This window comes from Megalops cyprinoides, chromosome 6, assembly GCF_013368585.1.
Source record: "Megalops cyprinoides isolate fMegCyp1 chromosome 6, fMegCyp1.pri, whole genome shotgun sequence".
NCBI lineage: Eukaryota > Metazoa > Chordata > Actinopteri > Elopiformes > Megalopidae > Megalops > Megalops cyprinoides.
The window spans coordinates 21,240,331-21,312,419 of NC_050588.1; the positions used below are offsets into that span (position 1 = coordinate 21,240,331).

Here is a 72,089-nt window from a genome sequence, read left to right on the forward strand (position 1 = left end):
TCATGCCTTAGCATTACTGTTAAAATCTAAAGACAGACATCTATTTTACCTGTGAATCCAAACATGAGATCACATGGGCTAATTGAAGATTTGCACATAACTACCAATGTGTAATTTTGAGTCTTCTTCTGTTTCTCCTTTGTAAAGACACAATGAAATTACAGTATCTGAATCAATGTCATACATCTAGTCAGATATGCAGCAACACTGCATAATGTACAATATCAGTTCCACAGTTGACATTACCAGTGACATTACTTTTTGGATGCCACCACTCATTTGTCAAGAGAAAAGTAGTCTATGCCCCAAATTTGTTACCTTCATCAATTCGGTAGGTCCAACTTTTACTTAACACGCCAGCCTCACTTCACAATGTAAGGGAAAGAAATAAATAAAATATTGTGGTCCTATGCTTCATAATGCATGAGCAGAGCACTAATATGATTTATATAAGTCAGCTAAATTATTTGTTGGGGGTTGGAAGTGAATAAATGATAAAGAAAAAAAAATCTAAACAAAGAAGGACATTGTTTTCCTTTTAAGCTGGGGCAAGAGGGACATCATGCACACAACGAAAAGACGGGAGAGAGACGCACCATAAGACGTTCCCACAAGATAATTCCAAGAACCCCCCACCCCCCGGCGTTTCTCCTTCCACGCCCCGCGTTATCCCACTGCGTACTCCCAGCGCATGCCTTTGTTCCCATCACAACAAGCCACGAACAGATGGCGCTCTGCTTGGACACGAGTGACAGGCACCAGCTGGCAACCAATCGTGTGTTAGGAATCAGCTGACTTGTCTGGACAGCGCCAGGTGCTACCATCATATTTTCTTAGCGGAGCACGAGCTGAAGGAGTACGTAGAGAATCGCTGGCAGTCAGTGAGCGGATTGCGGGTGGCGAGATAGAATTGTTTTCCCTCCCATTTAACGGGACCATGCTCTCGAAGCACACATACGAATCGCGACGGTCTAGACAGACGAACCTGATCTCCTTATAAATATTTGCATAGCCCTAGCTAGGTTTTTTGGTTAGTCACACGTTGTAATATAAACACGGTGCATTTATTTATTTATGTATATATGCACCTATTGTGATTTTTTTTTTTTTTTTTTACTGTGCACAGGCGAAACATATTTTACTTCTGCGTAATCAATTTTGAGCTCGAGCTGCGAAGTGTGAATGGTTTCTACTCATTGCTGTTTTAAAGAGGAGATTGCCATGCTAACGAGGTAAGTGAAATCTATCACATAAACGCTTATTATACCAACACGGACTCTGGCATTCAGGTATTTAGTCAATAGGCAAATGAATTCATATAGGGAATAGGATGTTTTTAAGTGTGACAAAAAAAACCTTTATGTAATTGGACAGAACACATAGATAGCAGCCAGCTATTGAAAAGATATACGTATGTTATCATCACAAATCTAAACACCTTGCTTTTATGATCGTTCTTTAGTAGTGCAATAGCACCTATAGCCAGCCTACAGTAATATGCCCACTATAGCAAGGAGAACAGCAACAAATGCGGTTGTTGCTCAGGAAATAGGTGTTGCCACTTATTTGTAAAGCGTATTTGTGTACAGTAGAAACACACTGCCTGACTTTCCCTTTCACGTGAATGAATGTCACACAGCTCCATGTTTAATTAGATTCTTACAATGGTTATACGTAGCAGTTTTCTGTTTCGAAGGACATGCCGGAACAATGCTGCACTCAGTTGGGTGTGCAAGGGCAGCAGTATGTTACTATGTGCGTGCCCATAGTTCTCATTTATATCCGTTTCTAATCATCGACCGTGTACCAGAATGTATATATTAGAGATGGCACAGACACCGGAAAACCCCAAGATCTCTGCATGTTGCTAAGCACGTGCGCAGTAAAAATGTGAACATCTCGTGCGCATTGTGATTAACAGTGATATCATTACACGTTTAATGTCTCGCTCCAGCAATTTCTTTCTTTCTTCAGATTTTGAAAAAGCAAATGTTGGCGGAACAAAATTTGCTAGTTTTATCGAATTGCACGAAATTAATGTCTCTGAAAATACTCACCCTTGATCTACCTTTCTATGTCTTGAGTAGACGTTGCTTGCCGTGTTGTAATTACAGTATGCTGAGCTTAATGATGTCTTCTGCATACTTGCTACAGTGTCTCACAGTAGATGTTGTGAAACAAAGAACCCAGTTCGTTGCCTTTCCATGTATTTCTGTTACATTCAGAAGGCGATACCTAAACATGTGTGGCTTAAAGGCAAGAGCGAAATTGCGTTAGCTCCTCAAAAACCAAACTGCACCGTCAGAAACTTCCACGCGGCGTGGCTTGGTGCAGTGGGCAGCTGATGCACGCTGTTGTTCGGTGGCAGCGGCCTGTATGATCCACCAAACTCTGATTTGCATTCAAATGTGAGCGCGTTCTGGCAGATGTCTCGGCTCTTTCATTCACCCCAGGAATGCGGCTGGGCAAGGAGTCTTAAGAAAAAAATCCAGACAATAGACAATCGCAAGAAGTTTGGAGAGAGAAATGGGGGAGGGTTATGCGGATTGCGAAGCATTGTGTTCGATTACCTCAGGACTGTGGTCCCTGTTGATGCAGCTGTTACGTGTGGAGCGTAGTTACGAGAGAATTGCACCTGTTACTCATTGTTGCGACCAAGCTGTTATCTGCCCATATTAGTGTAAAAGACCAGAATTTCATAACTACATACTTCATGAGTTGAAACATTTCCCATGCATTTCCCTTGTTGAACTCAGGATACTTCTGTAGCAGTTGAATCTACAGCAGATGCAGTTGTAATCCCCAACTGTGAATCTGCAGGGGGGATACTTTTATATTGGAGTCTATTTTTTGTTGTCCCTTTGGTAATCAAAGCAAAGTATTGTTTGTTTTTTAATTAATAACCCTTATAAATGTAACCTTCTTGTTTGGCATTCACCACTCCAATTATTTTGCTATTTTTAAACTTATACTTAGAAAGAAGGATAATCTGACACCAAGTGTGTCACATGTCATATCATTTACATTCTGATAAGTACAAAGAATGTTATTTTGACATTGATGTCCTCTGGCCTTGGTTTTGGTATTTGCTCTGGTACTGGTATTAGGCAGGGTTGTCCTGGGGAAACAGTGGTTAGTGAAAAACAAATACACACACACACAAACACACACACACACGCACACACACACTCCATAGGGAGCAGAGCAGTTGTTTTTTATCACCTTGGGCAATGATGCCTTTTTAAAAAGGGGCATCATGAACATATTTCTCCTTTGTGAAGGTTGTGGAAGATAAGAACAGAAGCGGGAGAGGCAGCTGCTCCCATAAGTCCATGTCCATAATCTGTTTAAGAAATCTGTCTGTGCAGCGGTACAGTAATGAGCTGTGTGGTGTCTGAGGTCTGGTAACAGTGACAGAACAATAAAAGGCATACAACTTCAGTACTTTGTGCTGTAATTTGCCCTCTTCTCTGTCTTCTTAACTTGTAAGACTTTTTAGTCCTAGTCTTAAGTTTAGTAAGATGTCAGAGTGTATTATAAATTACTGTAAAACAAAAAGATTTTGAACATTTTTTGTGTAACCTTTCAGACTAAATAGTTTTCCAAATCTATAGTTACAGTTATTATTCATGTTTGTAGGTATTGTCTATGTTCTGAAAGTTATGTATATGTAAACCTAACAATAATATAAACATAATGATGACTGATGTAACTCAAGAAGAGCATTAGCTCTGTATAGATGTTGTTTCACAGCAGCAGAGTGGTTGTAGGACTTGCTAAAGTCAGCATGTTTGTAGCATATAGTGATGACGGTACTTTGGCTTTGCTGTATTACCGCAGTCAGGAGAAGTAGTGGTATTGGGGGGGTAGTAAAGTCAATACTTTCACTGCTGGAGATCATTGTTGAGTCCAGTTGTTTAAAAGACAGAAATGGTTAGATGAAAAAAACTGAAATGATGAATGGAATGAATTTAGCTGAATGCAGTGAATGGCCCCTTTCCATGTATCCCAGTATGTGTTACAGCATTAGTTTGGAAAAAAAATAATTTACCAGGTTATTATTTTGCACGTTGCCCAGTTTGAGTGTTTGTTTTTTCTGCCAGTCCAGTGTTACTGAGTATTCTGCTGAATGAAGTGTGGTTGTGATTAACTGCATTACATTTCACACAGGCTGTTGTGTTCCTTGTTTTTCAAGGTGAGTTTTCCCTCTGTTTGAGCTTGGTCACCATTGTCTGCTCCTCCATCTTGACCCTTCACTCTCTCAAACTCAAACTGTTACAGCTGTGTAAAAGATTCCATTAATGCACAGTGGGTGGCTTGCATAATTTCACATGGCATATGAGGTAATACCTGGGCAGAAATCTGTATCTAATTTTTTTGGAATGCTCACAAAAACACCAGATTTTTTGCACTTCTGTTTTGATTTTTATCTTCAGATCCAGATATATATATGTTTATATTATATCATATCTTTCTGTTCCTATGCAGAGTTGGCAGGCCTCTCTGCTTTTTCTATGGTCTTTATTGTCTTCTGTAGTATTTCGTGGAAGACATTTACAGCTAAGTCCTTAAATTTCATTGTATAATTCATACATACAGAAATGTAATAAAATTAAATAAATTGAATAGGTTTGAGAGCAAAATAATTTTGAGTCACTAGTATCAAGTGGCTACTTGATATATCATGAGTGTTTTTTTTTTTTTTTTTTTTACTTCAAGCAAGATTTCTCGAAGCTGTCTTGTGGCACACTATGACCAAGAGCACTGTAGCTCTGTGTACAACCTGTCTGTGTAGGTTTGGATGGGGAAAGGGATTCTTGTTTTGGGTAGTCTCTATTTCCTCACTTATCCCACTGTCAGACCAGGCTCCATGCAGCTGTCAGGCTCATTTGTGTATGAAACAGACACGTCAGCGGTGTAGCATGTCTCCATGGCAACCAGAAGAACACAGGGCTGTTGCGCGATTTGCGATTCAGAGACCACTGTTCAGGTTTTATGTCTTTCCCCAAATTTGGACACCCCCCCCCCCCCCCCCCCCCCAAAGAAACTGGGGAGAAAAGGTAGTTGGAAGAAATGTGGGTTTGGCAAAAGCAGCATTTTCGGCTGTCACATACAAGATGAACACATGTCACAGGGCTGCAGATGAAAACCTTTGTCTTCCAGGCTTTACAGAAAGGGCAAGGTCACAGCATGCAGTGTAAAAGTAACAATGCTGCCCTCGTTAAGGAACGCCTCGGCTTGTTTCACCGTATTGTGTCCAGAGTGGCATTTTATAGGGAGGGATGCTGTCACAGTGTAAGGCTTATGGCTCATAAAAGCCATTGTTAAGAATTAACCAGATGAGCAGATTAAACGACCTTAAGCCGCAGAAAAGAGAAGCGGCTGTAATAGGATTGAAGTGCCCTGACACAGAAGTCTTTTGGTGGTGGTGGGGGTAATATGGAATGTAAATGTTATCTTTGTACATCCACAAAAAATGACAGGACTAGATCAGAAAAACAGACAATCAGCTTGTGCGTTTGTGGTATTGAAACCAGACATAATCTCCCTCATTCACGAAAGTTTTGTCTCAGCAGTTGGTCTCGTAACCAAAAGGTTGCATGCTCAGTTCCTGAGAGGGGTTCTGCAGTTGAGCAAGGATCTCCAGCTGTATAAAAAGATGACATGTAAAATGTAGGCAATATATGATATACATTGCTATGATAACTAAACAATGCTCATAAACAGATTCGGCTGCTAAAAGATGGTATGTCTCACAGATGTCAGTCACAGAGTATTCTGTTTCAAATTAGTATTGCAATTATGGGATCAGTGCTACCAAATAATATTCAAAGCTTAAGAATATGTTTCCCTGGATGGAGATTTTCCTGTTTTCCTGTCACGGTAGCACTAACATCTTAGGAGAAATTCAGTGATGCAATAAAGCCATACATACTCATGTACGGTACCCATTTGGAGACATGGAGGGAGGCAGCACATAGAGAGTTTAGACACTAAAGCTAAATGTGACGTTATGAGGAATAGAAAGGACAAAGTTCTGAAAACATGAGGAAAAATCAGCACTCTGTAGGTATAACCCACCTCTGTGACTCTCATCGTTGACCTACTGTGATTGTGACAAAGAGCCAGGTGTGTTGTGCATGACAGGTGAGGGAAAGCTGGGGAAGTGTCAAGGTCTCAGAGATTCAGCAAAACAGCTATCTAAAAAGCATATTTAAAAAAAAAAGTTATATTCTGAAGCAATATCTTGACATGTCCTAGCTGACAAATGTGTCACCTTAGTGTGGGTGTAGTGTGGGTTCATTATCACTTATGGCCGGATAAGGCTGGTATAATAGATTTGGCCTTTTAGATGGATGAGGATGAAAACCCTGAATGGAACGAGTAATCTGCTGCTGTGTCTTTGAACATGAGCTCTGTTGACATATGACGTGCAAAAGCCCAAGGTTATTTAAGCTCCGTAAAAGAGAGTAGTGTCTGTAAAAATAAGCATGACTGTAAGCTGACTTTAAGAGGCAAGTTAATCCATGCTGGTTTAACATGCTGTTTGGGCCTTCATCAGTAGAAAGAGTGGACCCAGAAATGCTGTAGTGGCTGGGTAATGCACACACTCAAACTCATACACACTTTTTTCTTTTTTCTTCTTCGCCTAGCAGACGCTTGTATTCAGAGTGACTTAACTCGGTTCCATTTATTCAGCTGGATGCTGAGGGTACAACAACAGTGAACTACCTGGGAATTGAATCAGCAAGCTTTTCCGATATGGGTCTGCTCTGTAATCGTTGCCGCACGTCCACAGACACACACAAGCACACCTGCATGCCCACACACACACACACATGCACACACGCACGTACGCATGCAGACACACACATACAAATACAATCACTTTCATTTGGCTTGATGTTTCCCTGGGTAGAGGCCTCACTGTGGTGTTGATTGATTGGTCATCATTCATCACTGCAGCTTAAACACGGCTCTTCTAATTTGTAATGATTTTTCAATGTCCTGAATTTGGTGTGATGCTAATTCAAATGAGTGAACATTTATTATCTCAAACGTCTGAAAAATGCGTCGTCTCAAAAGCTTTGACTGCAAGCGTTTGGCAGCGCTTCCTCCCCAACTCTCTACACCCACCTCCATACCCCCACTGAACCTGACAGGAAGTCACTCTGCACTGGCACAGGCTGGGTTTCCTTGCTGAGCAGGATACTGCACGGAGGTGTTATTTGGGATGGAGACATGCGGCCTTCCTGGTGCCCTAGACAGCAGGGCAATTTATCTGAAGAGCCCATGTGATTCTGTGGTGCAAAAACACTCAGTGCCCGTTATCAGGGAGAAGCTGACAGTGTTTCTGTGATTGGCTGCATTTCCCTCAGCTGCTGATACTGTACGCTCAGCAGTGAGGCACATGAATGCGAGAGCATCAGCCGACTTCTGAGGGTATCCCAATCGCAAACCTTGGGCATTGTGGAGTTCCCGCAAGATGCCTTATCTTGTTTATTTATATGGAAGAATCGTGTGATGGGATTTTATTATGCTCTTCTCTCTTGACTCTCATCACAGCAGATTACTCCCTGTGTAAACCAGATTCGGTAAAAAAATAAACACTAGCCCTAGCCCCCACCCACCCACCACTCTTTCTCCTGAGAAAAAGGTAGATTTTAATATTCGGCATGCTCCAGAGACCTGACTGTAAATGAGTAAATAGAGGATCTAGAGCCCTTTGTTTTCAGAAAATAACACCCAAATAAGTTTTGTAACATCAGTGGTTTTTTATTATTTCTTCGACTGCATCCAAATGAGCTCTTATTTTGTCCCTGGCTTACTTAGTCCTGGACCCTGTGGTATAATATACCCATAGTACAAACACATTGTAATATACCTCCCTTTGCAGTGTTATACTGTTGGGGTGTGATCTCTTGCCATTTTTTTGTGAAAGTAGTGTTAGTAGAAGTGAACTAGCAATGATTTTAACACTGGTTAAGAGGGTTGTGGTTTGAATCCTTATTTAGACACACTGATTTTGACCCTTCAGCTTTACCTCAATTTAATAAGTTTTCACAAACAAGGTTGCCTTCACAGGGTGGTGGTCCAGGTGGCCAAGTAAATATGAACTACAGGCTGGATAGTTAATAACATAAATTCACTGTGGAATATATATATTTCAAGTACAAATCAATGTTCTTTGATGTTGATAAGGCAGATATGTTGGTAATATATATTGATAAGGTAAAATATCATGCAGATTCTACAATATAATGCTTTTTTCGGGTGAAGTTTAGATGCATGACGATTTTGACCTACCCAGTTATTGTGAAGTACATGTAGTGCTTTAGTCTGTAGTAGGAGTTTGACATCATAATGGCCACTGTAGTACCATAGCAGGGATAGTCCTAGTCTGGTGGGTTTTTAGCAAAGGGTTTTGGGGGGTTTTTAGTCTGTTCACAGAAATGTAGTCAGAGAGGTGTGCAGTAATGATCGAGGACCAGGGCTCATAACCAGGAAGTTGAGTTCAATTTTGAGGTTGCTTCAGTACATATTCCTCTCTACATATCAAATCATAACTGTAAACTGTGTAAGTCTGCCTTAATAATGGATAATAATGCATAATATACAGAGTAAAAAGGAAATATTATAATCATGCTGATAATGATAATCACCCACAAACCATGGTGGTCCTTACAGTTTTGGAAAAATGAGTGATGTGATGTCCATCTATTTATTTGAATCAGCCTAGATTTTACTTTTTTTTTTTTTTTTTTTGAAGGTTTGGTTTTGATAAATGGCAGTCATGGTGGTCCTTAAGAGTTCCAGTACATACTGCCTTGCACATGATGACATTCATTGCACATTCCATATCCACATGCGTAGAAGCAGATAAAGATTTTCCTTATTAGAGCCTTTTATGGACTATATGACTAATTCTACATTTCATTACAGTGAAAACACTGATCTTGTGTCTGTGCAAGATGCATGCAGCATTCTTCTCAAATAAGCATGAATGAAAGTAATCGGTGGGAGGAATCATTTGCATGTGGAGTTAGAGTAGCGGAAGGGAATGTAATTATTGTTATCAGCACTTATCGGAGGAAAACAGGCGCTGTCCGTTAGCGTGTCTTCATTATGGATTTAGGTTTCAGAGCGGCGAGGATTGTGTAGGAGCTCTCACACTTGTGGCACCATCTCCAGACACCTCAGGTTCACTGGGCCACGAGTTCACTCATGGGGAAAACCTATTTTGTTCCATTACATTATTTGCTGAGCAGAGCCCTTATCCGGAGCAGTAAGTACCTTGCTCAAGGGTACAACAGCAGTGCCCCACCAGGGAGTCAAGCTAGCAACCTTTGTATTATAAGCCATTCTTCTAACCACCGTGCCACACTGCTGCTTTCTCGGCTCTGGCTTTGCCCCAGGGCGCAGATGGGCGCTCTGTTGTGGCGGGATCAAGGCATCCCGTGGGGATGGTGGCCTGAATGTGGGCTTTTAATCGGAGTTCCCGCTCCGACGGGTCTCCAGGATGTGAATGGCAGATGCCTTATTTCTTCATAGCCTAGCGTGAAGGCAGAGATTTGCACAGCCGTCACCTCTGATTAGAGGGAGTTACGGAGAGGGAGGCTAAGGGCTGAACTGGGGGCCCGTCCTCATGGTGTGGTAGGAGGGATGTGGAGGGAGGGCCACTGCCACCATTGTGATGTCATCACACACCATGTATGGGGAAGACCCTGACAAATCCTGGCAGGGCACAAGAGAGGAGGTTTAGTTCCCATTGATTTATTGCACTTACTGCACTTAAACTGCACTAAAGGCACTGCCATGTACGGCTTGTTTATTGGACTTGATTATCATAATGCATTTATACACATCACTGATGTTAGACTCACAGTTTTTCACATTTCCAATGGTACTCCATGCATGCTTCTGGCATTTTATGTCTGATGAGGTTTTAATATGCGGTTGATGATGCCAGAGTTACAGTCAATTTGTCAGCATGCCGGTAGATACTAGACACTGAGGTAGTGGGTATTATTCATGAATCCACATTAACATTGATTAATGAGCAGTGAAGATAAAAGTCATCAGATTTTCCCTGAGAATACAGCGGCATTTCAGTTTCCTTGGAACAGAAAGTTATTATTGGTAATGCTGACAGCTGTCTAGGATGCTCAAGACAGTTTTTTTTCTCCTTTTTTTGGACGTATGAGATTTGTGGTCTGAAGGACTTATGACTTTGCAATTGACTGCAGTGGATTTCAGGTGGTCATGGAGGCTGTCTTCTTATTTAGACCACAGAAACAGTACTTCATGAGCAATGCTATTGTGGTCCCATGGTTATGCTGGGCACTTGATGTACCCAACTCTTAACTTTTGTTATAATCACTATGGCAAAACAAATCCCTTTGTCATAGAGGACTTAATAACAGATTTGTTTTGAGAAGAGCATGTTCTTGAGACTGTTTTTATGTTCATAGATTTTGAGTTGCAGCTTAAGCCCTGCATACATCAACACATCCCATGTGCAGTACCCTGATCAACCAGAACTGGTGTTTCCTGGAGGATCTTTACCACCATGTACAGTACAAGATGCTTCAGGTTAAAAATTACCAGTGGTGTTTTCTTTTACACATGGTGTATGGTTTAATTTAAATGATGGTATAGTACTAGCCTAACCATCTGCTGCTGTTTGTATTTGAGTGTCATTGTATGAGCTCTGCATATTTGTGTTATAGACTAGTACACATTTGCTTACCTACATTTTTGTTTAGTGAACACTGCCTTCACCTTCTCTGGGATTGCACTTTCTTAAATCACTTACTCCACTTGCTTTCTGATCGGCTTGGTGCTTAAGGTTTTTCAGTGGCGGCTAACTGGTGGTCAGGTGAGGCAGCTTAAATGTAAATAAAATCTATTATTATTACTACTACTTTTATTATTACTACAGTAAACTCAGTCTTAAGTGAAACCGTGATCTCTGTGATTTTTATCCCTCTTACTGCAAAGGTTTTAGTCCTAAATTTGTCTGATCATAATTTGAGAATCTGAAATTATCCTCAATATGGGGCAACATGAGCACATTGAGAAAACAATGGATCAATTTGAGATTTCCATCAATTACCACATCCATGCCACAGCCATATTCTCATTATTGTTCACAATTTTTTTTCCAGTCAGTTTTTTCACGCCTATTCATTCACTTGCCCATCCATATTGAAAAAGATTGCATTCAGAAGGTTCCAATACTCCAATAAGTTATGTATTGATTTAAAATATACTGTAGTGACATATCTGGATAGCTTCAAACACATGTACTTCTGTATTCAGACATCTGTATTGGTGTATCAGATTACAATTTGGCTGTTGTCACAACGTCCCTGACCTTCTCACTGCACCCTCCTGCTGTGGTTGTAGTATGAAAGGGAAGCCGTGTGGCGTAATGGGAAGGAGTAGGGATCATAACCCAAAACGCTGCCAGATGGATTCCCAGGTGGGCCCCTGCTGTCGTACCCTTAGGAAAAGATAATTAATTGAAATCTCCTCAGTAAATATCCAGCTTCATAAATGGATGACATGTAGAAATTGTTTAGGTAAGAGCATCTGCTAATGTAAATGTTGTGTAAATGGCCGTGGTAATAAATTTCCAACCCCTCCCAGGCATTTCATTTTGGAAAAGTGCAAAGAGCAGATTGATGAATGTGGGTTGCCACAGCCAATATATATCCCCTTCATCAGATATTGAAGAGCCTGCAGGGAGTGTCACATTCTCCATGATGATTTATAGAATTGTCCTTTGGCTTTGGAGTCTCAAAGGTTATGTCCACTTAGAACAGTGAAAGGGAACGGTAACATAATCAAATTATTAACTGTTTCATTATTCAGGGTCTCTTTTTATATATTATATTTACTGACACAGATCAGGTATCGCATTTTATTAGCTACACTTACTGCTGCAATGAACAATTCTTCAGTCATGGTTCACCCCTAACCTTCTATTATTTAAACTATGGTTGTACATTTAAATGTTATACTCATGGTGGGACCCATAGCAATAATTCATGGAGCAAAAGCAGGAACTATTAGGCACTGAAGCAAGTTTTTGGAAATCATAGCATGTATTATGTAAGGTACTTGTGCGCGGATGTTCATTTATTCATTTTTATCATAATTTATTTGTTTTTAGTCTCTTTGTGGTAGCGGCCATGTATGAATATATGAATCATTATTCCCCGCATTCATGTATATATTTCTTGGAAAATAAACTTTTTTCACAGTTAGCAGGTACTGTACTGTTGGTCTGATTACATTGTTTCAGGGAGGTTGTATTGGGATAATATTGCCTTTAAGTCAAAATAACTATAATATATAATACACAGGGTCCAGGACTACGCTTCCTTAACAAGGTGTGCTTATAACCAAGACTGCAGTGCTGTTATGTTTTGTGTGTCCCACTTGCCATTCCTTTGTGCTGCTGTAAACACTGGCTAATGCACCTGCTGGGGTTATGGGATGCGTTAAGTGCGGTTGGCATGTAGCGCTGTATGGAGCCGGGTCCCAGGGGAGCCATATCTCTGCAAAGCCTGCAAAAGCACAAGTGGCGTCATTGGCAGCGGTGTCCCTTATGTAAAGGGCACGGCTGTAACCACACTTCCTTGGCAACACCATTACCATTTTTTTTTTTTTTTTTGGGACCGGAGGGCATTGATGCATCCAGTCAGGTTTATGATCACCACTTGCCCCAAATAGCCCTGATGTTCCTGCAGTCACAACAGTTGCCCACCGGCCTCTAATTGATTTCCAATGGCTCATTAACGGGTTCTATCTCACCGACTGCGTTGTAGCTCTTTGGTTTTTCTTTTTAGTTCCTCATGTTGCTCTGCGTGGCCCTCAGTGAAGTTAAGTGCTTTCCTCTGTTGCTGGGTAGATTATTCAATAATGTGACTGCCGCATTTAAGTGCTGTGCTGTATGTGGGCCCCCTCAGTGCAGTTCTTGTTATTCTGTGATGAGAGTGTTCTAAGAAACGTCAGAGCCTCAGAGGGTGAGGGGAAAGGGAGGAAGAGGCCAGAGAGAAAGCCATGTAGCAGCTAACACACTTGTGAAAAAAAAAAAAAAAATTGTAACGCTTTTATAATGCTGTCCTCCGTTGAATGGGAGCTGTGCTGGTGGGGTTAATGCCTCTTGATTGGCAGGCTAATACCCATGTTGTCTGTGTAGGTGAGTCAGCACCAGGGGCCATCTGTCATGGCAGATGCCCTTCCCACTCCTGGGTTCAGGTGCCATTCCTCTCCAACCAGAGAGCAGAGCCAAAGAGTCGCACACAGAGAGGGGAAGACTCTCCGGTCCTCCTGCTGCCCTCAGTGCTCCTGTACGGTGCTGGTGGATGCTCGGATGATGCCAGTCGAATAGAGATCCATCCCAGCAAAGTGGACAGCTGGATCGTGAGCCGTGGCAGCTGGTGAGACTCCAGCATTTAGTCACCACACCTTGTGGCTGCAGTGACTCTCAACAGTATGACGCTACATTTATTAATCGAATTAATCATCTTAGCAGAGCCCTCCTTAATCCAGGGTGGCTTACACATATTACAGTTTTACATGCGGGAGTTTCTCTGAATTTGCGGGTTTGCAATTTGTGGTTTTAAATATTTGCTCCAGGCAGCGCTCATTGTTCCCAGCTACATTCTCTATCCCTGGGCCACAGAGCACCGTGTCAACCCAATTTCTTACATTTTTTTTTACACATCTCACACATTTAATGCATTATATTAATAAGCATATTTACCGCTTGTTTATTGCATTGTTAATTTTTGACTAAAAACATGGACCCCTGTTAGGCGTAAGTCTTTATTTAGGGTGCAGCACAGTACAGCACAGGGGGTCTCTAGAACGTACCCTCGGTGAATGCCAAGGACTGCCTGTACTTAATGCAGCTTGATGTCAACTGAAAGTGTATGCATTCAGTGCCTAGCTCAAGGGTGCTTACAGCAGCGCAGCAGCCCCCCCTCGACCCCCGCCCAACTCAAACTTCCAGCACCAGTCTCTACGCCCGCCGCTCATGCCATCGCCACATTCCGGGTAACCCACAGGCGCAGTAAGCAGCACCACTGCGGCCCTGTTGCACTGCTGCAGACACAGAGAGGGAGAGGCAAGCCCCGGGGTGGTGCAGCTGCATCTCAGCGTGAGCTCCTCCTCACTGCACTGCAAGTCAGAGTTGCAGCTGTTGTATTTTGAAATATTCCCGAAATAAGGAGCAGCCTCTGCAATTGTGCTCATAGAGGGTTGTGATTTTTTATTGTTAAATTGACTCTGCCTTTGCATATTTAGAATACTGAGTGAACTGAGTAAGAATGTGCATTCTTGGAGGTTTGGGTGAGGGTGTTGGCAAAGAGGGTAGCCTAAGCTTTGATTTTGACTTAGAAGTTGAATAAGCCCATTTTTGCATAGTAAGGAGACTGCAGCAGATTCTCTCTCTTTGCATATCCTCTGGTTAGGTCTACAAAGCCAGCAGTGCATGTACCATTGACTTTGGGCACAAATGTGGGTTTGTACAATCAAATGAAGATATCACCATTCAGTTAATTTCAACTTTGTCATGGTGATCTGTAAATGTTTTAGGAGAAATGTATTGAGGCAGAGTGTAATATACAGTTTATATACCATTTTAAATATGTGTGTCAATATTGAACTGTTGGCTATTGAGATTTTATCAGTCAATGCTAACCTGATGATGTCAAAGAAATGTTGTCGTTATGATGGAATCATATGGCATAGTGATGTTATGCATTCAGAAGTAGATTGTTGCACAATGTCTCCCTCCCCCAATCTACAGTGGGGGTACAACTCTCTGACCTTTTCCTTGTAGACTTGTTCTTCTTATACTCCAATTAGTATATAAAATGTAATGTGTTAATTTGGCCATATGAAAATGATGTGTACAGCAACCTACGGACCACAATATACGTGCATCCTGAAAAAACTGAACCTATGTAATGTGTAATGTATGTGAAAGAAAAGAAATAGATATAGAGTGCAAACTAAAAAATGTATCTGCTATATTTGTCTTGTATCATGATTGACCCTGAATCTTTCACATTTTCGCACTTGTTACATTTGTATGCATTTTATTTATAGTTGTATGTCATTGTGCTGTCATACTCTTCTATCAGAGATGGCCATCTGCTAAGAAAACTAGCTCCCCTTGAACTTCATTGTAAATTTCAAGCAGATGAAACATGAGAGAATTTGTTTTAACTCAAAAAGCCACAGTGGATTGCACTTACTCTTTTACCTGTTTCCAAGGTATTTTGAGCAGCTGGCTTATTTAAGGTCATTAAATACTTTCCTAGTGATGAAAATAAATACCAATGTTATAGCTCTGAAGGACTGTATTTTAAAGATTTTTTTCTGTCCTATTGGGAATGTCAGATTAGTCCCTCCAAAAAACAAAAACACTGTATGTATTGGAACTCTTGTCAAGTGGCTTTCAGTTAGTGCTTAAAGCTGTAGCTTGAAGTACTAATATAAGATGAAGCTTTATTACACATTTTTCCAACTCTTCTCCCTCTTTCTTTATCCTCCTGTCCTGTTGTCCAGTAAATACAGTCATGATTGAGTTAATCGGGTACAGGTGAAACACACATCATTTATGGCTGTAAATGTCACATTGTGTAGCTTTACCTCTAAAAGGTCTGCAGATATAACTTACAGATGATAGACACATTTATAAGAGTGGCTATGTATTCTCTTTCATCCTGAAAAAGAAAATAAAAATAAAAAATGTTTGTTAAGTAAATGACAGCTTGAAGTGAAATATAGAATTATTTACACAATATCCTGTTTGTTGGCTGATATTTTTGTTTGTAAGATCAAAATACAGTATGTAAGAAAGTTATGCGGTAAAAAAATCACTGCTCAATGTAAGCGATTTTTTAACTTGCTTGTGAAAAATGCACTGAGCTGAAATTGGTCCTTCATGAATATATGAAAACTAAATGTTCCCAGGACTGTTGGAATATTTTTGCACTACATTGCTGTACAAAAATCAGACCTCAGAAGACCTTACATGAAAAGGAACATCAAGAAGGAGCATCAGATTGTGTGTGTATGTAACTTGCATGCATAACGCATACTAAAACATCTCAAAGAATTTAACGATTCTGGGAACGCTAATGATGCACATTTCATGGGCTTCTTGGAGAGATGAAAGCACTCAATGAAATGTGATCTCACTTCAAGTGTACCCCATTTTGAGGAGGGCTTAGTATTGTGCATGCATAATAGTAGGCTGATTTAGTGCTATGTTAATTCTGTGCGTAATTCAACCTGGCAGAAATACCTTTTTAAAGTTAATGAAGAGGTACCGGATTTGCTTGTTAACGTCTATCCACCTATTTACTTTTGGAAGTGTTGAATACATGTATTTTAAATATATATCACTGGGCTCATTATTGCTGTCGCTCTCGTTCCTTCAGTTTTTTCCTACTCCACTCTGCTGTGCTGTCTTCAGCAGCATGATATCATTTACTTGCTTGTTGTCTGCTTTTTTTCTGCGGCAACATACAGCTTCACACCTTACTCATTTTGTTAACATTTATGCAATTTCATTTTTTCTTGAACAACTGTAGCCCCTTGAAGCAATCAAAGAATCGTGCTAAGCAGTACAGCAGCAATCTGGGATTCGGTCCTCCAGGATCCGGTCTGGAATGTAGATCTCTAATCACTGCACCGCACATGACCCTGTGTTACTGTGTTACTGTCTGCCATCTTGCTGTGCACATTTTATGATACATTTTTTGTGTGTGTGTTTCAGGTGCATGCAGCGATCCTGATAGACCTGATAGGAAGAACACACGCCATCCCTGAGTGCATCAAAAGCAGACAGAGGCACAGAGGAAAAGACATCTAATCTTCACCTCCTGCTCAGCACACATTCAAAGCCACTCCCCACAGTGTATGAAGTCTAGCGCTGCACAAATTACAAATGAACAATTCAGTTTAATCACAGCCATACACCTGCTCTCAAGGTCATCCCTCACCTCTGGATTCTAACCCACCTCAGGTGTGTGCAGGTAGACAGGGACAGGTAGCATGGCAGGTAGGACAGCGTCCTCCTGCGTGCTCAGCCAGCTGTGCTTGGGCCTGCTCCTTTCATCGGTGGGCTGGTTGCCGGTACAGGCCAATGAGTGTCCTCAGCTGTGTGTGTGTGAAGTCAGACCGTGGTTCACCCCCCAGTCCACCTACAGAGAGGCTACCACTGTGGACTGCAATGACCTGCGATTGACGCGAATCCCCACTAACCTGTCCAGTGACACCCAGGTGCTCCTGCTGCAGAGCAACTACATTGCCAGGACCAGCGAGGAGCTGGAGCAGCTCTTCAACCTGACTGAGTTGGACCTGTCCCAGAACAACTTCAGCAGCATCCGGGACGTGGGTTTAACTAACATGTCCCAGCTGACCACGCTGCACCTGGAGGAGAACCAGATCACCGAGATGTCTGACCACTGCCTACAGGATCTTACCAACCTGCAGGAGCTCTACATTAACCACAACCAGATCAACTCCATATCTCCCAATGCCTTCTCTGGCCTGGGCAATCTGCTCCGGCTCCACCTCAACTCCAACAGGCTGAGGATCATTGACAGCCGTTGGTTCGAATCTACGCCGAACCTTGAGATCCTCATGATTGGGGAGAACCCTGTTATCGGGATTCTTGACCTTAACTTCAAGCCTCTGGTTAACCTCAGGAGCTTGGTGCTGGCTGGGATGGACTTGACCGATGTTCCCGGAAATGCATTTGTGGGATTGGACAACCTGGAAAGCCTCTCCTTTTATGACAACAAGTTAATTAGAGTGCCGCAGCTCGCCCTGCAAAAAGTTCCAAACTTGAAATTCTTAGATTTAAACAAGAACCCGGTACACAAAATTCAGGAAGGGGACTTTAGGAACATGCTGAGGCTGAAGGAGCTTGGTGTGAACAATATGGCGGAGCTGGTCTCCATCGATCGCTATGCGCTTGACAACCTCCCGGAGCTGACTAAACTGGAGGCCACAAACAACCCCAAGCTGTCCTTCATTAACCGGCTGGCTTTCCGGGACGTCCCATCTCTGGAGAGCCTCATGCTGAACAACAACGCTCTGACCGCCCTCTACCAGAGGACAGTTGAGTCATTGCCCAACCTGCGGGAGATCAGCATCCACAGCAACCCGCTGCGCTGCGACTGTGTCATCCAGTGGATGAACTCCAACAAGACCAGCATCCGCTTCATGGAGCCCCTCTCCATGTTCTGCGCCACGCCGCCTGAGTTCCGGGGCCGGCATGTGAGAGAGGTGCTGTTGCAGGTGACCGCCCGGCAGTGCCTGCCCATGATCTCCCAGGACACCTTCCCCAGCCACCTCAGCCTGGATATTGGCATGACCTTTGACCTCGACTGCCGTGCTGCAGCTGAACCTGAGCCAGAGATCTACTGGGTTACGCCACTGGGGAACAAGGTCACGGAGGACACCTTATCTGACAAGTACCAACTGAACAGCGAGGGAACCCTGCGTGTCTCTCATGTACAGGTGGAGGATTCAGGACGGTACACCTGTGTGGCCCAGAACACAGAGGGTGCCGACACACGGGTGACCACCATCCGGGTCAATGGGACGCTACTGGATGGGGCCCAACTCATGAAGATCTCTGTCAAGCAGACAGAGACCCACTCTATCCTTGTTTCTTGGAAGGTCAACTCCAATGTCATGACTTCCAACCTGAAGTGGTCATCTGCCACCATGAAGATTGATAACCCTCACATCACATACACTGCCCGGGTCCCCGTAGATGTCCATGAGTACAACCTCACACACCTACAGCCAGCCACTGAGTACGAGGTGTGCCTCACCGTGTCCAACGTTCACCAGCAGACACAGAGGTCCTGCGTCAATGTCACCACCAAGAATGCAGCGTTTGCCTTGGAGATCTCCGACCAGGGTACCAGCACTGCCCTAGCTGCTGTCATGGGCACAATGTTTGCTATCATCAGCCTGGCTTCCGTTGCGGTCTACATTGGAAAACGGTTAAAGAGGAAGAACTACCATCATTCTTTAAAGAAGTACATGCAGAAAACTTCCTCCATCCCCCTGAACGAGCTCTACCCTCCCCTCATTAACCTGTGGGAGGCAGATAGTGAGAAGGACAAGGAGGGTGCTTCAGAGACCAAGCCCACCCAGGTCGACACAACAAGAAGCTACTATATGTGGTGAAGTGTGGAGACTTTGCTTCTAGGAGCACAAAGACATATTCTGGCTTTTTGAGCTTAAGTTAAAAAAATCAGATTTTTGTTTTGAATTATCAGCTTTGCTCATGTGGGGCGGGGTGGTAGTGGACAGACGAAAAGCTATGACTTTTTTAGTGAAGCTGAATGCCTGTCCATCTTGCCACCTGCCTGGACACTGAAAATGGCAGCTTTCTTTAGCTTCAGAGACTTCTGAGTTGCTGTGCTTTATTTTTGTGCTGCATTCGTTTATTCGCACAGCTGGGATATTGCTGAGGACTGTCCCTGGGGCCTAGCGCATACAGAGGAAAGAACTTGACCTGTCATTTGGCCCTCTGCCAGTATTCGTAGAGATCTGCAATGTTTCTTTCTCTTTTTTGTAAAACAGTTTAACTGTTGTGCACTGAAACATATTAACACACCTTTTGTATGGACTTAAATATAAGCTGACAAAGTGAGATTAGACTTGATATAGTGTCTATTGAATACCGTTAGCAATTGTACTGTAATGTTGTATCAACTATCATTTGAACTTTTTTGGTTATTAACAAAGAGATTTTTTTAATTTAGAACGTAGTTTGCAGATATAAGCACTGTAAACGAGCAATAGAAATGTGAATGTTTGATAACATAACTAGATAAGTAGTCAACAAAGCTTTTTTTATTACCCTTGATTACTCATATTCTTTTTTATTTGCTAGAAATTGTCAATGACCACTTAATTTTGTTGTGATTTAAACACGCAAAACATGTTGTATATGGACGAATAGATTAAAAATAAATTACAGTTTTGTTCTCATATTTTTTTATATGAGGCTGTCCATGCTATGAGTCGTTATTTAATCTGTAACCACATTTGTTGACTAAAGTTAGAGAAAGAGAGATGGGGATAACAGAAAACACACAAACCTGGATGCGCTGACAGAAGCACATGCAGATGATTAATGAATCAAGTCACTGTGAATTCATGAGCTGTTGGCTGTATATATATATATGTGTATATATATAGTCTACAATGGTGATTTTCTCTGTAGTCATAGTTTTTCTCTCTCTCTGAAAGTCAGCAGGATTTATGACAGGGAAACACATACACAGAGAGAGAGAGAGAAATTGCTGCTGAAGCAATTAAAACAACACAGAATATAAATGTGCCCTCCTTCAGGCTCCAATTATGGACACAAAGGCCTCCCAGAACCTAATAACTATTGCAAAGCCACATCCTCAGAAGCATGTAGGTCAGATTCAGATTCAGGGCCTTATTAGAGTGCAATGCCTGCCGTGTTCTCAAATGGAGACACTATTATAGGTGTTGATGGACATAGGTGCATACCTGAGTTTGGAATATGCTGTGCATCCACATGAGCCAGTGTGATTCAAAGGTACTTAATGGCCATGGAGGTGGTCCCTGACTGAGTGTGTAGGATTGGCGCTCAGGGTCCTTAATGCTGCCTGTGGCCTCTAATGACGTTTGGTTTAATTGCCTCACCTCTCTTGGGATGGAGGGGTCTTGTTACAGTGTGCCAAGGATCAATACAGATCAAAGCAGGGAGTGATTACAGATAATGGGGTCTATTAAGTAGCCCCAACAGCTGCATTATCTTGGGGTCAGCTGCTCAGCTTTAATCAACATCCTGATGTTTGCAGCCCCTAATTCCTGTGACTTTCAAATTAGACCTCACAAAAGCTAAGGAGGACATGTCAGTGTGTGGGACTGTGTGTGTTTAATGGGGTTCATTGTGTCAGCAGTTTTTTTTTTCTGTATGTGCAAAGTTGTGCAAAGTGGTAGTACTTCATTTTATACTTCTGGGACTACTTTGGTCCAGTGCGTAAACTGTGTCTTTATGCTTTGTGCCTGTGTAACCAGCCATGCCACGGACCAACCAGGGAAGTTCAGGCACCTCCGAATGAACGTTGCAATTGCACCACATTTTTACTTTAATATTAAGTCTGTTATCCTGAGATGAAATCGACATCTCATCTCAGGTTTCTGATGTTTTTTTTTTGTTTTTGCTCATGCTTCATCCAAAATATGAAATATGTCTATGTATATTGACATTCAGCAAACTGGTTAACATTTACTCTGGATTGATTCTCAGCAACAGATCAATTTAGAAGAATTCAGCACAACATAATTTCTGATACATATATACATATAGGGGAAAAATACTCCCCGTGATGTCTTAATTAACATGTTTTGCTTACATTGGGCAGTCAAAATTTTACAATGCCTTGCTTTCAAGCAGAGAGAGCTTGACAGATGGCTATGTGTCTGCGTCAGGGTGCAGTTGGTCAATCCGTGCCAATGCTCTCAAAGTTCTTCTCAGGTCCTGGGTTTGGGCACTGCATTAGCAGGTCTCTGAAATGCAGCAAGGCCTGGCACTGCTGCTGACCTGTGCTTCTGACCCGTGCTGCTGACTTCATCTCCCTGGGTTGATCGTTTCTGCACTGATTCAGTGAATTGCAGCCCCCAGCAGGTCACGCCAGTCTCCGTGTAAGCACGTTTGCCGTTGAACAGCCTGTCCCTGTGTGCAGGAGAGACTGGGTGGAAGATACAATCTGGCAATTAAATCTGACAGCCACATCGATCAGCTCAGCGCAGTGAGGGTAGCTGAGGGATGGACCGTGCCGCAATGCAACTTTGCATCGGAAACAATGCCTGTGGCCACTCTCTTGAGGTAAGGGCAGTGTGTACTCAGTAGGACCCATGATCCAAAACCATTTATTCTACCTGTGAACATTAACTGAAGGAGCAGACAAGACCCTGAATATGCCAGGAGATAGCACAGCACACTAGACTCAGCAGCTATCTTTTCCTCTGTAGAGGATACTGGAGACCACAGGGGGAAAGGGGTAGTTTTGTCTCTAATACATATCTGTCAAGGTCAAATGAAAAACTTCCCTCTACACAAAGACAATTAATATCTTTCCTATATGGGACACATGTATTTCCTGATACATCAAGGGTCACATTCTGTTGTACTTCTTTAGGGTATAATGGAGTCTCGTGTGTACAGTAACTTACGCATAGACTCAAAAAAAAAAAAAGTTGTCTAAAGCAAAAATGCAAATCAGTCCAAAACAAACTAAAAAAATAGTGTAATAATGTAAAATGTAATGTAAAATATTGTAAATCAATACCATTAATTTCATCAACATGTAATTGCAACATTGGAAAACTGGACACTGTGGTACTGGACAATATATTCCACAATGCTACAATTGTATGAAACAAAATGGCAAAATGCATTCTCATGTGTAAAAACAATGTGAAATTCATATATACCCTTATACAGTGATCAAAGTTGCCATAGACTGCTTTTTCATGAGTCCTCTCTACCAGCTGGACCTGTACCCCGCACCCACAACAGTACAAAGTGAGACGGTTGAGGACAGCTGAAGGAGGCAGCATAGTGTGTCCGAGAATTCATGTTAACCCTACGCCGTACAGCACTCTTCCCATGATGCATCAGGACTCCACCTGGCTTCACACACCGAGCCCATTGGCTGGTGCTAGTCAGAGAGGCTCATTTCACTGGGGACTTTGCGTTACATGCAGGCAGTGAGCGCACGCTGGTGACTGACAGCTCAGAGCTCTGAGGCGAGATCAGACTCTGTCTGTGCTCCCCAGGGTACGTATTTATTCCACTGTCTCCCCTCCCCTCCCTGGGGTCGTTGTGAATGTCATTAGCAAATTTAGCAGAATCTCCACTTCAAAGGTGTAAAACAGCACACACCATGTCCTTCAGGCATGACAGGTGGTGATACTCATTCCTTTTTTTCCATGTGATGTTTCCTTCTTTATCTTTTTTGGGATGTACACATTGGGTCATTTTTCTTCTGCTTACAAAATTAATAAGAAAATTAATTTTACTCCAGAGAGCACAAGGGTCACATTAATTCATAGCTTTATGTAATATTTTAAATAATATACAAAAGAAACCAAATCTAGACCAACATACTACATTTTGTTTGATGGAAACACCTGCTACTATTTAGACACATCCAAATGCATCCCTTTTCTTTTGGAAATAAAAAGAAAGTAAAATACATAAGAAATTTGCTATCTGAATGCATCATCATGGTTTAGGTCAGTGATCTCCCTGAAGGCTGACCTCCACATTTTGGAGGCTAAAAAAGAATTAACAAAAAGCTGAATCTTCCACTTTCCACTGTCCTGCCCATTATTAATTCAAGGTGGTAGTGGTACAAAGTGGCAGACCTGCCAGAAAGAAGATGTAAGTGCATCTTGCCAGCATGGGCTGTGAGATAAGTGTTTTAGGAGGCAACTTTAAATCGCAAAGCAACGGTCAGAGTTTTCCAAACCACACTGGTATCTTCACAGAACAAAGGATCAAATAGTACAGTACTGTTCAGAGATACCTGCATAAATATGACATGTACTGCCAGGTGTCATTGACAGAGCTTGACATTATATTACATTACCTTACATTATACAGATATCAAGGAATAACCACCCCCTCCCCTGCAAGCAAACCACTAAAAGATGCAACCAAAATGAGAAGTGAAAGCACGTCTCAGGGTCAGAAGAAACTGAATTTTTTTGGACATGTGTATCAGTATTATTTTTGGAAAAACATGGAGCTTATGGGGGTTGGGGCACTTTGCCCACTTGAAATATGGTCATGTAATGTTTGGGGTTGTTATACATTGTTGTTTGCATAAGCCCTTGTTAAGACAGAGGGGTCATGAACTCGAACACATACTAGGCATACTAAGCTTCTAATATGAAGTGCTGGCTTGGCTGAAACTGGACATTCCAGTATGACAATGGACTGGATACAGACTGAAAGCAAGGTAGCCTATTTCAGATCTAAATGACAAGTATTTACACGAGGTATGGTGAGAAGGTAAATGACAGCGTTAGGTCGGTGAGGAGGAAAATATTTGGATGTATTAAAAGCATTGTGCAGTACAAAAGCCCATTCTCACACTCAAAATGAAAAGAATGAATAGACTTGGCACATACTCTCACACTTTGTCTCATTTTTTGCCACATTAAAAAAACCTGACCTTTTCACAAGAGATTTCCAATTAGCACCAATCTATGAGCAGAGGTGTCTGTAGAAATGAAAGATTATAAGACAACTCTAGTAGCACCAGACAGACATTGTCTAATAAGGTGTTGAGAAACCTCTACAACACAGACTGTCATCAAAGCCACAGAAGACACTCCTATACATATGTGTATGAGGTCCCTTACCTATCTCTGCAAAACATTTCAAGGTCTGATTAAATGAGCTTCCCAAATGCACAGACCCCAGTTATTGTCATAACCAGAGGAACTATGAATTGTCCATTCAGCACCTGAACTGATTCTGATTCTTAAAATGGTTTCACAAAAAATTCAGCAATAAATACAGATTAGTAAGATCTTCAACAGTGCTGGGGGCAATAGCAGTATGTAAAACTAGAAATCATTTAACCTATACACAGCTGTGATACTTTCAATTGGCTTGATAGAAGTTGAAAAATGTGTTGAAGCTAAATGGTCTGGTCACTGTCAAGCACCATTGGGCCCACATATATTGAGTAGGTTGTCAGCAAGTTCTGACCCTACATATAAAAGTAAGGCATTACATAGTGTAATTGTATACAAATGTATCCACAGTGGACACAAATCTTTGCTTACACGTAGCAAATAAAACAGGTCTCAGTTGTATCACAGAAAGAAGTTTGTCCCCCACATGCTGAACAGAGAACATATCTATTCAGCGTGTATCAAACACTTGCTAAAGCATGTTGTTTATTTGAGTGTCTATCTGTGGAGCTGAGTACAGGGGACATTCAGGCCTGTAGGGGGCAGATACTGTAGCAGCATGAATTGGTTTGGACCCTGGACTACAACGACCACTGGGATTATTCAGTAATCAGTATAATTCAGTATAAGACAGTACTCCACACGATAGAAACAAATGTGGCGTCCAGTCCACCAGTTTTATCATTTCAGAACAAGAGAGACAGGCTTCAGAAACCACTAAATCAGTGGAGCTAAAATTTAGCACCAAGGTCTCATTGATTTGAACCAATAATAGTGTATTACTGTGGAAAGCAAATGTCTTTGATTTGTTGAAATGCATTAATGATTGACTGGACATGGGTGCTCCTCCCATTATGAGCTGGTTAGGCCTCACCCTCAAGATGTTAAGTACTGAATCAACAGAGTATTACATCTATACATTGAATAGCAGCTGTAGTTGTGACTGTAATAAAAATCATGTGATGATAATTATTCTTTTATATATTTACATTATTATATATATTTATATCATATTTACTTGTTTGCTGACACTAAAACTACTAAACACTACAGAGCTTTAAAAAAATCAATGTCTCTGCCTATTGCGGTTATGCTTGTGTGTTTTCTGTTTTATTTCTGTTTTCTTTTTAATTGTTGTTTGTTTATGAAATATTTTTCTTGGATCTCCCATAAGCCCTGATACAATTCTCTTGCTGATCTGTATCTGTGGTAATCATATTAAATTTAGCTTCGGATTGCTGGTATGAACAGGCAAACAGGCATAACATGAGCACTTCAGCAATACAGAGCATTTGCATGTTTGGGATAATTGTGTTGGAATGAGAGAGAGTAAAAACACAGACTCTTCACAGAGCACTGGGAACAACCCTGCTGTCACTGCAAGTGAGCCCCTAATCAGACCAACCCCATTCCGAAGGAACAATTGAGCAAATTGCAATGTCTATTCCCACTCACATCTCACTGTCCCAATCCTGCCCCTATCAACCAATCACAAACCATTTTTTACTCTTGGCTTTAAAGCACCATGAAGGTTTAAAACATGATTTTCTCTAACATTAAGATTTATATTTTGCTGGAACTTTTTATTACGCTTAGATTATGTGTTTTTATTATTATTTTTCAAGATTGAAATATGCTCATTTACCACAGTGTAGTAGAAGAGGTCTGATGTGGTGATGATTTCAGATTCAGATATCTGATTTATTTATCTTTGTGAATACAACATTAAAAGCCAAGATTAAAATTTTGACAATTTAACTCATACAAATGCGTTACACATTTATATGATATATTTATATGATCCATTCTCTATGAATACAATATTATAAAGTGCCATAGAAATGTGCCTGCATACCATGTGTTTACAACATAGAATAGCAATACGGAAACAACATCGGTGGGCTGGTATGTCTTCATGAGGCCGATGAAGAAACAAAGCACAACGATGAATGTTTTGCCCTCCAAGATTCGCCAGAATGGGTAATAAATCATTATCTTGCTATGTCCTATTGATTAATGTGGGCCTAGTTTGGAAATGTACCACTTTTACAGACTAAAGAAGCTCCATGGTGACACATTGAACATATTTCATAAAAGAATATCAAAGCAAAATCTTAAGATCGTGGAAAACACTTTTAAACATCCAATGTTACCCTGTGAACAATGCCAAGAAGATGTAAGAGAACTCTATAGATTCACAGATAAATTCCTTGGGCAGCTTCAATCCTGAAAACATCAAAGATTGAACCGCGTCGGCAGGCGAAACAGGCGAGCTGCCGGTTAATTAGAAAAAAACACATTGGAGCCCTGGGGGCGTTGCGGCAGAGATTAGACCGGGGTTTTGGAAAGGACACCTGTTTGTGTTATTCAGATCTTTAATTAACTCAGTCAGGCAGGGCCGCCCCTCGCTCAATCGCAAAGTGACACAGCTCTGTGGAGCGAAAGGACACCTGCGGGCTAGGCCTGGCATGTGGCCTGGGAGAGGGATAAAAATATGATTATGACCTCAGGCACATCGGCCAGCCCCCTGTTAGCCCTTCGCCATGGTCCCTGAATCCTCCACCACAACCCTTCCCAGACCCCAGTGGGCAGTGGTGACTCAGGGAAGGACTGGTTGTTTAGTTGGCACCTGGCAGAGGCCATGGCGCCAGCCTTCCTGTGCAGTGGGTTCTTCCTGATTGTAGTCAATACTGGCCCCAGTGTTTCATCTATTACACAAGGAGACAACATATGGAAGCCCCTCCACCCGATTCCAGCAGAATGTCAAGGCCAAGTTTCTCTGCTAAGAGCAGAAAAAAAGGAACAGCAGTTAAAGGCAAGCCAATTTTTCTTCCTCTTCCTCTTTTTTGTGTCTTAATTGGAGAAAATTTGATGTATGTCATCCTCTGCAGCTATACTCATTTACCACAATCTTCTGGCTCCTATCGATTATGCCCCAGTGTGCACACACGCACAGTGCTGTGTCTGAATTCCCCCAGTGCGTTGGAGGTGTCATCACACTACAAGGGCTGGACCATTTAGAATGACCCTGAAGCCTTGTTAACTTCAGGAAGGAAGGAAGTGACAAGGTATATGGGGGTGTGGGGGTGGGATGAGGGTGTGGGGGGTGCCCAGTTTTTTTTTTTTTTTTTTTTTAATTGGTTGCAGATCGAATTGCCGTGGAAGTAAAGAGCAGGAATGATCATTCACACACTGTATTAAACTGCCAAATGAGCAGCTCCACGAACAGGATCTAACAAGACTGCAATGAAACCTGACGCTCTTGTATTGATCTGAGATAATTGGGTCTCATGGGAGGGTGGGAGGGAATGTAGGGAGGCAAAGCATGCGGACTCTGAATGTGGGGATGGGGGGCTGTTCAGTGTCCTGTACCTTTCTTATTGTGAAATTTTCCTCAACATCTCATCAGCGAAGTCATGTTTCAGTGAGTTTGTCACACAGAAAGGAATCGGGACGTTCTGGCACAACATATGATAATATAACCAACGGGGCTATAAGAGCCTAAAGAAGCCTAAAGAAAAGAAAAGAATAGCCTTTTACATGGTGGTGCTGGCTGTCGCATCATTAGGGCGTGTGTCGGGTGAAAGAATGTACAAAGGCTACAAGATTCATACATATGAATCTCCCACATCTCAAAATTTCTCCTCATATATGTAAAAATACATGCCCACTGAAGCCTACTCATTCAAATGGTATGCAAGCTTTTTTATAGGCTCTGTATCATATCATTCATTAATATTTATACTTCATTATCATTTGTCACATCTCATAAATTATTTTAGCATAACCATACTTAAACTTCACACGGGCGTCCACCTGATTGCTCTAAGCACTGTCTTCATTGAACAAATTCAGCATCAATTGTAAGACCCAGTTATAAGAGTGTTAGTAGTTTAAGGAAAGCAGGAAAGCTGGATAGACGGTAACGCTGCTGGGTACCCATAACTGCACCCTAGACGTTGAAGCCACCGAGCTACGTAAGACCTCGAGGTAATCAACATGTCATCAAACAAAGGGTATTTTCCAGTGATACATTACATTACATTGCATTCATTTATCAGAAGCTCTTATCCAGAGTGACTTTGAGCACAAGAGAACACAAGTGTGTCCATTCAAGTTAGATAAGCAACAGTGTCAGACCAGCCTAACAACACTCCCAGACCAGTGAGTGTGAACACAACACCATTCAAGCAAGACCACAACTTAACTTGTGCTAAAATTAAACTAGACAGTCTAGAAAACTAATGGAAGTCAAGTACATACACTAACATGCATCACACGGTCACTAAATCACTGTATGCATAACACATTGCAATACTACAAGTAAAATAAATAGCAAGTAGCGCAAGTAGCACATGTTAGGGAGTGGGGATGAGGTGGAACTGAAATGCAATCTTAAGAGATGGTTCTCGGTCTGTGTCAGAAGATGGCCAGTGATTCCGCTGTCCTGACTCGTGTGAGAAGTTCATTCTGCCACTGAAGACCCACCAGTACAGACAGTGACCCCATCAGGATGGGACAGTCAGTTGTCCACAGGATACAGAGCACAGTGATCTAGGCAGTACACAGAGCCTGAAGACTGATTGGAGGTATGAGGAGGCTGCCCCATTCATTTTCCTGCATGCCAGCACCAAGGTTTTGAACTTGATGCGAGTGATAACAGGAAGCCAGTGAAGTGAGGTGAAGAGGAGTGTGACTTGACTACGTTAAGGAAGGTTGTTGACAAATCGTGTCACTGCATTCTCTAATAGCTGCAGGGGTGTGATGGCAGAGGTGGGAAGACAAGCAAAGAAGGAGTTACAGTAGAGGACCAGGGCCTGAACTGGGTGCCACGTAGAATACATAGTGAGGTAGGGGTGGATCCTGCAGATATTGTACAAAAAGAATCTGCACGCCTGGCTCACCGCAAACTGACAAAAGAATAAATGCAGATACAAATAAAGAATAAATTAAGTGTGAAATGCTGCCCTAAAATTGTGTGTGTGTGTGTGTGTGTGTGTGTGCATGTGTGTATGCACGTGTATGTGTGTGTGCGTATGTGTACATGTGTGCATGTGCTAACGCAGGTGCCCACATTCATCTGTGTGTTTGCACATCTGCGTATGCATGTGTGCACCTGTGCGTGTGAATGAGTGCCCATATGTATGTGTGTTCGTGGGTGTGGGTGTGTGTCGATGTGTGTGTGTGTCTATGTGGATTTGATAGTTGTGCCAGTCCATCAGGTTAGGAGCCATTTGTAATTTTCTGCGTCATTAATCTGACAAAACAGCGCTGAGTACCGTACAGCCTCATTACAGTCAACACGGCTCCACAGCCGCTTTGAGTGGCACTTCCCTTCCAAGCAGTGGACAAAGAAGATAAACACTGCAAAAGGGGAAAAACAAGGAGAAGTAACAGTTTCGCAGTCAGTATTACCTGCGTTTCGAAGTCTTTAATCTTTCATCTTCCTCCGGATTAAATAGGGAGAAGGACTGAAACAGACCACAAAAATGTGCTAGAATTGGCATGCTCATCCAAATACTGGGTCCCATCCAGCGTTGCTGTAGTCACAGCTGTTTTAAAATGCCCTCTGTGAAGATTATAATTTCAGCAAAAAGCTTTGATAGATACATAAATCTTTCTTTTCTCACTCTTTATTTGTTTAAAGCATAAAACCTGCTCAGGAATACAACTTACAACCCCCTGGTGTCAGTTTCCTGCTCAGCACACTGCGCTGACTTTTGTGCATTCATCTTTAGCATCAAGACGAAAAGCTGCACGAACATCAGCGTGCACATCCATGAAGTTTTGAAAGCTTTGGAAAAAAACAACCTGACATTTTGAACGCATTCTAATCTCATTTAGAAAGAAAATACTAATCTACTTTTCAATAAATGTTCTTGGGCTAGAATTAATAATAGGAGAGAATGTCACTGAATGTCACAGATCCTTTAGGGAGATTGAGAGAGGGCAGCTGCTCTTGACTTGCCTAGCTGAAACTAGCACAGACAGCACAGTACTTGCAGGAAATGTTTGGCTAGTACACAGCATTTTCATTTGATGTGTATTTCCAGTATCTTCTGTAGGAGGACACTATTGGTTTCCTAGACTGGGAGAGATGAGTATCTTTACATCCTGTCCGATGTAATGTCCCTAAAAATATATGATTAATTTTTTAAATAATAAAAGTAACAATAAAGTGATATTTGAATATCTCTATAAAGTGGCTAGCAAAAATTCTCCTACAAAGTCATTTAGTTAAAAAATGTCTATAAGTTGGCTGTCACCATCAGGAATAATAAACTAGTAATGCAGAATGCTGTTTTAAGGTGATTTTGTGGTATGTGATAAGAATGAAGAGATTGACAGTTTCTCATTCTCCTTCACTAAAATTTTTCTGTATGAACGATTCCATGCAAGTATGGTCTTCAGTAGGGTCTAGCACCAAAGCAACCTTGTGCAAGAAATAAGTGAAAAAGTTAAGTGCCAGTTATGTCATTTTTAATAAAGCTAAATTGGAGTGAAATTGAAAGTAAAGCTGTCTTTTTCTTTATCTTAAATGCTTCTTATCGCAAGTTAGCTAGTGGGCTAGTCTGCACCTTGCTAGATTTGGTTATGTGTCCTCCTGTTCTTTTTTATTTCTGCTTTCCCTTTTATTTCTTTTTTCACATGATTGGTACATCCAACTAAGGACTAATCCTGCATCTCTTCTTTTCATTCATATTGACTTTTTAAAAAGCTCCCAAAATGAATTCTGTGCATAGGCTGGATATGTGTTTTCAAAGATAACAGTGAAATGAAAAATCAATATTTGCTTTTCATGGCATCCTTTAAGGTCAGTGGCTGTTTGCCAGCAGTCCTTTAACAAGGACATTTAAAAAAGGATGTTGTGAAGTCCTGGGATCAATGTTGGTTTGACCTCCTTTTTTCAGAAGGACTTTCATGACATCATTAAGGCCCAGACCACTTCTAGTGTTCATAATGCTGAGTCTCTTGTCCCTGCTTCAGTCTTTGTACCTCCGTTGGTTGCATTGTCCTCTTTGTTCACGGTGGTGGTGTGATGTGCAGGGTCTACAGGTTTGCACCCTACCCCACCCTCATGTTTTTTTTTTTTTTACCCTCGGTCATTATTGGAACAGGAAGACCCTTTACTTTTTGTACTGGATTAAATCTATGTGTCTAGATCCACAAGGATTTCCTCCAGGAATCGCCCATTCCAGGTCTATGCTCTGTTATATTTGGATGACAATTGCAATATAGTCAGGTTGAGGGGCTGCTAAGTTTGAAAGGTGTTCCAGTTGGTGAATTTAATAGTATTCTGATTAAGTGAATTGCTCAATTTTCAACCAATAGTAAATTATGCTATGTTCAGGCAAGTGGATTGCTCAGATTGCAGTGTGTTGAGGCTGAGACTTACACTACAAGGCGATCAGTCTAGTAGATTGTTCAGATTACTGCATGTTGAAGCTGGGAAATTGCTCAGAGTTTTGGGTGTTCAGTCTGGTGGATTGCTCAAACTTCAGTGTTCAGGCTAGTGGATTACTCATATTGGATTGTGTGCAGGTTTGTGAATTGCTGAAATTGCAGCCTCGGTTGGTGAGTTTCTCAGATAGCAGTGTGTTCAAGCTGGGGAGCTGCTCACACTGCAGCATGTTCAGGCGGACGTGTTGCTGGCATTGCAGAGGATGTGGCTCGGCCCTTTGATTCAGTGAGCGCGTGCGGGAGTCGGTCTGCTCAGTAAACTCGTGTCTTGTCCCTGCAGGCCAGTTTCCTTGGCAACCCAGCGCGTGTCCACCTGGCGAAGCTGGCAGCGATATGCGCAAAAGCGAGAGTGAAATGCTGCTGACGAGGTCATTCCCCTGCAGGCTGGGGTGCACCAAATACACCCTGTGCCCTTTTTGAGGTGCAGAAAAAAAAACAAACACTCTGCGCTAGCTCTTAATTGGCCTGCTGCGTAATGATACCCTCTATGATGGACACCCTGAGCTTTCCTCTCCTGCTGTGGCAAAAAGGCCAGCGTTGCGGTGACTGATGCACACTGACCATAACTATAACCGCATTCTGGGCCAGATTACGGCGCAGTTGTCGGAAGGTCCGTGACCCATAAAACCCAAATGAAAAGTGAGGACAGTTGCTCTTGTGCACATGTGAACCATGCCTCTAATTACCGTTTGTCATGTCTGACAGAATGGGGGCACTCTCATTGCTGTAGCCACAATTAGAAATTATCTCTGAAACACTGCGTGTGGTGCAAAGGATGTTTGACTGGGCCGAGATGGAATAAACCTCAATGTCTTCAATGTGAGGCTCCTTGACTGCTGCAGCCACAATTATAAACTACATTTGAAGTGTGGCATTTGGTGTTTCAGTAGGCCAAGATTAAACAAATGTGAATCTTAACATAACACTAACCTCTCGATTCACTACATAAGGGATTCGACATAAGGGAAAGTGCAATTCAGTGAGAATGAAAGCTTCACAGGTTAAACCAGCTGTGTATTCCAACAACGTGACTGAGTTTATGGTTTAGATTGATTCCACGGTTATATCTTTTGGTGCAGGATTGAATGCACCATAGTGTCATCCAAGTGTGTTGTCCAACTGCATGTTTTGACAGATTGACTGGCTTGTCTCTCAGGTATCCAAAGTCTGTTTCCATCCCTATGTGTAGTTTCTGGACTCTGGAGCAAGACGGCATAGTGAAGCAGGGTGACCTCTGTCCCTGCTCCAAATCGCAGTAGAAATGTCATCAGTCTCCAAACAGCCCCGTGGCCGCCAGCTCTGGCGGAGAGAAATTAATCAAAATTTCATCTTTCCGCACAGTGGGAGGAGGAGGCAAGCTATGCACGAGGGCTTGACATTTTCCATTAGCTGCACCACATAAACGCAAAACAGACAAGCATGACAAGGTTCTCCAGCATTTATTGAGGGAAGGAAAAAAGGGAAATTATTTACCAAACAAACTTGTCCAGTGATATTAGCACCCCAACACTGAGAATGAGTGATGTCATAATTTCTCATGATAGGAGAGTGAGGCTTCATGAACTCCAAAATGTTTGGAGTGAAAATGTGTGGTCATTGGCTCATTTGAATCAATCATAAGTGCTTTCTTATGAGGAACAAAGTCTCTTGATTGATTCATACCAGTCAAAAACCTCACAGCATATGATACTTCCAGAAAACAGTTCACCAAGTCTCATTTTACCATCAGCAAATCTAGCTGTTACAATAGTGAGACAGTCTTCAGGTTCCAGTTTAGAAAACTTCAGTGTTTTGGCTTCATGGAAAGTTTTTCTCTTTATGAAGAACTCCCTAGTCCATATATCCACAAAGGCAGAATGACTCCATGCCCAGTGGCTCCACTCCTGACTAACTGTGGCACCTTCAGCCCTTTCACAGCTATTTTTTTTTACTAGGGAAACGCATTCTTGTTGGGAAACACCTTGGCCCTAAATAAACAGATCGATCAAATGGATGTGGCTCCAATGCCTGTGTTACCCAGTGGAGTCTGGAACCTGACAAAACTCTCTCTCTAAAACTTTAAATGGCCAGGCATCCAGCTTGGCTCTAACAAGCTGTGTCATAGGCTGACCAAAGGAAATCAGGCAGAGAAGGAAGGAAGGGAGGAAATCTTGGGGTGGTTAAAAAATCAAAGAGAGATGCTGGAGGACCCAAAAGAGTGGTCCTGAAGGAGCTAAAAGAGAGCTAAAAGGTCCATTTGGTGGACCTGACATTCGCCCCAACAAAGAAGTGGTAAGAAAAGCTGAACTGTGATTGAACATAAGTGCCATTTGTCATGAAATGATAGGAGTCTGGAACACTGTTTTTGGATATAAAAAATTGCACTGATATTTACACTTTAAAAAGAGAGAACCCAGATGCTATTTCAAGACAAATTCTTTAAGTAGAACAAGAGGAATTTTGGAAAAAGTTAAATTCATGATAACACTAAGAATTATTTTTTTACTCAAAGAGATATAAATGCATGAAATATTTCACCAATCTTCACAGTGGAAGTAGAGACTAAGCTTGACATAGTGCTAGGTACAGGTCTTGCTGAGCTGAATGGTCTGTTCTTGTAATTAAACGTACTTTATTATATAACTCCTAACAGATCTCTATGTCAGTGGCAGGTGTGGCCATTCTATCAGCAAGTGATCAAGCAAAGGCAAGAGGTTTGCAAATTGTACTTCTGGAGGCTTTCATTTTGATAGCATACCCAAGTTGTTTAACAACAAAAAATGTACAAATATATCAATGCTCATAAAAGTCACATTGACTAAAACAACTAAACAACAGACAACAGACAAGGGCCCTTCCCAAATGGAAAAACCACCACATACCACCAACCACAATGATAGCGATGCATTGCTGTTGCTGCCACACCTGCAGTAGAGCTGGTGCTGTTGATGTGGTCTTTTGACAATTCAGGAGTGCTTAACAGATAGCAGCTTGGTGGAAGCAGACACGAGAGGATTCCCTGCTCCCATACCACCCCTTCCAGTCTCACATTATCTTTTGACAGAATGACTGAGAAACAGTGGCTACCCAACCAGAGGTATTTAAATATTGCCATTTTCTTTGGGAAAAACCTGGTTATTTGAAACTAATTCATTTACATTTATTCATTTGGCAGGCACTTTTATCCAAAGTGACTCACAAGTGAAGTAGAGTACATCACAAGCAAAATTCATATATTGGAAGTGGTCTGAGTTCATCCAAAATTGTGATCTGTGGGCAAAGCATAGCTCATTTTGTGTAGCTTGTTTGTTGGATAAGACAGCACTGACTTGGCTGATTCTGTGGAATGTCTCATTGACACAACACTTCATCAATAACTGCACAATTTTTTTCACTTATCAACCACTCCATCACATACAGGGCTTTACCTGGCACCCCCGTGGTTTCTCTTCGGCATCCTGCTGTTTCCCCCTCGATGAGACACCTGCTTTGAGGGCTTCAGAGGAAATGAACCTGACAGTGGTACCAAGCTTCTAAGACAACATAATCAAAATGTATGCCTCATTTACAAATCAGAACCTACTGTCTTTAAATAAGCAACCCTCAAAAACTAAGTGGGAATATCATCTGAATTTGTAACTCAAGGATACAAATTATTAAACTGAGAGTCTGAATTATTAAACCGTGAGTACAAATTATAAAACTAAGGGTTTGAATTTGAAAATTTAGGGCTGGATATATTAAAGGGGATGAAGGGGATGGATTAGGAAGAAGGAATTTTTATTTGATTTTGACAAAAAATCTTTAGGAGCTCTTTACAAAAGGGTATATTTATAAAAGTGACCTGTATTATTAGTTGCTTTAAGGAATGATTTATAACAACAAATCACTGGGTTGCAGATGGAAGGTAGGGCATCCTGTCAACAGCAACACTGATATGAGTGATCCATCCAATTATGTTTAATTGAATGACATGAAGAAAATTCTTCTGCTACGAGGTATGCCCATGCAATGCTAGCTGTTGTGTTTAAGAGTTTAAGAACACAAGATAGGAGTTGCATTGCACTCTCCACCTGCACAAGACTAGATATAGCCACATACTACAATTTAACACTGATCAGTGAAAGCCCCCAGTACACACATTTAAGCATTTACTCCACCAGTACTTTTCTAATCAACCCAAGCATAAATCCCCTCAGTGCTTCATTAATGTCTCCTAGCCTGTTGGCAAGCAGGCAGCTGACCATGGGGACAGAGAAAGATTCATGCCAGGAATACAACAGGGTCTTCCCAGAAATATTGGTTCTTCAGATAATCCCTTCTTGTGTCATGGCTTGATCAAGTGACACTCATCCCTCAAGTGGGCGAACACTGTGTTAAGCACATTTACTCATAGCCTATTAAACAAACCATGATTTTTTACAATGTGTAACTCCTGTGGGCGGCATGGTCATACACACGGCAAGCATGTTTTTAAAATGAAGAGCACCATTAGCTGGAGAGGAGAGACACAGGGGGAATGTGAAATCGCTCCTCTGCTGAGCACAGCTGCCGTGACATTGCTCGAAATTGCTTTTCAGGGAGGACAAAAAGCTATGCAAATACCGTGACACATGATAGACATCAAAATCAGCGCATTTTATTAAAGCCTAACACATTCCATTTGATTCACAGTGCAGTCATAAAGTTATCAATAAAACTGTCAGCTCTAATAAAGGAAGCCATATCCTGCAAGCAAAAATAATTCTGACTCGAATAAAAACAAAATTATCTTCCAGAAATGACGAACGATGGGATGATTATTAATTTATTTCAAGATGAAAATATTACACCCGGCAGAGATGTACCATCATTTTTTTAATAATAATAATTTGAACGGTGCAACATTGTAAACAGAAATGTATCATCGCAGGAAGCCTAGGGGGAGCTGTGTTTTATTTGAGATTCATACACAGATAGAATTTGTTCTTTTGTAACACTTTACTCAATGTCCTGGCATGTCCTCCTTTGGTTTCTCTAATTTGGACAAGCAGTGGAGTCCCCTGCCAGCATATCACATTTTCTTAGCTCTTATCAAAGGTGCTCCTTTCTAGAATAGTCAGTCACCATTGTCTTTCATGGTTCCAGTGCTGATTTCCTGTATTTCCTGAGTTTACAGGAAAGTTTGTCTTGGTTAGGCTTTCTCTGAAGCATGTTAAAAATGGATGCATCAACAGTGAGCTGGAAGGACACCCTTGTGCTTCATATTCACAATGCTTTTTTGCTTTTGTTGCAATTAAAACTTTATCACATTTCCACACTGAAACAGTAAAAAAGGCACATGGCAGAAATAGAAACAAGGGTAGAAAAATATTTAACAAACAAAAAGTTGTACAGTACCAGAATTAATACAATCAGACAAAATACTTCAAAAAGACAGTTTTAATAATGCAACCCAGTCACCTTACCTTCCCCACCCCAAGACAGCAAACATTTCATCTTACAATGGTATTTTCCATTCTGATCTTATCCTGGCTATTTGAGTACACTTGCCCAAATTCTAACATCTCAGAGAACTAATATGATTGAAAGGTGCTACAAACCTGGCTGAATACACTCTCAATCTCTCTTATCACAGCTTCTTCTAAAGGTGAGGATTTTGCCAATTTCAGTATACCACAAATCAGCTGTAGGAGGCATTCCTCTTATAATACATTTGCATGCCATATACAAAAGCATTTTAGCTAACAGAATCTGGGATGATGTAAGTCTGATTATCATGGTTCAACCCCAAAATAAAGAACCATATGTCTTTGGAAAAGGCACAATCATTGAATACGGTATGACCTTTTGAATTGCACCTCCCTTGCTTTATTATATATAAAGGTGAGGCCTACGTCTTGCTTAGCCTTAGCCCAAGATTTACTTATTGGGGAAGCACCGCAACCTTTTTCTCTACTGCTCATTAGGTTATATTATATATGTGTTGTTAAGGAGTAGGGTTTCAAAATAAACTTCTCATGGTGTGAAATTTGAGTTTTAAAAAAACATTCTCTCGGGTGGGAATGTAATCTTTGAAAGAATAAAGTATCTTATCTGTAAATATAAAGAAGAAATGTTGTCTTAGGATGTCAAATTTTAATTGGATCTGTTGAAAGGACAACATGGTGTTTTTCTCAGAAAGGTCAATGAGAAATTCCCTTTCTGTGCTAATGGTGGAACATACTGTCTCATACTGAATGTTTGGTTTCTAATAAGAGGAGTTATGGATGAGGAAAACCCTCCCCTGCAAGATACTAATTATGTTATATAGACATGGGCTGTTTCACCCTAGCTTTTATTTCTGGTTTAAAATAAAAAAAACTAAGCAGCATGTATGGTTAATAAACCTTGTATTAATTATAGATGGAAAGTGGTTTGTGCTGACTCCACTATGAGATACATCTAGCATGGCATGTCAATTGGTAAATTAAGCTTAGTGATTTTCAGTCTTTATTTAAGCTAAACAAATCTCAGAAAAATCTCTTAAAATTTCTTAGTCTTTTAGTTAGGGGTACAGGATTCATTTGTAATGGATAAGGGAGTCTGAAAAAATGTTGTGTAAGGGCTCAGGCAAGGACTCAGTCGCAGACCAAGAGAGCTTCAGGTTCCAGGCGGGTTTATTAATGACGGCAGGCAAGTTGCGAAACAAAAGCAGGCAGGGTCGAAAACCGGAAGGCAGTCCGTGGACAAAAGCAGGGTCGGTAACAGAAGCAGGCAGGGTCAGGAACCGGGCAGGCAAACGATCAGGCAACGGGACAAAACGGCAGGCAGAAAACGAAGACAAAGGGCAGGGCAGAGTCAAACACGGAGAAATCAGACATCCAAAAAACTGCAGGAACAAAACAGGTACGAAACACACTGCAACGAACTGGCAAACAAGACAGGAACAAGCAGGGTAGAAATAGGGCTGGGCTGATGAGGAGATGAGATGCAGGTGGGCAGGCAGGCAGGTGAAGGTAATGGGGCAATCAGGGGGGCGGGGACCAGGCGGGGAGTGGGGCGGGGCTGGAACACAAGGGAAAACAAAAAGCACATGGACAGGGAAAAACAAAAACACCACAGCTAGGGGGGCGGAGCCCTGACATGTTGATTTTTCTAATACTTATTTTCTCCATCCACAATAAGGCTAAGTCCATCCACCTCTCCATACAATCCTTAACAGCTTTTACAAATAAACTGAAGTTCAAATCAAATAGTCTGTTTATATTAGGTGAAATATCAACAAAAGCATCTGTTGAACACACTAAGGGAAAATGTATTGATGGCTCTCCAAGCGGCATTTCCTCAGGCATATTAATATGCATTTTATAACCAAAGAGGGACCTGAAAATATCTATCAGGTCAATTAAAGCCGGGACAGATCTTTCTGTCAAGGCTGGTGAAAATGAGCTCGTAACCCATGATTATGTCATTAGATGAAGGTGAATATATATGCCATCTACACCTAATAACCTGACAATTGCAGACTTCACATAGGTAGACTCACTAACTGTGTGGATATGCAACAATGATGGTATTGCATTTAATTCAGATCTGTTCTGCTTTAGGTTTTAGATATGCTACACTGCCTGCTTCTAAGTTGAAAGCTCATTTCCTGGGCCAGGCCCTATGGCCACAGGTAACCAATCACTTTGTTGCTGTTGCTGAATGCTTTACATCCTCTCCAGGTCCTCCCATGTTTCAAGACCTCTTCCTCAGTCTAGACTCTATAAGCTTTTTCACCAATAGCACTGCTACTGTCAAAAGACTTGAGATAATGCTTGAAAACCAACTGTTCTTCTCTCAGGTTTCAGTGGTGGGTCAGATATGCAGATTCTTTTTGTATAGCATGCAAAGGGCACCCCTACCTCACTATGTATTCTACACGGCTCCTAGTTCAGGCACTTGTCCTCCCATGCCTAGACTACTGTAACTCTCTCTTTGCTTGTCTTCCTGCCTGTGCCATCAACCCCCTATGGCTAATCCAGAATGCAGCTACACAGCTTGTCTACAATCTCCCTAAATGTAGTCAAGTCACACCCTTCCTCACCTCACTTCAAAGGCTTCCTGTTATCACTTGCATCAAGTTCAAAAACCTTGGTGTTGGCATACAGGACAGTGAATAGGACAGCCCCCTTGTGCCAGCAATCAGCCTGCAGACTGCATGTACCATGCTGCGACAATAGGGCAACTGACTGTCCCTGCCCAAGGGGGTTGCTAATCTCAGCCATAATGCCTGTCTGCACTGGTCCCCCAATGGTGGAACGAACTTCCCATGGGGATCAGGACAGCAGAATCACTGGCCATCTACGGACACAGACTGAAGACCCACCTCTTCAGACTGCATCTTGGTTCCACCTCAATCCCACCCCCTAACACCTGCTACTTGTATTACTTGCTACTTATTTTACATGTAGTAAGTTAAAGTCTTTTATTTTAGTAATCAATTCCTATATCTATATAACCTCATAATAAGTGACTGGTGTACTAGAATCTCATTTAACGCATGACAATGTTACATTTTACTTTTCTTTTATTAGTGACAGAGAGGCAGCTTGTGGAAAGAGTAGCTCAACTCATTGATGAGAAGTGTGATGTTCTTGTCAAGATAACTCTACAACTGTAAGTGCCAGGAAAGATACTGTCCAGCAAATAAGGGCCCAAGTGTAGGATCTTGTTGTTATCATATTGTTAGATATAGTTATACTTTACAGGTAGAATTAATAAATAATATATAAAATGTAACCATAGCTTCAGATAAGACACACAATATTCCATGGATGATATCTTCATGCTGTATTTTTTATTATTGAAATTATTTAGAGATTTTAAATGCAATATATCCCGTATGTATAATCAATATGCTCACATAAATATGTTTCACCATAGGATGTAACTGGGACACTGAAAAATGACTGGAATTAGGATCTGAAAAGTTGTGGAAGTTGTGCATTTGAAGGCTATAAAGCTTTCTGTCTTGCAGGTAGCTGTCTCACGGGGAGCTTGAGTTGAGTGTCTAAGTGCCAAAAGTAGTGGAGGAAATCAATACCTATGAACAAGGAATCCGGGCAATTAAAGCTGAACAGGAGAAGTGTGTGTTTTGTGAGTGTTTTTAAAAAACAAACAAACAATCCCAAAAGTGGCGAAAGGCAGACCTCTCAATCCAAGGTAGCAAAGCGGAATTTTCTGACTCATGGGGACCGTGAACACTGGATGGTTTTAAGAAGTTGTTTGTTTTTAGTGAAGTGAACAGTACGTCACATGCTCCATGTGTTACAGTTACACAAAGTACACCCTATAATGTACAGTACATTGCACTCTATTGCTCCGTTTACTTGAGTGTTTGGATTTGTTCCTGTTGTTTCTGTAATGATAGCTTTTGAGATCACTTGTGCTGATAATGATCTTCTTCTCTACAGACTGCATCTCAGAAGATATAAACACAGGAGAACTGAGTAAAAAGGAAGTGATCAATTGTTTTGTGAATTAATGCCTTTGGCTAAGACAAAACATTCATTCACTCTTCTCTCCCTGTAGTTAAAAAGTGGGTGTGTTAGGTTGAGAGAAGACAGAGAAGCAGCTCCCAGCACAATACTCACTGAAGGCCTTATAAATGATTGATTGATTGATTGATTGATTGATTGGTAGATTGATTGATTGAAGAGCAATGACTTAAAAAAAGGACTTTCACTATCAGTTGAGATGTTGCTTGTTGATTCATTTCACATTGATTCAAAGGAATGCAAGTCTCATGTGTGTAAATCATTAAATATTCAGTACTTTCAATCTGAATTACTTTTAGGGTTCCATACACCAAAGCTATAGGAACCCTTTTATAATTATATAGATTTTATTTTTTCTACCACCCAGAACCTTCATCAAAAACTTGCCAAGCCTGGCAGGTTTGTACACAGCCATAGGCCACATCTGAAGATGCTGACACACACACTTAGTTCATGAACTGCAAAGCTGTTTTGCATGAAACTTGGCACACATGATATTTACACCTATAAAGATGTAAATTGCAAAGGAATTGTCGATACGTAAAAAACATGACCACTACAAGACAATCAGTTTGTGCCATATGTGTAATTGAGCCCATCTTATTCAATGTTTGATCAATCTTTATAAGAACTGGTATGCCAACAGCCATGCTCAAATAATGTACACTTCAATAAAAAAGTGACACAGAATTTACAAGATTCCAGCATTAGATGATAAAGTTATTTATTTATTTATTGAACCAAAATCAGGTTTACCAGCATTTGCCAGCCCAATTCTCATTGAACCTTATTGGCATGACAGTAAATATGTTGTGCTTGTAATAACTTCTCAAACAACAATATGAATGAAAATTTTTGTTTGTAATCATCAAATTTTTGTGTGTAACAGTCAGTTTGTAGTGTAGTGGTAGGCCTGGATCCACAGGTTATCTTAGCACTAAACCAGCGATGGGGCATGGTGGTTTACCAGGAGCCATACTCACATTATGGGATGCCATTTGTCTGTTTTGATTTATTGACTATCCATGGGCGCTTTTCTCTCTAAAGGTCAGTTTTGCATGTTTGGTTCATTTGTAGCTCCTCCAACGCAACTGAGTCAATGTGCAGTGTACTTGAATGTCATGGGGAGAACTGTCCACTCTGTGGGCAAGTCATAGCAGTGCAGTTGGAAAGGGGGAGGGGGATATGAAAGAAAGAGAGAAGGAAAGCAAGAGAAAACAGAGGTAGGGATTATTAGGATTCACCTCATGGGAGCAGAGACTGGATCCCAGGGACCCTGAAAGAGTCAGAGAGAGAAAGAGAGAGAGACAAGAGACACTGAGACAAGAAAGATGTGTATGGAAAGAAGCTCTGTGATCTCTGAGAGCCACTGTGAGAAATGGGTAAATAGCTAAGATGAGGGACAGAGCAGCGCAGAGAACTGTGCTCCCAGTTTATGGTGACACTTCTGTTGAGTGGAGTCAAAGCTACTCCACCTCTGCTCACCTCGCTGTTGTTCCTGATGGCCTGGCTGCAGTGCAAGAACTACTTTATCAGCTGCTGCTATCTATTCCTGGATGTGCTTTTATTCTATGTAAGCCACAGGGGGTCACCTGTTTCATCTGATAGCATGTGACCCTTTCCTCTTGCTCGGTGGCTACATTCTCATTGGTTCCAGTTCAACACAGCTTTGAGGAATACACACCAATTTATCTGAGAGGACACTTTCACACCCCACCATAACAGAAGGGACTGAAGCAACTCTTCCATTTCTCTTAACTGAAGGATTGTGTGCATGTGTAACAAATCAGTGACCTTTGACAAAACAACACTCACAAGAACAAAATGGATGCATCAGCTCAGTTCAACATTAGCTCCAGCTTGGATGTCCACTCTAGCTGATGGAATGACTGATCCTGCCTATAAATGTTGTCAAAGAAAAGAATATTTCTTGCCAATAAAGAAGTAAACAAACACTGACACAATATTCCTTTGCAGGTGATGCAAGCCCATCTTTCCGATTAAGAGGCCCCTAGCATGCCACAAGAGGTGAAAGGAGCCACAAGAGACATGGATGATCTACATTCTAAATCCTTTTGCCCTCAGACCTACACACATTCTCTGACTCAAAGAGGGCATACAACTTCATAATTGTCAGCAGGGTAAAAACCAAAACAACACAATGGAATTCATCTCTAATTAACCCCTTAAATGCATGAGCAATGTCTGCAGTTGTATTTACCGCTCAATCTCCTTACATAATGTCACATTGACGTCATTTCCAGAGCATCAGATTCTACCTTTACAATGTGTTTCCAGCACCTTGCCTAAAATGGACTTGCTTGTAGTACTGTTTTATTGTGATGTGAATCCCTATTATTTTTCCTCTCGGTGCCTGTGCCTTGTTTTCTCTAGGTCATGTATTTAAAGACATGCCATTACATCTGGTGTCTCTGAAGGCTGCTAGTAAAACAGTTCAATTTAAGATGACTCCGAGTCTCTCTCACTCTCCGCCCTAAAGCTTCACTGTGAGTTATCCAGCAGTGTCCATATAAACAGTGTTTAAAACAACCCTCCGATGCCACACGACCCTGCAACAATATTATTTGCCTTGCCACCTCTATCCTTGTGAGTAAAATCAATACCATGGATGTAATGTGTACTTTCTTAATGATAAATGGATGCATGTAACATACTCTACATGGAGTCTGAAAGGTCTTTTTAATTGAAAATGTTCTAAAACCTGTTCAACTATTACATTTAGAAATGGCTAAATAAATGCTCCACTTAATTGTTAGGATATAAAGTGGAGTCACTGTAAAGACTGAAAAAAAATGATAATGAGAGATTATAAATTACTTTGATATTTCATATTCCCCACATCATTAAGTATTTCACAATGCATGTCCAGGAGGGCATTGATCCAGTAGATTTTGTACAAGAGCAGTTCCCAGCTTTCCAAAAGCTCAATAAAATACCCGACATTGCTAATTCAACTACTAATAAATTTAATCTGCCAATTAGGGACTCCCCATCAGAACAGTGAGGGGAACACACACACACACACACACACACACACACACACAGGCCAATCGAGTGCAGTGTTTAAGCACATCCATGTGGTCTACTTAAACATTCTTTTGCCTTTTTTCCTGTGGACAAAACTGGCACGAAAAGTGTTGTTTGCCCAGTTTCAAGGACAGCCCAGGTGTGATCCAGCACCTGCAGAGATAGCACCTGTTCACCCGTCAGTGACATCTCTTCTTTCCTGATGACATCACTGCCTCCTGTTGAGCAGGTGCCACGTGGTGACACCTGAGTGATAGAAAAATATGTAGTTTCACAGTGGTAACCTCCCACTCCATAAACCTTATGTAATGATGCATAGAGGACAATGCCATTGTTCTTTTAAAAGTGGATCAGATGCAGTTTTATTCTTTGTTTCTTTTTTCCAGGTTGTTCAGGTCATAGCACCGTTGTCACAGAGTAATTATGAAAATGAAGGCAATTAAATTGCTTATGTAAAAGGATCAACAATCTGTACTTGCATGTATTACTAACACGTAGTCTGCCTTTTGGGTTACACTACTTCAGTGCATTTCACAAGAAATCAATATTTTCCGGCATTATACCCCTTCTGTTTTTGTTGCTGACCTTTTTCTTCCATTATAGGTTGAACTGTAAAGAATTCAAGAGGGTTGTTTTGGACACAACACAATTAATGTCCTGTGAAGCTACCATTCCTCTGGTGAATCGTGAAAGATCTGGTGAAATATTGAAAGAAGTAAATCTTGGGATTTTCTAAATAGGCTTGAATTAAACTCTGCTGTAGCTGGTACCATCACAGCAATACAGCAGCTTTGGTTATATCTAGTAAGATGTTTGTAATTAACATGTGACTATTACACAAACTGTCAACAATACAATAAATTGTACGCTCAGCAGTGAGCCTGCTCATTTGGCGAATGTATGTGTGCATGTTTGTCTGAATGTAAAAGCAATGGCAGACACATGAACAATAACTCCTGACGAACTGTAGATATAAAAGTGCAAAATCCACTGACTCCGCTGAAGACCTTGAAACACAATTTCTTGTTCATTTGTTGTTAAATGTATAATGAATTGAGAACACCAGTTGTGCTAGTGTAATGATTTCTCTCAGGACTCAATTAAGGGCTTCGTCCGACTAGCAACATCGGTTCAGATGCACCACCAGCAGCATTAAACACATCATCCGTAAATAGTCCTTTTGAAATTTTGTATAGGAACAGTTCTCAAAATAAGAGGAAAGAGAAACAGTTGATTAATGTTAGAAATTGCTTTTCAGTTTATATAACAGTATGGATGTAACATGGTTTGCTATAGACTATTCACCATTGTCAAGCACAAATAATACATGTACAGATTAACATTAGGGTAGGACAGTGATCTCATACAGCTTTTTTTCTCAAAAATCTTACTAGTGTAGAAAAAATATATACTTACATATATTCATTGTTAAAGCACATTATTTATTATTATTCAAGCACACACTGATGGTTCATTAGAGCAACCATTTTCACAACTTTTCTTTCCAAAACGAAGAGATGGACTCTGACTGAATTGCCCAGAAACCTACTGCAGAGTGTCCAGTCCTTTCAAAACTAGAGAACCGGATGCAATATCAAGCAAAAGGCAAACTGACGCAGAAAGACATAGGGAAAGGGGGAGCTAGGAAAGATAGAGGGAGAGGGAGAAACAAACAATATCCCTCCCCCTGTTCTCCTCAGAGGCCTTCTGCTATATTTATCCCAGCCCCCCTTGCGCACTGCTCTCTCAGCGTAATGTGATTTCTCTGCAGCACAGGCACTGTCAGCTCTCAGCCCCGGTCCCTTTCAGAGCTCATCCTCTGCTGTCCCATGGGCCACCTTCCCATGACAGGGTAGGCAGAGACACTAACCCCCCCCCCCCCCCCGCCCCGCCCCCAGTCCCCCACCGCCTGTCCCCCACCCCCCAACTGTCAGGAAAAAAACAGGTTTTGGAGGACCAAGATTTTTTCCCACAACAGAACCAGCAGGCACACCACCCTCCCCCACCCCACCCTTGACTTGTATTTCTGTGGTACCTGAGCTGAAATTGATCTCAATGAGCCTCTATTGCACAGCATGAGCATTTTTATTCTGCTACTGCAGGCTCTGCCCTTGCCATAGCGGCATTAGGACAATCACAGTATTTTTGTTTCAGGCTGAGAGCTGAACCTGGAGCCTGATTGTAGAGGCCAGATTTAGCATGATACCAGTTCACATATCCTTCGTGCCGTCATGGTAACAGTTTGTGCAGAGTGAATATCTGCATTCTTCACTAATGGCCGTGGAGGTGTGATGCCCCCCCTAGACAGCTATTCTGTAATGGTTCAGCAATCTTTGATCACCCTTTGTGAGGAGCTCCATTTCCCACGTAGCTATGATACACATCGGTTTCCTTGAATGTATCCTGCATTCGTTGGACAGCGCGACAGAGGTGCAGAGTCATATGCTAGTTCTGCAGTGACAGAGCAGGTGACCCATTCCCTCCAGGCGGATATTCATGTGGATTCTATAAAACTCTTTCTGCAAAGCACTCTGTGACATTTCTTTTGTCGAGGCCACCATATTAAATATAATTTGATTCAAATGCTGAGTCGGCCCTGGAAAATTTGGCTTTATGCGTAATAAGTCTTTGCATATATTTGCCTCTGAGCTGTGTTTTTGAAAATTCTCAGGTGAGAGAGTTCTATTGATTGAAATCAATCCTTCATGCTCATGTACGGTGGCAGTGAAGCGGAGCAGGGCTTGTACCTAAAAGGTTGCTGGTTCGATTCCCCCACTGGGGCACTACTGCCATACCCCCGGGCAAAGTGCTTAACCCACAATTGCCTCAGTAAATGTCTAGCTGTTTAAATGGATAACATGTAAAAATTGTAACCTATGTAAGTTGCTCTGGATGAGAAAATCTGGTAAATGACAATAATGTAATGTTATGTGTTATATCATTGTTTAGAAGCGAGGGAACAAAAAATTTAGTGTGGTGGTTGGGTTGACATCTCTTAGAAACTAGGGCATGTGGAGCAGAGGACTCATATTTCACCAAAAAGATAATAATTCACATACATCATTCCCTTTAATGATGATCCATTTGTCTGAATTTTTAATGTATTAAAATTTCATGCTGTTGTTTTTTATGACCATCCTCTTCTTCCATTCTCGTCACAGGCCCCGTTTCTGTATTTTGTTTACCATAATATGGAGTGATGCTGCAGCGTAGTGGTAAGGTGAAATCAGGGGGATATCGGCAGGGTCAGCTGACAGCAATAACAGGAACTGGAACTGTGTGAACGTGGGACAAGATGGCTGTCAGACTGATTCATATTCATGAGATTAATATTATTATCCATGAAAGTCCAAGGAAGAACAAGGGGATCATTGTTCACGATTTCTCAGCTAAGAGCTAATTATGGCACAATTGTTGATTCTTGAACCAAGAAGTCTGAAGTACTACTGCAAACTCAGCCCTATGCTAACAGCCTTGACTACAGAAAGTAGTTTTCACATAGTGTGAAAAATGTGTGCTGTCTTAAAGTGAGGGGTTGTTTTATGCTGCCTCTGACACACTGTGATAATTAGACAATAGAACACAGGAAAAGATTTAGAAGTAAGTCTGATTGAATACATTTAAGCCTTTGTGGGTCCATCTAGATTCCTATAGTTATATCAAACAATTATAGACAATATATGGACATATAGTTGATTTAACACAAAGTTTGTCGTGAAGTTGACAGATTTGAAGGAGTAGGTGATTGCATGTATAGCTCGAATTGCATTATCAGTATAGCTCATGGGGTACGACACAATAATACATAAGAGTAAGGCAATAAAAAAATGAAAGCATCTCCAGTTTTTTATAGATCAGATGTACTGGATTTGCACAACATACTGTACTTCAAGGTATATGAGTTAGCGGTAAATGCAGTATTATGGGCCACCCACAAATCCTGAGGTAACGGGTATGGATAGACCCACACCAGTTTCCTCAGGAGGATAAAGCTGTCCCAGTTGTGACACAGTGCACAAAAAAACGTATCAATCACCCTGGCTATTACGGCAACATCACATGAAACCCCACTGGCTTTCCACTTCAGTCTCTTCCTGGAAGCAATTGGCAGGGGTCCCTCTTTATCACCCTCCCAGATACCCCTCTAAAGGCAGGGCAAAGGGAGGGTCTGCATTCATGATGAAGAGAATAAAGAGAGAGAAGAAGGAGGTTGAGTGAAGAACTTTATGTGACAGGGGAGAGATGGTAGAAGAGAGGTGAACTGTGAGAGATAATAGAAGGAAAAGGAAAAAGGGAGAGAAAAGAGGATGAGATACGAGAGAAGAAAGGAAAGGGTAGACAGACAATTTGAGAGGGAGAAATGTGAGGAAGGGAGAAGGGGAGACAGAAAGGGGTAAAGGAAAAAGAGATGAGGGTGATTGATTAAACATAGCTGATTAGCATTTGAAACATGACCCTATAAGACAGACTTCACACCTAATATTTTTATTAAAACCATATTTTCTTATTATTCATATTTTAGAGCAAAACAATAAGACTGGGAGGTATTTTTCTATTTTTGTTAAAAAGACTCCCTTGGTGATGAGTCACATTGATCAGATTTTTTTCATATGTTGCTCTGTAGGCTGATCTGTTCTAAGATACCCGGGTCCTTGTCAATGTTTTATGCTGAACTCAGTGAAAGCAGTGGGAGGTGTTGAGAGAGCAGAAGGTCAGGGACAATGATATTGACAGGTGAGAATGTGAGCTAAAGCTGTGTAACCCTGGCAAAGAAAAGTACATACACACATGCACACACGCACACAAACACACGCTTTTATAAATATTAATTTGTCCTTACCTCAAGCCTGAATACTTTCCATTTGAGGCATGCAGAGCCAGGTTAATGGTGGCTGAACGGCTCTTGACCTGCAATTTGTTTTGGTGTCATTAAGAGCTGGTCGACCGAGAAAGCAACGAAGCAGATTCATCTAGGCTAATTATATACACTTTAGTGCGCCAGATTGCTTTTCACAAAAAACACTGAAATGAAAAACGCTTATGAACTCACTGTCAGAGATTTCAGTCCTGGTCATCAACCATAGAGCAGAATCTTTCAGTGATGTACCCTTTTAAAATAAATGGAAATGTAGCAAATACTTCTGTGAAGAGCAGAAGCTAACTATCAGAACATATCACCACAGAGTTCCAGTATATTCTATTTCAGGACTCTGAGAGGAATTTAATTGAGAAGCAAGATGTTACAATATGAAGCATTCTTTTGGAAGAACTGTCAGAGGGAAAATGTTAAAGCTGAAAGTTAGTTCTGAAAGTAGGTATGGTCATTCTGAAAAGTAAATTAGGAATTAAAGTCTGCACATAGTGTAGTCATGGTTCCATTATAGAGTGATCTTGCAAAGAACTGAAAAGTGAAGACAAATACTTAAATGTTTCAGAGGAAATGGATTCAGAGATACTGAAGAGGTCAGCTGGGATCATACTCCATGACACAGATGAATAAGGATCAAAGGTCAGGAACAAATAGGTAGTATCACCACAATAATAAAATACTTCAGACTCAGTAGCTGAACCTTGACAAAGTGACTCTTGTTCTGTGTAAAACAGAACTGTGAAGTCTTTTTTTCCAATTTGCCACTTGATAGTGCTTGTTACCACTGGCTTCCATTTAAAATTGAGGCTTTAACTGCTTTCCTGTGTCTCAATCCACTTAATAGGAGTGATTCACGTAATTCCAGCTCTTAAATCAGGTGATTTTAATCAGCCACCCTCATGTGTTAATCAGAGAGGTTTGGGACACATTAACAAAGGTGCACTGTAGCCCTAATTTGGGAGCTGATCTGTTCATCTTTTTTTTCCCTGACTCCAGTAGAGAGGAGTTAGGGGGATGATGTCACTGAAGAGATTAAATTGGCTGGAGCTACACTTAATCAGAGTTTTTGTGGGTCGTGCGCTCTGCCCAAAGGCTAATATATCAATATAGCTGAAAGGGCCTGTGCTCTCAGGGCCTGTAGTGTACAGATGACACTATAGTATATGATATCTGTGATTCAGCCCCTAATGGAAGAAGGATTTGCTGTTGCCGTACCACTTTGGGCTGCTAGTTTCTTTGTATGAAAGGTGCTCTGCAAAAAAAGTTTTATATTATAAAAAAGTATTATATTTTTGTTTAACTGGGTGATTCCTGTTCTATGCAATGATATGTGAATATGCAAACCAAAAATGCAAAATATGCTAATAATAACTATAAAAAAATATCCTTTATACAATACTTACTAATGCCATTGTAGTGCTGCATCTGACTAATTCTAAAATGAACACTAATACTGTGTGCTTTTTTCGACAAAACAGTGAGTTACCCTCCATATGGTCTATATAACTGCCTGCATGCTCTGTGTCATCCTATCTTTGTACCTGTGTCTGCTCCTCCAAGGACTATATGAGGGCAAGGGAGGAGGAGAAGGGAGGAGATACAGTAGTTTATAACCATCACTCTGTCAGTAGGAATGCACTTTCTCAGGCTTTCCTAATGGTGCCTGGCAATGCAGCAGCCTGAGCCTCATCCACACACTGCAGGGTGTGTATAAACTATTGCATTCGGTGTCACAGCTTTAACACAGACATGCAAAAATGTTGACACATCACCTGACACGTGGCCTTTAACAGCTTTTTTAGTTATAAAGATGGATAAATTTACTGCAACAAGTGAAATTATGTGCTTTGCTCAAATATAGAACAGCAATGCCCCACCTGGGATCTGAACCTGCAACTTCTTGGTTATAAGCTTGGACCAATATAAATGTACACAGCAAGAGACATGATGTTTGCCTCCTGACAATATATCACAATTTTTTTTTCTTATGCTGAAACTCACATGTAATTACGGTGACAGGTAGGCAAGCTCATTTGGATTTAAATATGAGTGGGGAACAAATCCTTACTACACTGCCTCTATTTATTGCATCATCAGTTCAGGGAATATGAGGGTTGGGGGTATATTGTCTGCTTTTTCTTAAAATCAGGTAGTGATGCCTATGAAAGGATCTGCAGACCGTGAGGGGCAGTCCTCCTAATCCTTCACTTCTGCTTCTCAATTACCTTTCTCCAGCAGCCCTATTTTACACTGAGTAACTATCCTCCTGCCGTCTCGGATGGGAGAAACACAGGGCTATCATTGCTAGATCTATCCTGAAATGAGGCATCATGGGAGATGAACGAGCTAGATATTTTTTTTTTATGAGTTATCATTTTATCCCTTAATTGAGAGATTTCACAATTGGATTGACAAGGTAAGGTCCAAAGATATATCATGCAAAAATTAAGTTATATAGATAGAAACAGAGGTAGACAGATGATGATGAGTCAGGCCTGAGATGAGAATATTCAGGCTCTTTTTTGCCTCATCCGTTTGGCTGCCGCTCAGAACTGTAGAATATAATTGTTGCAATAACGCTGCCCATCATGGTAGAAAATGTCAGTTATTTCTGGCATCCTAAAATGCATTCAACCTTTCCCCCAGTAGACAAATGCAAAAGAGATTACAGTATCATAAAAGAAGACATTTCCATAATTTCAATATAAAGCACAGAGCATCATTTATGACAAAGTCGTTTTGTGTGCATATGTTCATATATATGCTAATTTACTTTTATAATCACAATTCAGAAATGTGTGTCGTAAATCCTGACTGTATAATTTTCTACTTCTCACCACTTGGCATGAGATGCTATGTAACCTTTCCATATGTGCAAGCTGTTGACTTTGCTTCACCTGGAATCTCTGTGTGGAGTCCAGATGATGCTGATGCATCATTATTGATGATTATGTCTGTTGTCTTAACAATCAGTCTGGTGACAGTAGCTCTCACATCTGAGGATAAGCAATTTAAGATCAGATCTAATGGTTGAAACAAGATTATAAATATAAATTTATTTTACATGAAGTCTTTTATCACTTATCTGCTTAGTAGATGTGCTTATTCAGGGCTTATTCAGCTGACATTTGACACATCTTTCAAATCAGGTGAAAATGAGATGAACATGAAATAAGGTGAAAGAGCTGGGATTTCAACCTGCAACATTATGGTTATAAGTCTAAATCCCTAAGCACTATACCATGTCACACCCCTACACGCAATCTGAACAGTGTTGGACATGGCTTTCTCTTTTTTGTGTGCATGTGTACATGCAGGCGTGGATGCATGTGTTTTGGGGGTGTGTCCCCATCAAAGCCCAAAAATCATAACCAGCTTGCCAGGCCTAGCTCATCCCATTCGTTGTTTCACATGGGGTCTGTGGGAAGGGTGCTGTGGCATCAAAGACTGCTGCAGTGTCAGTTATATCCATGGGGGGCTTACTGCAGCCAGAGTGTAGGAATTAATGACAGTACCACACTGGAATGCAGAGACCAGAGATTTTGTTTTACTTTTGCCTTCCCTCCAAAATGGTTCAGTACAATAATCAGTTCCAGTAATACAGCTGTTCCATGTACATTGTAATGTAAGAAAGAGTAGCAGTCAGTGAATTGTGTGCGATGTTGCTTCATGTGTTATTGGAAAACAGGGAAGGTTATTGACCATCTCCCCCACGCTCCACACAGACAAGTGTCCTAGCCAATCAGAGTCCCCCAATGTCGCTTTCGTAAAAAACATCAAGGTATTCTGTTCCCCTGCAAAAAAAATCTAGATAGATGTCATTCTACAACAGCAAGGTTTAATGCATTGAATTTAGAGGACGGACTGTACAGACTCTCACACCCACCTCTGTTATACCTTCTCTATACAAATGCTGAGGAAACAAGTAATTTAATACACCTTATATATCTGCAATGTCAATGACGCCCTCATCAAACAGTGATAATACCTGCAAACTATTCAGGTTGAATCTCAGCAAGGTTTAATTTAGTTTAGTTTTTTTTTTGATATGTACAGTTTCACCTATCACCTGACTTTTGGGCAACATTTAGGGGGTGGAGGGGGTGGTTGGAGCTCCGTTATTTCTTTGGAGTTATTAGAGCCTGTCATACCACAATATGAAGATGATGAAGAATGTAGCTTGGCTTTTTTCTTGATTTTTTTTTTCACTGATTCAGAAACCTCTATAAAAGCTAGAGGGACTGAGGAAAAAGCTGGCAGGCACTTAGATGTCTGTGTCCTCATAAAGAAACTAGCAGCTGCTGCTCATATGGTGTGAGGTAGCCAAGCTGGACCTTAATGATACTATTACAACCATGTTACATGAATGCATGAAGACAGAACTTGTTTAAACAATCCGGGTAAGTTTCTCAGTGGACTAGCGTTACTGTTCCAGATAAAATGTGATGAAGTAGCCTGTGTATTGAGAGGTGGGAGTGATAAGATGGGGATGGTGCAGAGAGTTTCAGGTGCGATGCCAATGCTGCGGACAGGGCATTAGTATGCTCCCTTGTACTCCTGAGCTCCCTTCAGGCAGAACACAATTATAAATGTCAGGTCATCATTCTTCCGCTACTTTCACACAGTGCACACCACCAGAAACAATGCCAGTTTCTTTTTTCTTTTTTCTTTTTTTTTTTTTTTTTTGGGGGGGGGGGTTGTTTTAGAACTTTTCACCTTTGTTATGTTTGTAAAATGAATGAGAAATGACTAAAGCTGAAGAAACGCTGTCCTCTGCTTCATCTCCCCATTGTTGTCTTAAATGACTGTAAATGGCCCATTCCCCCAACCTCCCTTACCATGCATGTTCCCAGGAAGGGCCTCTTCCTGAATGTCATTGAGGGCTAATCAATAACCACTGCTATTTCTTTGGTTAGAGCCAGCGAAGAAATTTTCTCTTGAAAGGAAAATCAACTTCTCTCTCATTTTGTCCTGCTGAATAAAATAACTGTACCAAAGCAGATACACATCATGGTGCCTGGAAAGTCTACACTGACTATAGGTATGGGGTGCAAGGGGAATGGGGGGGTCTTAGGGAGAATGGAGCAAATATCTGACATGGAGTCACCACGTCGTCTTTCAGCAGTCCAGGGAATGAACTGACAAGTCTGAAATCTGCAGTCTCAGTGGTAGTTTTCCATCTGTAATATTCCAGACCCAGTGACCTGGTTCAGAGTATCAAATATCTGTTCATCGTGTTCACAAAGCATATGCATTACTGGAAATAGCACCAGTCCAATTTATTTAAAGGACTGCAAGTCTGATGTAATCTAATTTGTGACAAGTAGCACTAGAGTACAGGTCAAATGACTCAAGTCCACATCTCTGATATCTGTGATGTGGAGTACAGCATCTATACTGCATACACATCTGTTGCTGGTGGCAGTGATGAATGAAGATTGCTTGCACACTGTGACAGAGATGAGGCTCCCCTGATCACAGTCTTGATGCATTGTTACCTATTGCAACATGCTTGTGTGCACTATACTGTGTACCACAGTCCATCAGCTGATTTCAACTGGATCTAAAAGCAGAAATAGCCGTAACAGATTCACATGCAGCTGTGTTATTTTATTGAGTGCAATTCGTCAGCCATTGATTTCTAATTTGTTGGGGTGTTGTTGATTCACACTGGCTCCCCGTTCAATGTCCTAAGCCCAATGCAGATCAATAAGCCAGTGCTTCTTGCAATATTCACATGTATTAATGAAATGAAATGCATTTTCTAGAGGGCATTAAAATGATCCCAGAATGGAACCCAGTAAAAGTGGCTGCATGGACTATAAAGAATGACCCCTCTGCTTGGTGTGTTTGTCATTGTGAGTCTGTCAAAAACACTTTCATTCCGAGACACTTTGGAGCTTAAAAAGATTGCTAAGCTATCATTGGTTGTTAAATCATATTAGTAAGGTCAAGAGCAGAGCATGTTTCAGGTACTGTCCCTGGGTGTCCCCTTAGGCTATTGAAAAAGCAGTACTGTAATTACATGATCAAATTGGGGGAGGACACACAACCTCAAGAGGAGGTTTGGAAAATAAAAAGCAACAGAAGGTAGCATTGTCCAATTACACCAAATCAGACTTACTCCCGGGTTCAGTCAAAACCACCAAGTCATCTTGTATGATGAAAAGTGCTATTGTACTATCAATGTGGTGTAACCAGATTAATCTGGTGCCACATAAAAACAAAGAGATTTTTTTCTCGAAATATGGCCTGGCATTTTGATTGAATCCAGGTGTTAGTTTTATGACTGATTCATCATTTGGGTAATCAATATAATGATGGCGTGTTCACAGTCAAAAACTAATGTTTATGCCATTTATTTATGGTAATTCTTGATTTAAAAGTGTCAACAGAATGTAATTACTGTATACATACTGGAAGGGATATATAATATTAATATAAATATATAAGTATATAATATTTAATAATACAATATATATATATGTGTGTGTGTGTGTGTGTGTGTGTGAATGAATCAGAAGCATTTAACTTCATTTGAAATTGAATATAGAGCTCACACATGTCATTCATCTCTTTCATCTTCATCCATGCTTAATGCAATAAGTGCTGCTCTCGTATTATTACAGGGTTCAATGGGCTAAATAACAGTTGATGTGGGGAATATATCTGTGGCATATACAGTAGCAACCCCTCATCCCTTTGGTGCACATGAACTTGACCAGGTTTAGAGTAACATATTGCAGTACATGACCCAACTCTCAGACCTTTGGAGCACTGTTCAGGTTTCATAGGTTTCAGGTGTCGTACTGCACAGACCCTCTACAGATTCTCTGGTCTTTAATCAATCTGATCCTGCCATGTAAATGTGAAGCATGGGACTACTTGACCATCAACACAATAGCTCTCTGGTACAGGGGCATTATCATGACAGCACAGTTTAACCTGATGAGTGAAATCCTGGCGGTGAACCCAACATACCTCTGAGCCCTTGAGAGTGTTTTAAAACAACGTGATTTGTTCACCCAGAGTGACAAGTCACCTGTTGTCCCATCCAAAGTGAACACGGTCAATTTCTGTCCATGCAGCAAGCACTAAAAGCAAGGAGTCTCCATACAAAATAGGATTAATGTGACAGTAGCAGTAAATGGCCAGAACACACTCTGGTCAGCCACTCTTCCATTCTGCACTTTATAGACTCTTTAATGCAATGGTGGAATGGGGGAATTGTGCTTAATGTGGTGGAATGTAAATACTATTACTTTTTAAAGGCACCACACCAGCAGGGAAAAGGTTTATTGCCTCACTCTCTGGTGCATTTGCAGCCTGTGCAAAAATAATGAAAGGTACGGCTCATTTCGATCCGATAACAGTTACAAGGCACCTACGCAAGGGGTGGCTCAGCTGGTCAGCATGGAGCAGCATATAGCTTGCAGAAAATGATTGCATTCTCTTTTATGACATCAATGGTGACACATGGTGCTAAGCGCTAAATTTGACATTAAAATAAACATTTACAGCCTTGATACCCAGAGGTCTTTAATCAATCTAAATGATATTACCCAGTGGGCTATGGGGCAGGTCCCTCACATTGTACAAAGTATCGCAATGGTACTGATATTGGCAGGTTTGGCATGAGTTAGGCAGTATTTGGAACTCCTTGGTAGTTTTAAGCTAAAGCATTCAGCTAAAGCGTTCCAAGCACAGGCTGAGCCCTATGGCCCCAAGTTTAATCAGAGACATACAATCCGCTGACAATGACCAGGAGCCCACAACAGCAGAACAAAGCCAGAGTTCCTGCAAAGTCCCTTGGTGATGTAAATGAGGAACTGCCCATCCTCCAATTGGTGCATGCCCCACTGTGGTACACTATGGAATTTTCAGTATGATAAAATAGCTGTAGGTCTGCATCTGTGTGCGCTGGATAGATTGCATTGCGTGCGTGATCATGGGGGATTGAGCCTAGTGATTCCAAAATTCAAAGCTTTTACACTTCTGACTTCAAGCTGAAACAAAACCAAAATAGACAAGTTCCACCATCAACTCTAGCAAAGGAAAGAGTGGTGTTGCGTCATAGTTTTACCAAGAGAAAAAATACACATTTACATCATTTCAGCAACTAAACCAAACAAAGGCCTTTTAAAATTAGCCACTGGTCTCTAAAAGTTGCTGAAATCGCTGTACCATTCTCCACCATGAATGAAACAAGACCTGGTCCAGATGGTCACTCAGTCCAGGAGAGTTAAGAATCCAGCAGAACTGTGCATCCAATGGACCAAGCCTCCGCTCCCAGCTAAGCCTGCATGTGCACTAGCTATTCATTAGCACACAGACTCATACATCCAAACTACAGATATATGGATTTCTCTGTCTGCATTTAATATCATGCGAGGCACATAAACATCATCTTCAACTATGATTCAAGGATCAGCGAGATGCCATTATGCCTTCTGAATCTCACTCGGCAAAAGCTGGTCTGTTTTATGGGGCAGGGGAGGCATTTTATTTATTTCCAGGGAAATTTGCTGTCGAAATGTGTTATAGCTGACATGTATAACCCTGATGAGCCCATTTGCAACCAGTGCTTACATATATTGAAGCTGTCATCCTCCTAAAAGAGACATGTGCACAAACACACACACAAAGACAAATGTGGTTGATGCACAGGCAGGTCTGCAGCTCAATGTCATATAACACCGGGACCTGTGTTACTAGCTACTGTGCAATGCTGTTGAAAACAGAGAGAAGTTTGTCCAGGCAGCTCTGTACCACCGCCCCAGGTGGTACCACCCTCTTGCCAGTGTTTTTTGTATTGTTTTTAAATCATTTATAAGTATATTAGTCTGGATATAAAACATGTGGGCAAAGCTGGTGGGTGGGAGGTTCTTAAACATCATTATCCTAGCAGTAGCCTAGGGTCAGCAGGCTGCCCTTTATTTAGAACCTTTTAAAAAGGAAAAGAGTGAAAGCATTGGAGGTGACGCTCACAGAGCACAGGTGTAAACATCTGCTTTCTTTTTGCTTTCTTTTTCTGCTCTTTACAACAATGTAAAATAATCTGACCCAAAGATACAAGAAAGGGAAGACTATTGACATCTTTAATATGGTATCTACTACACCTTCCTTATGCATACCTTAACAAGCAGCCTCTCTGGGCCTATGACAGAGCAGACTAAACTCCTTCCCCCATGGGATGCTGCTGTTGCATGCTTGAGCAATGTACTTAACCTCAGTTTCTTCAGTAAACAGCTATCTGAATGAATGGATAAAATGCAAGTTGCTCTGCTTAAGGGTGTCTGATAAACAAATAAATAAATAATATCACATACTAGCTGAGTGCTTTGCTTATGCTGCAGCGCCAAATTGTATTGTATATTTATTAGTTAATTCTTCTTCTCCTTGATTTATCCATGTCTTTGTCCATTATGATATTCATAATGCAGCAGTGAATAAATCAGTCTGAATCAGATTCTGGTTTCCCTTGAAACACCACGTCCCACCCTGCACAGTCTGTCTGCCCCTTCCTTGTCCCAGGTCATGGTCGAGACAGGACTGTGAGTTCAGCTGCTTTGATTCCCTTCAGCTACTCTCCGCGGCCACCGCTTCTCTGTACTTCCGCTCCAGTGTGTGAGTAACATGGTGGGGCAGCTCGGCAGGTCTGACTCAGCCCTGCCCTCTAGATCTCACATCCCTGGTTTTCTGTCATGCACCCCGGAGCAGGGTTTTCCCGTGGGACACCAGAGCTCTGGGGGTGCGTCCGGTCGTCCATCTGTGACCCTGCTGCCTTGCACTTCCCTCCACCTCCGCCAGGCACTCTGCTGCGGAATCTCTGCTGAGCTGAGAAGACCTGCCATCTGGCTATATTTCTCTCTCTTCCCTTTCTCCCGTCAGCAGGAGTTCAGAGGGAGAGAGGCTGGACATGCACTACCCTGAGCCCCCAGGCCATGCCATCTCTGCCTCCTGACTTTCAGCACAATGGTTTCCATGTTGGACATTTACAAATGGCTGCATTATCGCCCCTCTACCTTTCCCAGTCCTACTGCTGGGAGACCTTTTGCTTCTCAGAGGCACACAACAGCGGAATAGCCCAGGTCATCCTTTTCTCTAGCTAGTGACCATATTCTGCGCACAAACACTACTCAAACATCAGGGGAGATGACGGTTTATGAAAGGTATTGCATATACAATGGCCACTGTGGGACATGTATTGTCAGAGATCACAACCTTAGATGTAGAGCAGACAGAGGGACAATGTCTGACTAGCAAAATGTCCTACTAAGATGTCTCATTTCACCTGACAAAATATCATTGTAACCGTAAGACCGTGACATAGTAAATATTGTAATTAAAAGGTTAGACCATAAGAACATAGGAAGGTGTTATTGAAATGACAAGAACAGACTATTCAGCTGAAGTAGGTTTGCCATTCTCAATATGGTGTAGAAGTTAGTATTACTTGTGTAAGGTCATGAGGGATGTTGTTGAAGGGAACTCATGGCATAATGTCTAAAATGCACCTAGATGATTGGCCTCATATCATTGGCCTTCATATCATTGAATTTTCCCATGATCACTCAATGTGAATGACAGAAGGCAGGGGGTGAGAGTGGCTCACAGTGGCAGCTGCAATGTGATTGAGTAGAAACTAAAGACACTGAGGAACCACAGATATTCTATATCACGCCCAGATATTCAGCTCCTGTGTTCCTTCTGTCCTCCATGTAGGAGGTAAGAGAGGTAAGGTAAGAGAGCTTTATTGTCATTGTTCAGGACAATGAAATAACAGTTGCTAACACATGTCAGTGCTATGAGAACATATAACAAGAATTTAAAAACAACAAGAATATATACAAAATGTGTGAATATATAAAATATGAGGAGAGGAACATAAATAAATAATAATAATAATAAAGTGAGCTTCTGGTAACAAGAGATTCCAGTGCTGCCTGCACCTCTATTACAACAACAGATGTTCTTTTACCATGCCCTTTCAAGAATTTTAATATCAGGACACTGACAGCTTCAACAACGATGGAGACAGAACTTTAAAGCACACAGAGCTGAATATCTAGTCACGACAAATAGAATATTGGTGCTGGAACTCTGGGACAATACCTTCCATCTTCGTGACACACAACCAATCACAAATCTTATAATCTTCTAGCCTGACAACCCACAGTGATCCACTGCAGCATATCCACATTTCTGCCTTTCATGCCTTCCTTTAAACTTACCCCAATTATTTCCTAAAAACTTTGTACCCCCTACGGAACATAATAAGCACCCCTGGCTCTTCTCTAATTGTCTGGTAAGCTATCCCTTCAGCTGAAAGAATCACATGACCATAACTACTTGTCAAGAAGCAGAAGCAGCCAGCCAGCAAGTCTCCAGTCCCACTTCCCTTTAGTCATTTGATCAGTATTATTACATTTTATGCATGAACAAATACATTTTACTCATTAACTACTACCCTTTCAAAGTTTCACACTTACTGAAGCTTGCAGTGTTCCAGGTTATGTACCACACTCTAAGGTTAGACAGCAATGCCCTTTTGGATCTGCAACCTTCTGGTTATGAACCCAGCATGCTAAGTACTACGCCACACTGCCACCCGCAACAATACAGCTTGCAGCCAAATAATGAAAACTCAATTTTTCTTCTCCTCGCATTCTGTTCCCTCTGTTTCACCCAGGCCCCCTGGTCCTGAAAGAGCTTGAGGGAATGCCACCTTGACAGGCCCTTCCAAACACTCGGGTAATTGGCACAGGGAGAGTGGTTAGTAATCAAGCACTCTCAGGGTAATGAACAGAGACGGGGGGAGTCTTTGAAATTTCCTTTGTTCTCCAAAGTCAAACGAAAAAGCAGTCGGGTGACAGCGAGCCGTGTGTTGCGCTGCATGTTTTCCCTTCATGCCCCGAGCGGCAGAACAAGCGATCTGAAACACAGGCACCGCGGGGGCCCAAGGCCGAGGACGGGCTCCTCCTCGCTTCCTTTAAACGCAGTTGACTGCGCTGCACGTTCAGCTCACAGGACATTGAATAATGCAGGACCTCAAAGACAGCATATCTGCGCTGCATTTATTTTTGTTGATTGAAGTTGTCAAGTTTTTCAGTTTTCCACAAATCACTGTAGGGAGGTGTCCGGGTAAGATGCATCAGACTCAAAAATCATTTGCTGGATGAAAAGAATGTTCTTTTTCACTGTTCTTTTTAGTGCAGCAGCCACATTGTCACACTGTCGTTTCCATGACACTGCCCAACAGTCTCTCCACCAGGGCTGATCTACTCTCTTACCATTTGTATTTTTTTTTTAACAATGCTGTGCATATTCTGTGCAGATTCACCTTTTAGATTCATTACGCTTTAAATAGGGAAGAATTGATACAGTGGACTCAGTGAACAGGATGAGCTGTCAAGATGATTTAAAGGTCAGTGAATCTGCACAGATTGATCTAGAGAAAGCAAAACCACTCTCTCCCTCCTTCTTTCTTGCACTCTCCCCACTCTCTTTCTTTGAAGTAAAACTAAACAACAAAGTGGAAAAACAGGCTTTCATGGCCTCCACAATTATTCATGTTTCACTTTGCATTTCATTTTTTGCGGAAAGCCCCCTAAAGGTCGTCTGAATGCAATTTTAGAATAAGAAGAGAAGATATTTTGTGGCTCCAAGCTAATTTTGCATTGTGCTGGGGCACTGTGTCCCTTTGCTAGGTTTCAAATGCAATGTTCCACACATCTCTGATAATTTGGTATTCATAAAGAGAAACCTATCTATGATTATGCAAAATAATTTGTGATTTTATCTATGGTGCTGTGATTATTGCCATTTCGTAGCTCTGCCATGGCTTTTGATAACTCAATCTATTACCCAACCTTTCATTCTGCTGCTGAAAAGTATATTTCCAATAGAAATGGTGTTACTTTATGATTGTCTTTAGTGAAGGGGAATTTGTAGAAAAGGGGATTTTGAGGAACATGAGTTAGTCTTTATCTTGGCACTAGGCCTCCCAGTATTTAATCACTTTTTAGTGTCTAAAAAAGACAGAAAGCTAGAGGCCAAGAGCAGCACAAACTGAATTAGATTGCTGCTAAATGGAAGAAATGATACCATACTGTAGTGTCTCTATCACACACACAAGGTGAGAGATGATTATGATAGATGAAATTCTGCATTTTGGAAAGTCATTCTATCAGCTTGCCCTCAGCGATCCACTTCCTCCTGCTCCCTATTCTCTGCATGATGCTGAACAAGTCCAATCAAATTAAAGTTGGTGATAAATCTTTTTCAGGTTTTGGAAAGAGTATAATAGCAGGTTTAGAGAGTGCAATAATCTGTGTTAACACAGGCTGCAAGTGGGCTAGAGAGACTGACACAAAAAGAGATGGACAGATCTCTGCCCATCTGTCAGCCAGTTGTCGTGGGAACAAGGTGGCACTCCTTTGGTGTGTGCCCAGATGTGCCATACTTCTCTAAATCCCCAAAAGTCAACTAACAGCTGATAGGCTTTCCAAAAAGACCTGCTGATGTCCTTGATGAAGCCTTACTTAAAAGACAAAGGTCACTTCTGTTTGAATTTACTCTGAGGACAAAGGCATCCACAGGTTCCAAACGTTACACGTTTAAAGGCACACAAGGTAACTACTACATGAGTAAACTTTTCCCCCACCAAGGGCAGAATGTGGTGTAATGGTTAGAGTGCTAGACTCCTGACTTTATCGTTGTAGGGTTGAATTTCGTGTCTACTTCAACACATGTCTACTTTCCGAATCTTCCACTGAATTAAATGATCAACGACACAAGAAATGATGAAATGGTTATTCTGAACCAAGTACACGTCCCCCAACCTATGAATTTAAAAAGCCAACACTTTTGACCAAGCTTGTTAGAAATCAAGGGTCTGTAGGATACACTAAGGCAGCTGCTCTTTCTACTAGGAGCCTTTAAAATCGACCACCAGTGTAATGCTATCAAGCAGGTGTTGGTAGTCTGTGCATACTTCAACCTTATCAAGAGGAGAGGGCTTAACCCTTCAATACAAGTCAGTTCATCTGGATCAATAATGGATTCAGGATAAAATGAAAACATGCCACTCCTTGCAGGAATAAAGCTGCATGGTCTCAGATCGGCCCTGCTTTTATCTCTTTTGTTTTTCATAGGTGGCGGTCTAGACTGTGACCAACAACTCCTGGAGTGCACCCCTTTGGAGCTCTGTGGAGCAGGTGGAGAGCTCCACACTGCCGCAGCCTGTTATTACAGGACACCTGACGCCATCCCTGTGCTTTTGACAGGGTCACCTCCCACAGTGCTCTGAGAATCCATGGCAACCAGAGTGGAAGCCGCTGCTGCTCATGTCCACGTGGATAAGTTTCCCCTGCACTGGAAGCATCAGTTCCGGCAGCTGAACCTAACTGTGTTCTCTGTGACACACTTCACCCACTTGAGCTCCTGACATGGCGAGATTACTGTGCTTCCCTTCCCTAAAGCAAGGACGCCTGCACACCCTCCACCTGTAATGCTCTGTTACTGTAGCTGTTAAAACATGGAATTACTCAAGCGACACTTATAGAATTAATTTATCAGAGGTAAAATACCTTAAATCTAAAAATAAGCCCTTGGACTGCAGTTTCTCTTTAGTTTATATTCTGGATTGTGTCCTGTTAAATCTGTTTACATAAATAACGTGTGTTTTGCCAAATTAATTTCGACGGACAACAGAATTTAAAATACAACCGTTTCAGCAAAATAAATCGGTAACTCGCTTGGACAACTTGTTTATGACTACATAATGACCCCATCTGCTGTAAACATCTACTCCATTTCACTTAAAATGAACCTCTGAAATTAGCTGTCATTTTTATCTGACGAGAATAATAAGCTACCAGTTTGGTGTGCTGTGTATTTTCTTGCAACTACGAAAGGAATTTTGCAAAGTCTCATATCGCCCCCTACAGCAAAGTGCTACACACCACAGTGTTTTTTAAAGAAACAGTCACTAGAAAAAAATATCTTATTCAGTGATGGAATTTGTGGATCTCTTATGATTTTTAATATAATTTCCAGTAATGAGATAAAACAAAAGTAAGCATACAAGTCTTTACAGAAAATATGTTGAGAGTCTGTTCGTACGTGTGTTGCAGCGTTGCGATTTGTTCGATGCTATTCTCACCACCTGCGTAGATGGCGATATAACAGTCAATCGTAAGCATATTCAGACGTTCTTGAGCACCGGAAACTACTTTGACTTTAACGCGGAAGTCTTACCTTTTCTTCAGGATCACTATTCAAACAACATAGTGGAGCAGGCTACCTGGGTTAATCAGCGCGTACGGAAATGCCAAAGCAAAATAACATCAAACCATGAGTTGCATCTCTGAGCAAGATGTGTGCAATGGTTTGGAAAACCATACGGTCTCCTTTGAAAGCAATATAAGTAAAGACAGCTTGCCTCAATTTCAGGTAACGTTAACCGGCTGTCTGTTATTAGCTTTCTGTCCACTTCAGAGAGTAACAGTTGCGATTCGTAACATTATTCAACCTTTTCTTGATACATTTATAATACAAATGGACCTGGCTGGTTAGTTAACACGATTGCAAACAAAAGAAGTGTTGTCACCGTAACTGTCATTGTTTAGTTCGCGAACTAGCCATTGAGGGAAATGTTCGCATTTCACATGAGCTTGTTCACCCTCATTGATTAGCAAACTAAGCTAAGTAGCAAGATTAGCTGGTTTTAAAACTGCTACGTATGTATTAATGGGTGGCTAAGTGTACAACTAGCGACCTCATTTGCTAGTAGCTAGGTTATGACGTACTTGTCAGAGCAGCTTTTTAGGTGGACGTTCTGAGGGTTGAAAACGTCTTTGCAAGTTAATAAAGCTACAGATAACTCCACTTTTTGCATTTTATTTCACCGACAGATGGCAGTACAGACCTGTACTGTAGTAGTACATTGCGCTTTCAATTAAACGTTCAGATGGAGCTCGTCTCATTGCTAATGAACTGAGTTTAACAGGCCGATCACCTAAACCCCAAAACACACACACACACGCCAGAAAGGTATAGTATTAGACCATTAATTCAGTGACAGAAAAATCCAAAATTCTGGCGTCTTTAAGGTATAGTCAGAATAGACTACGTTAGTAACACAATATTATTTTATGGGTAGATAATTATATTATCAATTTATTCAGCTGTACGATACTCAAGTAATTCAGGTTAAGTACCTCTGCAAAATGGTACAACAGTAGTGCCTCATCTGGGGAACTTACAACTAGCCACTTGCTTAAACTCATGTTTTTTACTTTTGGACTAAATCTGTTGCATTTGCAAAATAACTTGGGTCCATGGCTGAAAGGCATGTATCAGGCTACTGTGGAAAGCTTCAAAATTAGAGGTTCTCTTGGGGGGTGTCCTGTGATACTCCTCCAGTAAAATGTCCAAATTAAAAATGTAGATTGGTGTCCTAGTTATTGAAATATCAGTACTGGCTTCTTCAGCAGTTGCCCTGGATAAAGGTGTTTCGTGAGCCAAAATAACCAGTAACAGTACTTGGGAATTAGAACTTGGAATACTTGATTTTACAGTATGATTCTCCAAACAATTGATTGGTTTTTAATGTATGTTTTTTGCTAACATCTGATTTGTTGTTAAAGCAGGATGTGGCCTACTTGTTAGGTGTTTGATGTAGCCCCTTTCTGTCAGTCCCTAGCCTTACTAATCTTGTCACCAAGCAGTTTGGTTGTGATGCCTCTATTGCAAAGGGAATGTCCAGCTGATGTAACTCTGCAGTGTACATGATTAGAATTAACATAATAAAAACACAACAACAGTGACTACTACTAATGATAATAATAATTATGCTGAAATGTTAAACATAATAAAACTTTTGGTAGTGGCGATCTTGAATAACAGTGCATTCATGTGCCATTTGCTGTGTTTTCATATCTTGCAGAATGGCAGATGAGCCACAGATACCAGCATTTATTTCTCAGAGGTGCCAGTTTGACAGTCAAATGCAGTGCTTCCTCTCCCTGCCTGCCTTTAATTTGCCCTGATCGTTGCTATCTTTGAATGGCCCTCCGATTAACCTTATCTGACTGAAACCACTCTCTCCAGGGGGTAAAACACCAGGGCTGTTATTTTTAACGGAGCTAGTTGAATTGTAGTGCGACCTTGTACTGTAGACTCCTGCAGAGTGTCTGTTTGTAGAACCGCAGTGTAAAATTAGATCCCACCTGGCTTGGGGAGGATCTTATAGCTCAGTTCCTATACTTTGCTATTAGAATGCCCACATTGCGTGAGAACGTGATGCAAACATTTTTGACTCAAGTCCCATACCCTGAATCTGGGCCTGATCCCTGATGACTGAGCGCAGCCTGGGGCTCAGGTTTGGAGAATTTGACTCTTGCTTCCAGCACTGCTATAAACACAGAGTCATGACTGTTGATCATTCAGCGTGATGGGGGCAGTGGTACGTGATGTTGTCTGGGAGTGGGTTGTGGCAGAGTTCCCTGCCTGATGTGCTTACTCTGTTGTTAAACCAACATTAGAGCTTTGTGTTCTATTGGATGGACACACCTCTTCAAACACTGTGTCTGCATTGGCCTTCCTTTGTAATGTTTCTGCTTTTCCCACCCCTTATATAATATTCCCTCCCTCCCACTGAATTGTTTCAAATTACTTGCACCAATTAGTGATCACAATAAAAACATGTCCAACATTTTATTTAGTTACTGTTTTTGATCTTGATCTTGATTTGTGTGATGTATTGAGCATGTAAGTGAAATCATGCATTATGGGTTGCCGTGGGTATGGAAGTCTGTGAAATAGCTTAATGACAAAAGAAAGGGTATGAGTGATAATGATACCAATAAGTGAGTAATAATGGTCATATTTCAGTACACTCCAGAGAATGTGCCAGGCCCGGGCTGTGAGAGTCATCCAAGCGAGGTGATGCTCCCAGGATGCGACTGCCATTCCTTATCCTGCCAGCAGGGGAGCTGTTCCTGCTTGCAGACCCATGGTCAGGCATATGACAGTTACGGGCACCTGAAGGACCACGGACAGGATGAAATGGGGTACTGCCGCCCTGTGTTTGAGTGTAACGCCCTGTGCGGGTGCAGTGAGGCCTGCGGTAACAGGGTGGTGCAGAGGGGTCTGGGGCTCCGCCTCAGCCTGTTTCACACCCCAGTGAAGGGCTGGGCAGTACGGGCACTGGAGCCAGTGCCTCAAGGAGCCTTCGTGTGTGAGTACGCTGGGGAGGTCATCGGGTTCGAGGAGGCGTGCCAAAGACAGCGAGCCCAGAGACCTGGCGACATGAACTACATCATCGCCGTGAGGGAGCGGGCGGGGGATGGGAGTGTCGCCGAGACCTTCGTGGATCCCGCTGCCATGGGAAACGTGGGCCGCTTCCTCAACCACTCCTGCCAGCCCAACCTCTTCATGGTGCCTGTGCGGGTGCACTCACTGGTGCCCAGACTGGCACTGTTCGCCGGGCGGGATATCACCCCTCAAGAGGAGCTCACTTTTGACTACTCTGGGGGTTACAACAACTCCCAAGGGGAGGAGCCATCTCCTGCCAGGGGTGACATTGGGACAGATGCTCCGAACAGGAAGCTTTGCTACTGTGGAGCTCAGAGCTGCAATGGCTTCTTACCGCTGGACCTCTCTGTCATCAGCAACACTTAAAGGACAGCACGTCAGCATGGCCACATAATTCCAGCAGCTGCTCAACTTGCTGTTTTGCAAACAGCACAGCATCATGAATGTGAGTGCTATGAACTGCAAACAGTGGTATTACAGAATCCAGTACATATAGTAGGTTTACAAGCGATCTGTGTCTGTAGTGCCCAGTAGAGACCTATTTGTCTCATCACATTCAGGGGGGTTTTGTCCTAGAAATCACCCTCAGAAGAAAATAAAGCTCTTGCTGATTCAGTTGGGGTGTACTTTTGTAAAAAAAATAAATAAATAAATAAAAATCTTGCACACAACACTGGGTACCATAGCTAATAGCTCATTTAAGTCACAAATGCCCTTTGTTGTCTGACAGGATGTATATGATCTGTTCGGTCCCTTGTGCTAGGAATGAAGAAAACCTGTGGTGGAAATAACTAGCAGTCCCTCAGACACTACCTCTGGTGTTTCCTTAAATAAGAGACTTGTCAGCCGTCCCTGGGCAAGTGTGTTTCAGCACAAGTCTCTGCAGCCCAGTTAGCTGGGCCGCAGGAATGATGGCAGTAATGACACTCCCATTACAGGTGATGATGCTCTTTGACACAATGGGGTCTACACAAGCGCAGCCTGCCTGTTTGTTTTCTCAGACAAATGTCACCTTATCTGAAGGTGCTCCACTCAGTAAGTGTGCCATCCTGGAAACACGCACACACGCACACGCACACGCACACACACACACACGCACACGCGCACAACCCTCCTTCATTACTACCCCTCTGCCAGAAGCTACCCCTCAGAGGGCAGTCTGAGTTTTGGCTTTTCTCTTTGTAGGGATCTGATGTGCAGTACTACCTCTGTCCAGCTCACGGCACAGCTCCCGCACTCTCCCGCACTGAGTAGAGCTGTGAGATGTAGGCCAAGTCCCTCCAGAGGGGAGAGACGAAGCTCCAAACGCTTTCTGATGAGAGTGTCACCCGGCGCTAGCCTATGTGGGTCACTCCCACAGCACAGTGGAGAGGCTGATCAGGTCCATATATGAACTTGCTACTGGACAGGGGAAATGTTCACAGAGGAAGAGTGTGTTTTATTAAGGGCCAACACTGTGATGAACATTATAGAGGCAAGGGCTTGACGATGACAGGTAACCTCTGAGTGCTTCCACAGTTTTCCCTTACCCCAGAAAGAAGGGGTCAAAGCCCTGTACCCCCTCATGATCCATCTACATTGACAGAGGTTGTACAGGGAATAGGTCCTGTATCCATAAGGCGGAAGGTTTGAATCTTAGGTGGAGCACAGGTGTTGAGGCCTTGAGTAAGAACTGCTGTTGTAAAAATTCAGTTGTTTACAATGGTGAAATGCAAGTTGCCCTGGATTATGGCAACTGCTAAGCATTAATATTGTTTAAATGAACAATATATCCACCTTTAGTGTGTGTTTTTGTGTCACAAGTGTTCTGTTTTAAATGGCGCCAGCCCCGCTCATTTGACTCAGGGGGTAAGAGCAATTAAAGAGTGCCTGTGGGTATTTCTTTATAGCAGTAGATCCTGCTCCCTTGTCATGGGAGGGGCTGAGGTGTCCCACTTTCCTTTTGCCATTCTGAAAAAAAAAAAACACTCCTCCCACACTGCCCCACTTCCACCCTGGCCCCGCCTTTCATCAGCGTGCCTTTATTAATTTCCACATCTGGGTTAATTACCATGGAGACCACGGACCACCCAGAAATGGAACCAGTGCAGAAGTCACGTTGGGGAGTGAAGAAAAGAGCCGAAACTTCTGCCCGACCGTGCTGGTGCTGGTCCTCTTTTGGCAAGGCCAGCTCTGAAGAGCTTGAGAATGAGCTTGAGCTTTCTCACATGTTCATGTGGAAGAAATCACAAATGTTTCATATGGGTTAAAGGGCAGTCCATGCCTTATGGAGAGGCGAAGGGGGGATTCAAAACTCAAGCTGCACCTACAGACATACTGTGGTGGTGTCTGTGAGACATGATAGCATGTGCTGTGGGACTAATGAGGGACTTCTCCCAGTCCCTTAGCCCATGCTCTGGAGTCAGAGGTTATGACAGCTCTTCAGAGATTTGGTGAAAGCCCAGTTTGGAGCCAAAGATGTAAGAGGTGTGCAAAAGGCTAGCAGTAAACATTTACCTGTAGGACTCAAGGCAAAGCAAGCACAACAAAATAAATTGTGCTTCCTAACACAGTCTGAGTCCTCATTCCGGGCCCGTGTTGTGTGAAAAACACAACTGTAAATTAGAAAATAAAATGGCCTTTGTGATCAAGGACAGACGAGTGTACTTGAGATTTCATGTCTGTGTGATTGTTAAACAAACCAAGATTTGTTTCCGGATTCACATCAGTGTGTTGATGTTTTGAAATGAATCAGGAATGTGTTTAATCTCTTGTTCAGCACATTCTTCTCGGTGAGTGAGTAATTATAACACTTCATCAGGCAGAGGCACTTCGACACCAGCACAGTCCTATCCCAACATGACTCATGTTACTGGTGAGTAAGCAGTCCCTTGAGTCCCCATGGCAACCTGAGGTGCAAGAGTGATTGGTCACTGGTTCCACACTGAAGACCAGACCCCTGATGGCACTTCCCAACCAAATCCAAGAGCCTCACTCTCAGTATGGTTGCATAGCAACAGCCTGGCTAGCTTTGGAGCTAGGTTCTGCCCTCATACTGTAAGCTGGTAAAGAGTGATGTTGGAGGACTAATGGCTTCCTTGCTGTATGCTGGTACAGACTGATGTTGGAGGACTCATGGCCCCCTTGCTGTATGCTGGTACAGACTGATGTTGGAGGACGTATGGCCCCCTGGCTGTACACTGGTACAGTGTGATGTTGGAAGACTCATGGCCCTCTTGCTGTATGCTGGTACCGAGTGATGTTGGAGGACTCATGGCCCTCTTGCTGTATGCTGGTACCGAGTGATGTTGGAAGACTCATGGCCCTCTTGCTGTATGCTGGTACCGAGTGATGTTGGAAGACTCATGGCACCCTTCCACCCAATGTCTTTGCAGCCACCATGTCCTAGATCTGATGCTAGAATGACTCAAATCTTTTTTTTTTTTTTTTGCTCAACGAGGATTTTCATATTTAAGATTTATTTATGAAATGCAGGTGAAAGGGCCATCATCTGTTTGAAGTTCAGCAGTGCACAGCAAGTGGGAAGCAACCATTAAATGTGCATCTTACTTGTAATGTAACCAAAGGCAATAAATGAGGTTTAAATTATTGTATAATAATATCAAATCAGTAAGCATTTCAGTAAGTTTATTTAAAATGTGCCATTTATTTACCCCTTAAAAATATTTCACAGTAATATACTGAATAATTTCTCTGTGTACAGACACAGACCTTATCAATTCAGATTCAAGAGCCAAAAACAAAATTACAAAATCATTAATCTCATTGGAAATTAAGGTGAATTCAAAGATTTAGTTCCATTCTTTAATTTACATCCAAAAAAGAGAGAAAGGACAGTAAATTGCGGGAGGAGTTTTCCATACAGATTCAATCACCTAGTCCATTTTTATTGTATATAGACCATCATAGTGCATTCTACAATGGGAATTTCCCAGAGGGAACGAAAAAAGAAACTACAATGATTCCCTGATTGTCTCCTAGGTGATGGAGCTTAATGAGTTATGGAAGGTAGTGAGGCCATGTTGTCCTGCTGAGGAAATGTTCAGGAAACGTATTTGGCGAAAAACTGTAGGAACAACACAATGTGACTGAGGTCATGTTTCATGCTAGTGGAGTAAAATTGCACACTGGGGGCTTTTTTGGAACAATGCTATGCAGATGCAAAGCGGATTCATTCACTTCGATATGATCCGGATGTCTCAACCTACTCACCAAGGCTGTATATCAGCCAAATCATTATACCAAAAGATCAGTGAATCTGTGCAGATTCAATACTGCATTGAATAAAAAGTCCACAGCTCAACTTTTATTCATGTTTCTAATGAAACTAGACAGAATAAGTTATAATTCAATCTTGGCTTGTATAATGGTGAGGCTTTCTA

The 72,089-nt window shown here is 41.7% G+C and overlaps 2 protein-coding genes across 2 annotated transcripts; both read left to right on the forward strand.

Moving 5' to 3' along the window:
* Positions 1 to 847: 847 nt before the first annotated feature.
* Positions 848 to 19,236, forward strand: LOC118779276 (leucine-rich repeat neuronal protein 1-like). The gene is made up of 2 exons (XM_036531310.1): positions 848 to 1,232; positions 16,805 to 19,236. The coding sequence occupies exon 2, from the start codon at positions 17,083 to 17,085 to the stop codon at positions 19,234 to 19,236; it is 2,154 nt and encodes a 717-aa protein (XP_036387203.1). The 5' UTR covers positions 848 to 1,232; positions 16,805 to 17,082.
* A 45,431-nt stretch (positions 19,237 to 64,667) lies between these two features.
* Positions 64,668 to 68,368, forward strand: setmar (SET domain and mariner transposase fusion gene). Its single transcript, XM_036532138.1, has 2 exons — positions 64,668 to 64,842; positions 67,285 to 68,368. Exons 1-2 carry the CDS (start codon positions 64,744 to 64,746, stop codon positions 68,071 to 68,073), a joined length of 888 nt encoding a protein of 295 aa, XP_036388031.1. The 5' UTR covers positions 64,668 to 64,743; the 3' UTR covers positions 68,074 to 68,368.
* Positions 68,369 to 72,089: the final 3,721 nt, after the last annotated feature.

Excerpts from the sequence above, each read along its gene's own strand:
- LOC118779276 (XM_036531310.1), top strand. The coding sequence starts at position 17,083 with ATGGCAGGTAGGACAGCGTCCTCCTGCGTGCTCAGCCAGCTGTGCTTG.
- setmar (XM_036532138.1), top strand. The coding sequence starts at position 64,744 with ATGAGTTGCATCTCTGAGCAAGATGTGTGCAATGGTTTGGAAAACCAT. Across the intron at positions 64,843-67,284 it reads ACAGCTTGCCTCAATTTCAG|TACACTCCAGAGAATGTGCC; the intron begins GTAACGTTAACC and ends GTCATATTTCAG.